Genomic DNA, 72,089 nt, shown 5'->3' with positions numbered 1-72,089 from the left:
TTTTATTCAATGTTGTGAGCCGCCCTGAGGCTTCGGCAAGGGGCGGCATAGAAATGGTTTAATAAATAAATAAATAAATAAATAAATAAGAAAGAAAGAAAGAAAGAAAGAAAGAAAGAAAGAAAGAAAGAAAGAAAGCAGGGTGGACAGTGCATCTCCTGTGGACCATGTGCAGCTCCCCGTGGCTGCTTCGGTTGCACCTGCTGTATTTCCCTCCTCCAGCTGCATTTGCCACGTCGAAACATGACAATGAATTTGCAAGGGGCAGGGGAAGATACAAGGGAGCAGAATGGCATTTCTAGAAATCCCCCAGGGAAAGCAATTCTGCCTGCAAGGTTTCTCACTCCTTTGCCAAAGTGGTTTAACCTCAGCAGTGGCCACAACCTTTGCATGGGTGTCCACTGCGGGATTTCTGAGGGCGATTCAGTCCTTGACCCAGAACTTGTCCAACCTCGTGCTAAACTCTTCCATGGAAACAAGCAGTGCTCAGTTTTTTCACCTCAGTCTCTCAAGTGCATAGTTCAGAGGTCAGAATCTGATGCTGGACTATAGCTCCCATCATCCCTGTGCATTAGCCATGCTGATTAGGGCTGATGGGAACCAAAGCCCAACAATGCATGGCGAGTCATAAGTGCCCCACTTCTGGGGCACCTACTTATTCTTTCATATTCATTTGCCAGGGGAAATAGCAAAGCTGCAATTCCCTGATGGACAGCACCAAGTTTGTGTGTGGTCAGAAGCTTTCACAAGAAGACGCACCTGTTTACTCATCCGCACCTAGCACAGTCCACATTCTTGGAAAAGTTTGGGAACTATGAGGGAGGAGAGAATGATACAGACAAAAGTTCTGCTAATTTTGGCGAAGCTACCTGGGGTTGTTTCAAAACAATTGAGCTCATTCTGAATTGAGATAGGAGAGTTTCACTCGTAAAGACTCATTCATTTCAATGTGATCAATGTTCTCTAATTCTCTTAAATCTTTTACTCCCTCTGAGCTAAGGAGGGAATTTAAGGAATTACACTTCCATTCTATGGCTATTCCATGCATCTTTGGAGGGAGGATATGCAAAGGTTCCCATATTTTTATGTTTCTGCATATGCAGACAAAGGATTTTACTAGAGGATATTGTTTTCTCTTGATAGAGAGTGAATTATGCACTATTTTCAGCAAAAGATTTCTTACAGATTTGTGGAGAGGAATGTCTGATAGACATTTAACTAAGCTAATACGTGAACTATTTCCAGAGTAGCCCTTCATGTAACCAATTAAGGAGCTTTGTTGACTGTGGCCACTAAAACAATTAGAACAAAGGTTCTAAAACCTGCTACTGGAAGCTGAGCTTGTGGTGAACAGACACCTAATGAATTGGTTTGACTGACTCCTTCAATCCTTCCTTTCTTTTCTTTCTCTGTTAGATTGCTAAAACCCTTGGTTATATGCCATAATGTCAACTGACTGACTGACATTTACTTTAGCTAACCCAATATCTAATTGTGTTTTGATCATCTCCTATTCCTGTCTTTATTCTTCTTCCCTTCCCTTCCCTTGCCTTTTCTTTTGTCTTATCTTCCCCACATGATGACCTTTAGCCACACAACCAAGTGTTTCCACAACATGGTGCCGCAGGAGGCCAAGAAGATACCATATGAATAGCAACAAACATAACAATTCAGAAAACACAATAGAATCAGTATACTGGATAAGTAGCATCTATAGTGTCACTAAGTAAATACATGATTTTTTAAAATCCCAACCCTTTCAGCTTTGGGTAAAACAACAGAAATGATTTGGCTGATTCAGGAAACAGAAAGCTCCAAGCAAGGAGATGTTTCTTAAAAACACGGCATAGAAGGCATTTATTCCAGTAAAGCAACATTGGGTCGTCCACCATGAATGCAAGTCCATCTTATTTATGGCCTTCTCATCTGTTTTCCACTCGCTTACCTGACATTGGAACAACAAACCAGTCCTCTTGGTTCCATAGTTCTGGACTGTACAGGCCTCCTTTAGAGTAGTGCATTTATTGGCCATCTAAAACTAATCACGATGAGCATGTGGAGGGGGAAGGGAGAGACGGAGCACTATACAATAATTTATATACCATCCTTTAAGAAAGTCCTCATTTTCCTTTGAAGGCAACATGCAAAGGAAGTCATCCAGTACAAATCACAAATGTTCTCACATAATTTCTCTACAAGCAACCCAGCAATAAGAAGCCAAAATCCAACCAAGTGTGACTTACCGGACTGTCATTTAAATGTCCGCTCTCAAACTATTCGCTGAAGTCTGTGGAGAGAGAGAAAGAGAGAGACAGAGGGAAGGAGACTTATATTAAATGGGAATGAATTTTCAGAACTCAGACTCTCAGAGGAATGTTCTTAACAGCCAAGAGATCTTGATGGTTTGTTTGGTTTAATTTGAGGTGAGCCAAACTGTTTTCTTCTACACCCCCATTTTTAGTTATTTTTCAGGACGGGCTATTCTCAGAAAGGTGTGGACGTGTTTACTGGGAATGCTGACATGCAGCCTTGCTAGGAACAATCTCAGATGTGTGAGCCAATTCAAATTCTCAGTGATCCCCCTCGGAGTTGGCTCCACCATGTTTCCTTTCCCATTTGAATGCTGTTGATTTTGCTCTTGTGGTCTGAATGGGAAAGGACAATTTAAGTTATTTAAAATAAATATCCCCCCACATTGACTAAAGCATGCAAACACTCATTTTCCAAAAAGAACATATTTAAAATGCACATGTTTGTCCGTTTTTCAACCCAACATAAGAAATGCGTGAACACAAGCCTGTGTTGTGAGCTGGACCCTTCCCTCTTTCCTTCTGGTTATCAAACTCAAATTAATTCTCTGAAGTGCATTTTTAAATTGAAAAACATATTACAGAACAGTAGGAACCCCAAATGGCCTTCTACCAAAGTTGAGGGAGAAGCCTCTGCCCATGTGCAGAGTTCAAACTGGAAACTTCCCCTCTGTCCTGCCCTTTCAGGAGAGCTTCTAATTCCACCCTCAGTTGGGCTGTTGCTGCTGAAAAGCTCATTTCTCATTTCTTACTGGGCCAAGAATTGATCTCCTGAAATTCCTGAAACATCAAACTCCCTGCTGCTGGTTCCTCATATAGAACTGGCTGCATCTATCTGAGTGAGAGATGGGCCCACTCTGTACATCCTCCATATTTTCTTCACTACAACAACCCCATGGGGTAGGTTAGGCTGAGTGTCAGAAACTAGCCCAAAGTTACCTAGCAAGCTTCTGATTTAAACCTGTGAAAATTACGTTATATATTTGTGAGATTTACAGCCTGCCTCATTAACAAAAATGGCTCCTGGGCGGAGTACAGGAAATGATGATATACATAATAAAACAAATAATATATTTACAAATATAGCAACACTAACATCACCACAATCAAGCATCAAAACCCTGTGGTAAAATTTCACAATAAATTTCACAGTTCTTACCAATAAAAACACAAAAAAGGCACAATTGCACTAAATTGTTATACGTACTATAAAAATACTATAAAACCGTAAAAAATTATTTTAATGGTTAAAATATCAGGTAAATAAAAGGTCTTTGCCTGGCATTGAAAAGAATGGAAAAGGTGCCAGGTGAATCTCTTTTGGGAGCTGATTCCAGAACTGGGGTGCCACTGCTAAGAAGGCCCTTCTGCTTTTAGCTACCCTCTTTGTTTCCTTCAGAGGGGCTCCCTGAGAAGGACCTCAAAGATGATCTAAGCACTCAGGGGGAAAAAGCTCCTTCAGATAAGGAGAAATCCCTCATGTTGCCACGTGGAAATCCATGCTTGAATTCTACAGCAACACAGAGGTAAAAAGTAGCTTATACAGTAGAGGTTCCCAGATTCTAATCAAAACCAAATTGAAATAAATTTCACTTTCGTGTGTATTGTATTCAGAACCATTCTCCATTGCTGCCAAAGTTACTGCAAGACGCTGCTTCCTCCTCACACCTGAAAGGGCAGAATCAGCTTCTTTCATGTCTATTATTTTGGAACATATGGTGCTAAAAAGTGATGGTGTGGGAAGAGGTAGGAAATGCGATTTAAGCAGCAAGACCATTATGAGAGTGTTAAAGAGTGAGGAGAGCACAATCTACTGGTGCCTGGCCTTGAGTCCAGCCGTGTTTTGCCATGTTCACACCCTACTTGGCAATCCCGGCCCCATCAGGAGCCTTAAATACCTTTTGCTCGGGAAAGGTCGGCGAAATCCAACTTCCAGCGACTTCAGAAGCACATAATGACAGGCAATATTCGGATACACATTATTCTTTTGCAAACACTACGAAACCTGATGGGATTGCAGGCTATTAGATTGGTTTTTCACAGAGGGGCAGTGAACAATTGTTCCTGGCGGTATTTGAGTGAAGATTTAAGGCAGGAAGCCTGAACAGCATCCACAGAGGTTCGTCGGCGGGGCCTCCGCACCTCCAGCATGTGAAGGCATTTGAAGCAGTTACATTGTTCAAGCTCAGTGGGTCCCAACATGGGGCAGATGGGATAGCACAGTGGACCATGTCACATCCTGGGAGACTCTTTTGCAGAACTCATTGCTAGAAAGAACCGAGCTGCGCATGGAAAAGTCAGGACGTGAAATACGTCTGCTTCTGTGCTGTCCTTTACATCCGGGCGATGGGAGTTGCTTTCCCCCTAAATTATGTGTGTGTGATGTGTCTTTTGGTTGGGATTGCATCCAAGAAAGGGAAGGGTAAACTCCTCCACGTATATGGTGATCTGAATGAGAGGCAGTGTGGTGTAGTGGTGAGAGCAGGGGACTGGGACTCAGGCGATCCGGGTTCTAGTCCCCGCTCGGCCATGGAGACAACTGGGTGACTTTGGGCCAGTCACAGACTCTCAGCCCAACCTACCTCACAGGGCTGTTGTTGTGGGGATAAGATGGAGGAGAAGAATGATGTAAGCTGCCTTGAGCCCTTTGTAGGAAAAAGGCAGGATATAAATCGAAAAATAAATAAATAAATAAATAAACTGAATTCCTGAACAACCCACAGGCTGCAAAGAATTGCTTCCAATAGCACGGCTTGTATTGTGCCGGATAAGGCAGTCGATACAAAGCTGGAGAGAAGTCATGGTGAGCCACAAAACCTGAAGATGGAAGGCCAGATGCCAGATGAAGGCAGAACAGAAAGGAAAGAAGAAGCGGAGAGTGATCAGGAATTAGGGAAGCCTGCAGGGCTATTCAAGGTGCCTCATGGAGTTTGTTTTTGTGTAGTCGCAAGGTCATGCCCGGCCCCTCACGACCCCATGGACAATGTTCCTCCAGGCTCTCCTGTCCTCCGCCATCCCTCGGAGTCCACCCAAGCCCACACCCGCTGCCCAGTGGCTCCATCCGGCCACCTCATCCTCTGCTGTCCCCTTCTCCTTTTGCCTCCTCAAGGAGTAGGAAGTTCTTAATGCAAACCTGGCCTAGCTTGTTGCCTAAGTAAAGAAATAAGCTAGACCTACTACAGATGGGGTGAGGGAGAAAGCTGTGCCGTGGTGCAGTCTAAGACAATGCTACCACTTCCTTCTGCTTCTTCCATTTATTTTTCCGTTACATTCATACCCCATCTTCTTTCCCTCTTGCAAGGAACCTGAGGCAGCCAGCAAGATTCCCTTCCTCTCCATTTTATCCTCACAACAACAACCCTGTGAGATAGTTTAGACTGAGAGTCTGTGTCTGGTTTCAAGCCACCCAGTAGTCCAGGACGAACTAGAATGTGGATCTCCCAAGCTCCATCTGGAACTCTAATTACTAGGCTATCCTGCCTCTTTTATGAATTTTCAGGTAGTTCTTAGAACTCTCCTGGAAAGTTGTGCAGTGTCCAATGTGATCTATAGTGATCAATGTCATAGTGATCTAATGGATATTTAGATCACTATAAAAGCAGATTAGACAAATTTGTGAAAGATAAAAGGGTGTCCATCGTAAATATTTATTTATTACAAATATCCCAGTGGTTTTTTGTGCAAGGAACCCAAGGCTGACTGCCTCCTCTTCTTCTTTTTATCCTGACAACAGTCCTATGAGAAGGTGATGCTGGGAGTTTGTGACTGGCCCAATGTCACCCAGTGAGATTCTGGACAGGGTGGAAACTGGAACCCAAATACCAGTCCAGCACCACACTAGGAACAGGAGACATCTGTTGAGTTCACAGGTTAACATGAACTTGCCTAAATTTGCATATTTGAATTACAATGAAAGCCAAATCTCGCTTGTCCTTTGAAATTTGCCCTTCTGCAGATGCTGTTAATGGAGTCTTCCAGTAGCTGTGGTTGTTTTACTAGTTAGAAAAATACTTCTGGGGTGTGTGGGGTGATCAGAGAGGGGTAGCACCCTGATGATGAAAGCCCAGACGCGCTGGGCAGGCCATGTTGCAAGGAGGCCAGACCACCGCATCCCCAAACAGCTCTTCTATGGTGAGCTGTCTCAAGGAAAGCGATCGCACAGGGGACAAAAGAAGCGATACAAAGACACGCTGAAAGCCTCTCTCAAGTCCCTGGTTATCGACCCCACCTCCTGGGAGACCCTGGCACAAGACCGATCGACATGGCGCACGCTGATCCACCAAGGCTGCCAAACTTCTGAAGCCAGAAGGACAACCGTAGCACAAGAGAAGCGAGCACTCCGTAAAGCCAGAGTTGCAAGCGCTGCAACACTGGTGCCCACACCTCTGCCCGACATGTGCCAGAACATTCCATGCCTGTCATCGGCCTTATCAGCCACCTGTGGACACACCATGGACAGCTCACAACCCGTTAGATGTCAAGGTCCTCATCGAAAACGATGGACGAACATCATCAGAAAAATACTTCTATTTAAAAAGTTAAAAACAGTGTGTGTGTGGCAAAATGCATATAAAAAGACATGCTTTATGAGAAATGTGCATTAAAATGCTTATGACTTTTTCAGACACACTGCAACAAAAATATCTCCAAATTCAAAACAAAAACAACATAAAAGTGGAAAAAATGAGAAATGGAAAATGATAAGGATTCCTCCTTGCTCTTTCTGAATGCAAAATCTGCAAATCTGTTCAGCTTTTTCACATTTCCCAGATTTAGGCACAATTCCTAAATTTCCATGTAGCCTAAAGCTAGGCTGCTTCACTCAATGGGACCAAGTTGGGTAAATTTAAGAAATCTGTGCAGATTTAGGAAATGTGTACAAAACAAGCATGAGCACATGCTTGGTGGTTTCTGTGCACTTCAATGTACATGTGCTCACTCCTTGGATCATGTTCAAAACTGCAAACAAGGCATGCTGGCATGTTTGCAAGCAAAACTGAAATTCGCACAAACCCCCATGAAGAAGCTGTTCTCCGCTTCCAGCATAAAGACCTCAATATAAGTGTAATGCACACATCTTCATTCAATTCACCCCCACTGCTTTCCCAGTAGGACTTGGGAAAATCTGTTGGCATTCCCTGGTCTTTTGCAGTTAAACACCCTACTGGGAAAAACACCTACCGAATCAGCAATGCCGTAGCCCCCGTAATCACCACTTTTCTTCTATATTCTAGACTAGCCAATGTATAATTGAGATAGAGCATCTCTCCATACCTCCTGTGCAGAACCTCAAACAATGCTTCTTTCCCCATTTGCCATGGCTCAGCTTGTGCCCAGGCTCAAAATGTTGAGCCTTGAAATTCTCCCATAAAACAAATATGCAGAAAATTAAGTATTTGAGGGTGTACACACCTTAGGAGACATGCAGACAGAAAGGCTGATGAACTGCTGTGTGAACTCGCGGGGTGGGGAGTATCCAAACTCAGATTAATCTACACTTCCCAGACTGGAAATTAGACATTGAAAGAAAGCAAAACTGACAGATTCCTCCATCGCTTGCTGTGATACCATGAAAACAAATGTAGGTGTAATTTATATGCATTGATGCACACAGAATGCTCAAAGGGGGGGCAGAGTTCAGCTGTAGAGTCCATGCTGTGTGATCAGAAGGCTCTAGGTTTGTTCTCAAAACCCCTAATCAATAAGAATAAAGGCATCTCTCTGAAACCCTGAAGATCTTTGGTCTGTGAATCACACTGAGAGCTTAGCATGGTACAGATTTCAACCACAGTAAGATCCAGACTGTGCTTGGCAAAAGAATGTATACATTTCAAAGATGCATCCAATTGAAGCATACATTTGAAAATATGTGCATGAAAATATGCACAGATTTCAGTGCAAGGCAATAAAAAAGCTAAAAATCTGATACAGAATAAGTTGATTTCTGAAAACTTTCCTAAGCTCAAGTTTAGATGATTCACACATCCCTAGATGGAGAATGAAGAAAGAAGACATCTTTTTCCCCATCATGCCTGATTGGATTAGATTCTGTATCTCTAGGACATCAGTGACTTGACTTTGGGCATGGAACTGTCGTCTGCTCACCCTCCCGCTTCCTTCCTTGGTCACTTCAACTGCCTCCTCCTCATCCGAATGGGAAACCAAGAAACTTCAGAAAAGAGTAAGGATGAAAGAATCAGCAATTTTCAAGCTGATCCAAATGCTCCCAACTGCAGTTTCAAGCTCATTTCATATCACTCTCATTTTCATTTTCAATCTGTTTTTCTGTAACACATTTCAAATGGGGCCTCCACTCCTCTGCTTTTCAAAAACGGGCCTTCTCCCAGCATTAAACAGTGTAAAATGGGTGTGTGTTTTTAAATGCATGTTTTTCACTGCCATCACACTTTTTGTTAATTTGAAAACATTTCTCAAACTGAAGCAAGGGCAGGGGCAGGGGGCAAGGAGCAGGAGAGGGGAGGATCTTGCCATAAGGATTACAAACGCAACATTTTCAGGTGATTTGCAAATATAAAGAGAATGTTTGTACACCCCTAAGTAGAAAGAAGTTAGAAGTCCATTCTGGGAGTGCCTACTAAAGAACAGTTTATAAAAACTTTAAATAAATAAAACAAGCAAGCAAAGAAATGCATTGCATCATATCTCAGACGTCCAGTGTTGTTTCTGAACTGCAGGAGGGAGTGACGAGCAGGCGAGGGGGCAGAAGGCGCCAGCATCAGTGAATTGACATTCCATTTCCTTGCACCTCAGATACAGAAGATAACGGAAAAGGAGATGGCTGCATTCCGAGTGCAGTATTGCAACGTTTCCCTTCCAGCCATAACCAACCAGAAGTGCACCCTGGTGATTTCCTGGATTTTATAAGAGCAACAGGCATGTTTGTCGTATATACACCCCTCTTCATTTGTCGTAATATTCATTACTCTCAGTAGCCCTAAATGTGCCTCAGGTTTGCGCATCCTCAAATAAGCTCTCTGTTCTGTTTTTCTTTCGCCAAATCCATTATCAGAGCAAATCATTTGATGACTTCTTTTTTTAATGATAATAAAAAGTCACAGCAATTCAATAAAACTTACATTAGCTGGAGTTTCAGGAACATTAGTCTAATGTGCTCTAAAAGATCACCTTCTCAGGGTGCTATAATAAGTTTGTGTGAAAAGCAGAAAGCATGTAATATGTAATAAAATCTGGCCTTTAATGAACCATCATGGTAGAGAGGCTGGTGGAATTAGCTTTTTATTTTTATTTTTTTGGCGTGGGAGCCCTTTTAATTATTGGATAAAGAAGTAAAGACAATGCTTTCCGTTTACATCTGTCAGTAGCCCAGTACAAGCATTATTCCTGAACTATTATAGGGCTGCAAGTAAAGGGAACGAGGCTGTATCTGCTGTTCCACCGGCAATATCGCTGGTCCCACCTTCCAACTTGATGGCTTTCCCATACTGAGCAAGAGAGCAGTAAAAGCGGGAGGAGCTATCCATGGTCCTGAACTGGTCCCCGCAGAAGGGTTGAACATTTAGCTCCTTGGACAGCTCATTAAATGCTATAGCCTGGAGTAAATACACCACCCCACTCACATCGGAGACCCAAATGCCCTGGTGTCTACCATCCATGCTGCTTTTAATGCAAGTGGACATATGCAAATGGCTAACAACCCTGAATAATTAGGGTTCTTGACCAAGCCGCAGGTTCAATGTATACTCTTCTCTTAGTAATGATAAAGCTTGCATACCACTTAATATAACAAACTCTCCAAGGAGGAGATACCCCAAAATATTTAAAGTTGCTTTTAACACACACACACTGCAAAAATGGAACTTACAGTAACAACAGTAAGGTAAAAAAGGGAGCAGACAACAAGGTGGTCCGTTCTATTCTAGGGAAGGTGTCTGTGAACAACTGTGTTTGTTGTTTGGGTCCGGGATACCTGTAGGAGCACCTTCTCCCCATGTGCCCTCCTGCCTCTTGAGACCTGAGTCAGCGGCCCCCCTCCAGGAGCCATCCTTAAAAGAAATCAAGAGGGTGACTACCTGGAGAAGGGCCTTCTCTGCTGTGGCACCCTGATTGCGGAACACGCTCCCCAGAGAGGTCTGCCTAGTGCCAACGCTTCTTCTGTTTTGGCATCAGGTGAAAACCTTTTTATTCTCCCAGGATTTTAATTGTTAACTTGTTTTATTTAGTGGGTTTATATTTTAGCATTGGATGCTGGGCAACTGTTATTCTTATTTCTCTTTTTAGGATTAATTTTCTGTAAACTGTCCTGAAATGTCTAAGTATGGGATGGTATAGAAAAGTTTTAAAGAAATAAATGTTTTCAAGGGTGATTTCGAGTGCACTATTTTTTGATTCCCAAAGCACATGGTGAAGGTCTTCCAGAGGGTAGTGGCCACTTCTCAATATACGTTATAGCAATGTTCCCCGCAACATGGAACAGCCTAAACTCCTTGACTTATAATGAGCTTATGGTTTCATTGGGTGCATGTGCTGGGCATCCTGGACTCATGTTATTTGGGGCACCCAGGCAATGTAAGCAGAAGTGATCAGACATCCTTGCTTGATGTGGTCCCGTCCAGTTCCGTACTTTGTTCAGATGCACCGCCTGAATGAAACTTGAGCATGTTTCCATCCCTGATCGGGAAGCCTGTTTGGAACTTTTCAGAGGAGTGAAAAGAAAGGAAGAACAGCCAGAGATTCAAGATGGACACAGAAAAATGTTTCTTCCCACAGTGAAGAGTAAAATTATGGAACTACCTCATAATGCACCGCTTTTAAAGGGGATCAGGAAAATTCAGAGTGATGACAGCTGCTGGGGAACAGGAGAGAGCTGTTACATGTCTGTCCCACTTGTGAGTTTCACATAGGTGCCTAGGTCACCTCAGTGGGAAAGTGACCTTTGGCCAGAACCAAAAGGGACCTACTAAGTTCCTCATGGGATTGGCTAGTGGGTTAACTGAGTCAGAATCACTGGAAGCATTGCAAGACCTTTGTGTGGTTGAAAACCAACAACATGATTTCATTTTTTTCTCTCTTTCTCTCCTACCCAGTATAAATTTTAGCCACCTAGAGATGCCATGGGTGTGATAAATGTTATAGATAAATAGATAGATAGATAGATAGATAGATAGATAGACAGACAGACAGACAGACAGACAGACAGACCATTTTGCAATTTTTGAAAGTTATCTCCTTATTGCCACCCTAGCAGTAGCAAAAGCCATCTTCTGGAAATGACTCCGGGGCTTGTCCTACAGAGACAATGAATTTCCAGTCAATCACTGAGCCTGTTTTCTTTGGAAACGTAATGGCAACCACACTGGACATCTGATTTATGTACTGCATGAAACTGGAGTGGGAAATAACCTTGCTGTATTGCACTATAAACAGCAAATGCATGAAGCTAATTAGAAACAAGGCTCTATGATTATCCAATCATATGCAAACCCTGCAGAAATTTCGGAAGTGGTAATTGGCAGTCTGCATTTAATAGACTTATCTAGATTTATGAGGCATGTTCTGCCACCAATAGTTATGACACTCAACAAAGGCTGAAACAAAGAATGGGATACAAAGGACACGCCAGGTCAGCTGTGTGACAAGGTGCTGAGCTTTCCAGGAGTGAGCAAAGGGGCTGAGCAAAGAAGGGAATGTTGATGGGAGTTTAGTCAAAGTCCATGGGAATGCCAAGCTCACCCAGAAGTATGGATGTGCAGGAACTTGTTCTAGTGACCTGCAGGGAATTTTGTGCTCCTGCCTGAGAACCATAGGGACCACCCCTGGAGCAAACGTACAGGTCCTCTACAAAAGAAAGCCTTGCCCATTTATTAATACCTTTCATGTTTGTATCCTAACATAAGGTGCACAGAAAAATGAAGATAAACTTGAAATTCTAATGCAAGATGGTAAGTGCTATCTAAGACAAGTATCACTAAGACTTGGGAGGGTGAGGCACCTGATTAGAACACAGACATGGAGGAATAGAACTTGTTCACAAGGAATAGACCCAGGAAGAAAGAGAGAGGATAGCATCATTTTTCAGACACACTGGAATGGGTTCAAGGAGGGCAACAGGGAAGATGCAGGGAATGGAAACAACGCCCCATGAGGAGAGGTGGAAAGAACCCTTGAGAAGAGAAGACTGGGGGGAGATATGATCACACCCTACAAGTACTTGAAAGGCTGTCACAAAGAGGAAGGCCAGGATCTCTTCTTGATCATCCCAGAGTGCAGGACGTGGAATACTGGGCTTAAGTTTCAGGAAGCCAGATTCCAGCTAGATATCAGGAAAAAAATCCTGACTGTTAGAGCAGTATGACAAGGGAATCAATTACTGAAGGAGATTGTGGGATCTCCCACCATGAGAGAGCCAGTGTGGCATAGTGGTTAAGAGCGTGGGACTGGGACTCAGCCGATCTGGGTTCGAGTCCCTGCTCAGCCATGGAGCCAACTGGGTGACTTTGGGCCAGTCACAGACTCTCAGCCCAACCTACCTCACAGGTTTGTTGTTGTGGGGATAAGATGGAGGAGGAGAATGATGTAAGCTGCCTTGAGCCCTTTGCAGGAAAAAAGGCAGGATATAAATCGAAAAATAAATATAAATAAATATATAAATGAAGGCATTCAAGATGCACCTGGAGAGCCCTGTTGTCCACTGATGTCCCACACTAGCAGGGGCTGGGCTCAAAGGCCCTTCGGCACCTTCCATCTCTACTCTTCTATGATTCTATGAGTTGTAAGGAGTACAGACGGGGTGAGATGATTCATAACACTGAGAATGGAAGGCCTGTTGAAAGCACTTGGATAAAACCAGCTAGAAGACATGGATAATGCTTACTGGAACAGACAACAAAACTTTCACAACCGAAAGCAGTAATACCGAATTTCTGCTTTCCTGGCTCTGCAACAAGTGGGTTTTTCACCTGTAGGACTAGTGGGGACACCAACTGCAGGGTGAAGGTCATTCCTCCCTTCTTCTACCCTCCAGGTGCAACACACCTTAAGGATGATTTGCTGAGCTCCTCCCTACTTGGGATAAAGAATCTCCCTCCACAATCACTGTCAGTTTTCCATGCTTTTTAAATCTTGGGCCAAGTAGGGACAGAACATGGGGGGTTTGGGGGCATTTCCCAAGGAAGCAGAGAAACAAGAACCCAAGGCAAATGTGCATTATGAATAAAGGGCAAGGCATGTTGGGACAGCCGGCAATCCATTGGATCCCGCGTTCTTTTCACACAGTGGCCAACGAGTGACCCAAAGGTTCCCTCAAGCAGGTATGAGTGAAAGAGCACCCATCAGGCTCAGGATAAGCAAGGAAATCTGCCAGATTCCCTGGGATCAGCTCCCCGGACTCTGTTCTGCTTCACAAAGGTCCAAAGTCTGAGTTGCTGGCATGTGGTCCCAGCATTTGCAGGGTGTTCACATGGAACTGAGTCTTACGTGCTGTGCTTGCAGGGCCCCTGTTCTGTGCCCATGGCTGCTGGTGCCACCACCAGAGGGGGAGAAGGAAACTGGAGCTGCCAGGAAACATCCTCCTTTCCCCTCTCCTAGCTAGATGAGCAAAACAGGTCGTGTCGAGGAAATGAAGAGTGAAATGATGAGGAGCAGGATTGCCTACACTGCTCTTTCTGCTCAGTATCAGATGCCTGTAAGCCTTGAGTTCATGGACTTATGAGCACCCAGACAGGACTGTACCCTAAATGACTTGCTTAAGGTCTCCTATGTCCTTGACTGCTCATTTTAGCAAGCGGAGCAAATGGAAGGAAAGAAACAAAAAATGCCTTCGACTGTATCCAGAGCAAAGCAATATCCTTTCAAGGCTTCCGCTTTTCCAACTCCAGGATTAATATATTCTGATGCTGCCTTTTGTTTGCTTTGCAGATCTAACCGTGTGTTGTTTACTTGCTTTATAACGATCTCCTGTTGCTTTCCTCCCATCAAATTGCCTCTTCTGGTGTCCCACGTGCGTGCCACTTGCTCTCATTTGTGGGCTCGCTCCTTAATCCAGTCTGCCGGCACTCATCACAGTGACCCCACGGAAGCCTTGAGCACCTGCACCTCCAGCCTATTTCTTTCTTTTTGGGGGAGGGGGGAGCAGATATAGAACTGCAAAATGAATATACATTATATTATATATTAATGTGGCTGGCGATGCCTATGCCAACAAGGTTCTGTAGTTTTTGCCGTTTTTATTTGGAGCATGGTAACCCCCACATGGTCTGCTCCCGAACTGCTGTGTGCATCTGAGCTTTCCTATGAAAATCCACTTTTGGCTCTCTTTCCACCAGCCCTTCTCCTGTAAACCCATGAGCTGTCCTGGGCACACTTTGCGGAATACTCCTGCTGCTTCAGTGAGTTCCGTTATTGTAGCCATTGCTTAGTGTGGCTGCAATCTGAGTCTCAAAAGGAGACAGTCTTGACCCCTGAAGGCAGCTGCACTGGCATCGTCCCTTCACCAGCAGGGCTGCAGGGCCCTCAGGCCTCATGAGCTTTGATTTTTGCCCCAGTTGAAGAGCGCCTGAAATTAACCGGGCAGTGGCTGCTTGCTACGTGTTGTCCCATTATGAAGAGCACATGGGGGAACTGGGGACCCCCAGAGGCTTCACTTGGAATTCTTCAGTGCTGCAAGGATCAGTTGCCAGCTGCATGGTAGAAAGCTGGGACTGGAATTGGGTTAATGGGGACTGTTGAGCACTCCAGCTGAGAATGAAATTGCCAGGGTTGTGCTTGGGCAGAGCCTTCAGCCTTGCATTTCTCAGCATTTTTGGAGGGCTGCCGGGGTGAGCAAACACATCGCATTTGTGAGGAAGGTGGAAGTCAAAGCATTGGGAGCATCTGAGTTCTGAACATTTCAACAGGATGGCCGAGGGTTTCATGCACTCTTGCTTTGCCGTGGCTTTTAAAAACTGAAATGAAAGCTCAATCAAATGCTTAACTATCCCATGTTCCATAGCTATCCCATGTTGCACAGCTATTGCTTTGCAATAGGGGTGCTTTGGCCGTGCCACAGGTGGGCTGCCATTTCTTTCCAAGCCAAGGCCAGAAAGCTGCATGGGAAGGGTGCTCTTTTCTCACACCGTGTCCTACCTATGGACTTGCCTTGCGGAGAAATGTCTGCCTCAGACATCTCATGTGAGAAGAAGTACATTTGGTCCTCCCCAGAGGTTCACCCCCATGTTTGAGCAGCACTGGCAACATTCTCCACGGTAGAGGTTGGCAGAGTGCTGGCATCTTCATTGGGCTGGGTGGGTCTTAGGTAAAAATGGAGGAAACCGTAATAGCAAATTCTCCTACCAGGAGCTCAATGACCATTCTTTCAACTTCGGAATGCCCTCCTAAGGAAGAATTCATTGATGTTGACCTCACCTTCTTTTCGGTGCCTTGTCCCCTTTTGCCCAAGCCTGTCAGATCTTTCCTTTTTAATGGACTGTAAGCCGTCCTGAGAAGCTAGTGGTGGACAGGTTAGAAAAGCTTTTGATGATGACGAGGATGATGACAACTATGATGATGATGTTTATTGTGTCTTTTTTACTGTTGTCACTCTATGGTACTTGTCCTTTTATGTCATGGGCACACGCCTCTGAGAGCTCTTCTGGAAGAAGCGTGGCTTATACAATAAGTAAGAACATCTGCATTAGTGGCACGTAAGCAGAACAGCTGGACTGGATTGGTCCAATGGTGCACCTGCTTCACCATTCGGTTCCCACAGTGGCCAACCAGCTGTCCGTGGGAAACCACCACCTTGTCTCTTGCAGCTGGTATTCATGGACACATTTCCTCTGATCCTGGAGGTAGAACTTGGTCATCTGGAGTAATAGGCATAAACAGCCTCATCGCCTATGAACTTGAGGAAGTGAATCCCATCACTCCACCATGTGCTACAAAGGGCTTCCTTTGACCTTTCCTGATTCTCCCACCCTTCAGATTCATCGAACAAACCCAGACCCTTTCCCAAACCTTTCCATCTGTTCCCATCTGCATCATTTCCATTCTAAAAAAATCCATTTTCTTTTAGAAAGAAAAGGCTTTTAATAACTGAAATATTCAGACCAGCACTAAAATCTCCACATAGTTACATGAGTGCCTTAAACCGAAACAATTTGTCTGTGCTTCCCACAGTGGCATTTTATTGCACAGAGATAGCATGGGAGAAACTTGGAAAAGCTAAAATGGATAGAGTCATCCATCCCTACTGATGCGCCATATATACTTTAACATATTTTGGTCTGGATTTCTGAGAAAGGTATAACACTGAGGAAGTTAAGAGCTGATATTTACAACTTATAAAGCAGCATCCCAGCAAATTCGTGATCAACTAATGGCGTGTGTTGTTCAGCTATGATAACACGTGCTTGCATAGGGCAGCAGACACTGGGCCAGTCCTTCCAGATGTCCCTGCTGTGAACATGTCCTGAACGAGCCTGATTAGCTTTCCTCTGGCCTTTGTGAAACGTGCGGTCCTGCCTCGGCTTCCAGGAACCGGCAGTATCCCCGCACCATTTGCAAGGCACGTTCTTGTCCTGGCAAGCAAGTCCACCTCCAATCCTGCCTGCTGAAATTTTGTTCCTAGTTATGCCACAACCCGAATCGCTGCATTTGGAATGGATGAGGGCGAAAAGGAATGTGATGCCTCAGGGATAATATTTGAGTGGCAGAGAAAAAATGCCTTTGCATGGATGCGGGATATCTATAATCCTACAAGAACATGCACAGCGTCCTCATCAGCAGTGTGGCCTTCTGCAAAATGAGGAGGAGGAGGAGGAGGAGGAGGAGGAGGAGGAGGAGGAGGAGGAGGAGGAAGAGTGGAAAGGGAAGGGGAAGGGGAAGTGGAGGGGGAAGGGGAAGGAGAAGGAAGAGACATAAAGGGAGGAGCAGGAGAAGGAAGAGACATAGATGGAGGAGGAGGAGGAGGAAGAGTGGAAAGGGAAGGGGAAATGGAGGGGGAAGGGGAAGGAGAAGGAAGGGACATGAATGGAGGAGGAGGAGAGGAGGAGGAGGAAGAGTGGAAAGGGAAGTGGAGACGGAAGGGGAAGGAGGAGGAGGAGAAGGAAGAAACATGGAGGAGGAGGAGAGGAGGAGTGGGAAGGGAAGGGGAGGGGAGGGGGAAGGAGGAGGGGAAGGAAGGGACATAGATGGAGAAGGAAGAGGAGGAGGAGGAGGACAAGACGACTTGAAGCCTGCAGCAACCAAAAGCAAACCTGGCCTCTCTCAGCCAAGTTGGGAGTTTTGGCTTGGCCACCGCACTGGCTCTTTCCCCACCCAGCAGGAACTCTCAGCAGCTCCCATGCCTTCCTGCCTGCCTGTTCCTCGTGGCTGGCAGTCTGGCTGGGTGGCCTGGGGCCTTGCTTCAGGGATGCCCCAGGAGCTTTGGCTGCTACGGAGGGGAGGAAACTCTCAGGAGGCCTGCCTGCAGATCACAAAGAGCTCTTGCCTGCCAGCCCAAACTAGGGGGAGCACCGTCCCCAGAAGGGGCAACGCCCAAGGGGTGGTCCCTTTTAGGGCAGCTGCCTCAAGGAAATGCAAAGGCCAGGGATGCCCCTCTGGGCTACTAGGGTGGTACATAAATGCAAGTAATAAATAAATAAATGAACATCACAGCTGCCTGTTCTCTGCTTCTTCTAGAGTCCTCATCTGTGACTTAATTGCAGATGAAGCAACACACCCAGCATGTACAACTGAGACTTGGGTGTCTAAACTTTCCCAGCTCTCCCCACTGGAGTATTTGGCACAGCATCAGGGAAGGCTGGAGGCTAAGCAGCAGGCTTGTCCTGGCCTGTTGAAACTATATCTCTCTATCCAGGTAACTTTTTAAATTTGGTTTTAAACCTGGCTTTTAAATCTGACTTGCATGTGTATGGTGGTTTTTAATCATGGATGTATCTCGTTTTGGACTTTATCTGCTGCGTGGACCACAGAGTGAGATTCAGCTATTAGCTGGTTTAGGAACAATAATAGTAAGACTTATGAGCACAATGCAGCAGCGCCCACACGGTAAGGAGAAATATTGGCCAATTTGCGCAAACCCAAAGTTTGCGAAAGTACAAAAAAGTGGGCTGAAACCAAAGCATGGATGCTTAGAGAGGCTGGCTGGGGCATGTTGGGATTGTTTTATCTGTCTCAACACATGCAGAATTGCACCACAAATGCATGTCCACAGCACGGTTCCATCTGGTTTAGATGGAAATCCCCTTCCACGTCAGTAGATCAGGCATGGGCAATATCACATTGTGTGCGTGTTTTGCAGTCAGAGTAAGATCTAGTCAATATTTGGATCTATGTTAATTGTATTAATATGCCCCCCTTTTTCTCCTCCAAGGAAATGAAGAGAGATTCTGTAATCCTTCTCTCCATTTCATCCTCGCAACAACCTTGTGAGGTGGGTTCGGCTGAGGGTCAAGGACTGGCCCCCCTCACTCTCAGCCTAACCCACCTTGCAAGTTGCCCAGTGAGATTCCAGGATGAATGGAAACTGGAACTGGGATTTCCTGGCTTCCTGCCCAACACTCACTACACTGGCTCTACTCAGGGTGGGAGAGTTGGAAGACGCTGCTCTTACGATAGATGATAGGCTGCACCACTACATGTTGCCCGTACGTGATTCCAACCTCCAATTTTGTCCAGATGGACTCAGGACCAAACCCCATTACCACATCTGCTGCTTGTGAATGGGGATGTGAAGCTGGGGGAGGGGGACATTTCATTCCAGCATTAATTCACCCATTTCCCACCTGCAGTTGAATGACAAGATGCATCCCATGTCTTAATAAACAGTCCTTCGGAGATGTAAAGGATGTACCTTGGAAGATAGCTAGATGGCACCAGAACATATGCATTGCAATATAGATATAGTTTTGGTGCTATATATTCCATTATGAGTAATGAGATTGCTGCAGATCACTCTCAGATGGAATATGTAAAGTATTTTAGCTGGGGACATTCTATATGTTCTTCCATTTAGATTTTGGGGTTATAATTAATGCTTTGAGGAGTGTAATCCGTGGTTAGGGCTGTGGTGAGTCTTGCCCAAACAGTTTGCCTTTGATGTGTACATCTGAAGTGTTCAAGGAGACAACACACGCTTTCATCCCCAAAAGTCCCTCCACTTGATATCCATAGCAGCGGTTATCCAAGCTTTGTTGGAGATGGCTTTAGGTAGGAAGGTTCATGTTCACAACGTGAAGCACAGAAGAGAATTAAAACGGAGTCCTGCTCAAGAAGGCCAAACATATTTTAGTGAGAAGCAGGGCATGCAGCTCCTCCAAAGCATCCTAAATAGTAACAATAGGAGTAGTTTTGCTGGTGTGGAGATTACCTTCAAGTGGAACACCTGAACAATTATGAGAGAGGGTTTAGCGGTGGAGCAAAATGTTCAGGCTTGGACAGGCTGGGAAGTCCAAACTAGCTATCCCCTGCTTCAGAAAATAACTCTGTTTCTTCTTACTCTATTCCAAACCTGATTCTCAGGAGCATCACAAGCTCTGTTTCCTCTCTCGCCCCTTCGGCAAGCTTGCAATCTGATTCTTCCTCCTTACTTAGTTGGCATGGGTCTTTTAGCACTGGTACCTCTGGTGAGCTAGAAAACCAGAGACTGGTTTCTCTTCTTGTAGCAATATGGGACTCAGCAAGCTACAACAGCTGTGAGACACATACCAGGAATGTTGAGAATAATGTACATTCACCAGCCATTTCTAAATGATGGGGTGGACAGATTTTAGGTTTTTCACCGAGTGGTAAAATCACAGAACAGTAGAGTTCAAAGGGGCCTATAAGGCCATTTAGTCCAGCCCCCTGCTCAAATTCTGCCAAGCAGTCATTTTTTTAATTGCATGGGTTTTATGCAAAGAAACATCTCATAAGTTTTCTCAGAGAAATGTCTTCAGAGCCATCTCCTGGCAACGCTTGAGTCTATGCCTGTTGGTAAACTATTGTGGGAGCCATGTATGACTATTGAATGGTTTATAAAAGCAATAAATAAATAAATTCACAATGGGCTCGTCAAAGTGATGGTCTTAGTCAGTATAAGGAAATGGCAACTCTGAAAATTCGCAATTCCATGCATGCCTTTTCTCCAACTAACGCAGGCTTTTTAACAAACCGTGGAAGATGCAAAACAACATACCTTACAGAGCTAAAAACTGTATCTCAGAGGGGAAAGAACTTGTAAAGTGACATCTTTTGGTTCCCTCTTTATTTTGCCTTGCTAACAAGCTTGTAAAAAAACTAGCATGCTAGTCAAAGCCAAGTTTTCCATAATTGCTAGCTCACAGAGGCCACGCCATACGATGCCTGACTAACTTATCACTCCCAATAAAAATTGGAGTCTGGATTTTTGCTGCTAATAAATAAAGCTCCAGAGAGTGCAACACCCTCTTCCTTCTGCTTTTGTTGGGTTTGTGGTGCTTGCAACAGCAAAATAAATGAATTGTAAATGAAGCAGGTATGATCCCAGTCAGAAGGCACTTCAGGGCCACAATTCTGTTTCATATTGGAAGGCAGGGATAAGAACATAAGTAAACGTGCAGCCATCTTTCTTTTTCTCTTAAACTGTGCTACAAGAAGCGCCCATAGGAGTCCTCAGCCAACCAGGAGGAAGCAGGCAGCCTTACCAAAGGAGGTGCCATCATTTGGGATGTAGGAAAAATCATTTTGATATGCCTTTAACTCTGATTTGCCCCATTTGCATTCCTCTGTGTGAGTTTGTTGCTGCTGTTGCTTGCCGTCGAGTCATCTCCGACTCATGACCACCCTATGAATGGCTGCCCTTAGATGTCCTATCCATGACAGCCCTGCTTGGCTCTTCTAAGTTCAAGGCTGTGGCTTTCTTGATGGAGCCAACCCATCTCACCTTTCATCTTCTCTTTCCTCTTCTTCCTTTGACTTTCCCCAGCATGAGGTTTGCCTGCCCATGATGCATCCAAAGTAGGATAAGCTCGGCACTGTCATTTTTGCCTCTAGGAACCTTCTGGCTTGATTTGATCTAGGACCCACTTCATCTTTTAGCTGATCCAGGGTACTCCAGACCAAGCTTGGAACACATCGATATTCTCCAGTCACTTTCCTGCCCTGCCCAGCTTTCACACCCATACATGCTATTTAGGAATTCAAGAGTGCACCTGGTCCTGGGCTTGGGCCTTCAGCAAAATATCTTTGCACCTGATAATATTTCCCAGTTTCTTCCCTGCTGTCTTTCCAAGTCTCCTTTACGCATTGTGAAAAAGAAGACAGAAGGGGACATCCATTTGCACAATATTTTTGCTAATGTGTATGTATAGAAAGAGTTACTAGGAAGCAAACAGAAATTGGGCACCCCATTTTAGCATTATCAGGAAACTTGCCCAGCAGACTTGTCACCCCTTCCTCCAGGACATTAATGAAAAGACTGAACAAGATCAGTCCCAGGACAGAGCCCTGAAGAACCCCACTCATCACTGGCCTCCATCCCAATGATTCCCCTCTAATAGTAACCCTCTGCTTTCGGTCCATCAGCCATGCCCTAATCCATCGGACAGAGCATTGGCCTATCTCAAAACTCCTCGGTTTCTCCACCAGGATATCATGGGCCACTTTGTCAGAGGCCTTGCTGAAATCGAGGTATACCACATCCACTGCATCCCCTCCATCCAGCCATCTCGAAACCTTGCTATAGAATCCCACAAGGTTTGTCTGGCAGGACCTGTTTTTGCGGAAGCCGTGTTGTGTGGCCACCAGCCTCCCTTCCCTATCTAGCATCACTAGATCCCTCTCTATTATGAGCCTTTCCATTGATTTCCCTACAATGGACGCAAGGCTAACTGGCCTGCAATTCCCCATGTCCCCTCTGCCACCCTTTTGGAAGATCTAAAGTGTGATCACACCACGTTTTAATAAAGGCAGTGTGGCATCAGCAGCTTAAAGTTCCATTCTTAATTATGCCTAACATGGAGTTTACCTGGGGCGACACACTCACTGAGTTTCCAGCACAATGCCAAGCTCTCTTTCCTGGTGAGTCATTTGTAGCTCCAATCCCATCAGCCTCTACTGGAAGATGGTTATTTTTGTCCTGACATCTCGCATTAGCATGCACTTGCTTACACTGAATTTGCCATTTGGGAGTCCATCCTCCCAGTCCGGAGAATTGTTTTAGGCTTCTCCCAATCCATTTTTGTTTGAACGGCCCTAAATAATTTGGTGTCATCAGCAAATGTCACTGCTTGCTCCTAACTCCAGAATAAATTGAATTTTTTTTGGAAATCATCTGTGCTTAGTATTGTCTCTAAACATGCAGGTAGTGTGTGATCTTTCATGTCTATTCCTCCAGAAACTCTGGCCCAAGGAAAAGGCTAAACACAAAGAAGAAAAGTTTAGGTTAGTAGTTACCTAGCTGAATGGATGTATTTAATAAGCAAATACTGATCAAACAATGGAAATATTATTTCCCCCCCACCATTACTTAAACTGGTTATTTATAGTGTTTGTACAGATTTAATGGTGTTTTTTTCCTTGAAAATAAATACACAACATCAGATGCTCTCATCAATCCAGCTAAATCTACTCATCCTACTTTTCAGCTGCACAATGACCTTTTCATGCCGTCTGAATAATGTGTGCCTTACAACATTCGTAACTGATATAAATTGCTCACTCTCTCATTCCCTGCATGGTGGCCCAGTGATTAATAGCACACTGAGAACTAGCTCCTTGTGCTCAATTCATCACCTGTCATAATTGTTCAGTACTTAAATCATTATAAATTTGTGACTGTCGCACCACTGCAGATTTGACAGGAATGCAAAAGAGCAACTCTGCTCACTTGTTGAAGACCTCCAGCCAAACCCTCTGTGCTTCCGTATTGTGGGAACCGGGCTTGGGTAGTTTCGGATGGGTAGCTTCAGAACAGTCCGAGGCCCCATTCTTCTGCTTCAGGCTTATTTATTTACTCACTTATTATTTTTTCCTGTCATGAGACTTAAGCATGTAAATCAAAGTATAAATTTAAAAGTTAACCTTTTGCATTTCTTCTTCAATGTGTTTAAGCACCTGTTAAAAACTTCTCTGTATACTCAGGCATTTCTTGATATGAATATCTAGCTTGGTGGATTCTTTACTCTTTTTTTCTCTCTTTAATCATTTAAATATTTTAAATAAAGAAGACAATCCTGTGCAGATCTATAGTAACTTCAGTGGTGCTGAATGGGTCCCATATGTCACTCCTTGAAACACAATATGAGTTTTGGAGGTAAACAAAGATCTATATCCATTAAGGGAGGGAGGGAGGGAGGGAGGGAGGGAAATACAATTTGTTCTGGGTTTTTGATTCCAGGTTGATTTAACTGCCTAGTTTTAAAAAAGAAGATGATTAGAAGTACAATCCTATCCATCCCCCATTGAATCGAATGAGACAAACTCCCAATGTAAAGAGGATTGTGGTCTACAGGAAGAAAAGATAGAAGTTTGCAACAGTATAGATGGTGTGGAGAATGGATGGATTCCCCCCCCCACCCATGAAGTGCAATCCTATGCGTCTCTACTCAGAAGTAAGCCCCACAGCATTCAATGAAGCTGGCTCCAATGAAGCTGAGCCTACATCCACAGTCTTGCAAAGCCATCCTCTGGATGTCTACCAGAGGTAAGTGACACCATGTTCAGTGAGGCTTCCTTTCCTGTGAGCATCCTTCAAACAGTAGCCTCACAGTACTGGTGGGTTGCCCAGTGTAATTCAGTGGCCAGGAAACTCAGATCAGGTAAATGCCCCACGATACATATAGAAGCAATCAACAGCTTTACAACTCCTTAGCCCGAGATGTGCTACCTACTATCACAAACTGAGTATGGAGTCCGGGCTCAATTCAAGGTGCTGATTATCACCTACAAAGCCCTTAACAGCTTGGGACCTGGATACCTAAAGGAATGCCTTCTTCTGTATTTGCCCTCCAGCCCCCTGAGATCAGCAGCAGAGGCCCTCCTCCGGGAGCCCTCCATGAAAGACATTAGGAGACAGAGTACCCGGAGGAGGGCCTTCTCTGTGGTGGCGCCCCGACTATGGAATGCGCTCCCCAGAGAGGTCTGCCTGGTGCCATCATTATTTGTTTTTCGGCACCAGGCTAAGACCTTTTTATTTAAACAATATTTTAACAATTTTTAATATCATCTATAGGTTTTTAATTCGCAGCCAGGGCGAATCTGGATTTTATGTGTACTATTTGTACTGGGTTTATTTATTGTATGTAAGCCACCCCAAGGCTCATGCGAATGGGACGGCATACAAAAATTCTAAATAAATAAATGTGCTGTGAAGGGCAGACCTACCAAAGGGAATCAGACCTGGGGATTTAGTCCAACTTCCATTTACAGACCAACTGTGCTTCCAAATATGAGATCTGAAAGAAAAGCCAACAACAGAACTGCTGTTGTTCTTGTTGTTGCATGCAGTCAAGTTATCTCAGACTTATGGTGACCCCCATGAATGAAAGTCCTCCAAAATGTCATGGGTTTGACAGTCCAAATGGGCACTTGAAAACTCAAGGCTGTAGCATATAGAACATTTGCAGCTTCAATAGAAATGTCTGTTTGCAATGTAGGAACAGCAGTAGGAAGCTTGTTGCTGCTAGAGATAGACAATTTTTTTTTCAGTTTACAGATCATTCAAAAATGGTGCATTCACAACCCCAAATGTGAATGTTTTGAGAAAATGTTCACATATTCCTGAACATCCTGAAAATGTGAAGTCAACACCCAGAGGAGGGCCTTCTCCGTGGTGGCACCCCAATTGTGGAATGTGCTTCCCAGGGAGGTCCACCTGGCACCAACATTATATTCGTTTCAGCACCAGGCGAAAACCTTTATTATTTGCTCAGTAATTTAATGTTTAAATATTTTAACTAATTATAATCTAATTATTCTCAGTCATGACTTCTTACGTTCATTCTGCAATTTTATTTTTCTGTATTTATTTATTGTGATTGATTATTATGTTGTAAGCTGTCCTTGCACATTTAAGAAGGGTGGGGTAGAAATATTGTAAATAAATAAATTAATTAAATGCATATGTTAAAAATGCACCCCTCTAGAGTGGGGCTGGTGCAGTCTGCCTATACCAATAAACTTCAGTGCGTCAGGCAGCTTTCCTCGCCCTACCCAGTGCTTTATCTAGGTGACCTAAAATGACCCTCTAGACCAGGGGTTGGCAACCTTTAACACTCAAAGAGCCATTTGGACCCGTTTCCCACACAAAAGAAAACACCGGGAGCTGCAAAACCCTTTTGACATCTAAACTGAAGATAACACGGCATATATCGTTTTTTTTACCTTAATGCTATGTATAACTTCAGTATGATTTAGCTGCAGCTCTTGTTCAGTCACTAAAAACTGTTATTTTTAATCTTACATTATAATCCTTTCATATATTTTGAATAGGAGAACAGCTTCCTGAAGAGTCAATGTCAGTGCTAAAGGGCTGCATGCATTAAACAGCAAACCCCATAAGTTCGTCAGCAGTAAAAGCAAATGAATCTACCCACGTATCATTAAACATTTGGTTTTCTTCAGAAACTTTTCTTCGATTTGTCCATGGTTGGCCTACAGGGCGGGGGGGAGCTCAGTAAATCGGCGTGGATCAGATCCGTAGATCTGTGAGATACAGGTGTGTTTAGTGACTGATTAGCAGATAAACAGTCCAGTGCTGTGAATCGTGACAGGTCCCAAGTGCAGCTTTTAGCATTCAGATGAAGGAGATTACACTGGGACAAACAGAATCCTTTCAGCAGCGTTTGGTGTAACATGAGAGCCTGCAGGAAGCTTGTTTAGCAGAGGAATGTAGCGATTTACTTAACTAGCTGATTGACTTAACTAGCTAGCACTGCATCCTGAGTGGAGCTTCCAGCAGATCAGTGGCTTTGAGCAGATCGCGTGTTTTGAGTGACGGAGCCGCAGCGGAGGGGTTCAAGAGCCACATGCGGCTCTGGAGCCACAGGCTGCAGACCCCTGCGCTAGACAAAATGCACAGGCAAAGGGGCAATGGCAGGAAAAGATCAATACCACATTTTGCTCCATGCATTGCATGCACATAGACACTGCACATAGAAGCGAAGGTACATCTTGGATGCGGGTGATACAATTGCATCCATTCTCAGGTCCAATGCTTCTTCTGCACAAACCCTTGGAGAAAGAGAAGCAGCCCTGAAGGAAAGGGAGCCCTCTCTGAAATACGTTGTGCATTATGGAAAGTTTTCTTTTCAGCACCTGGGAAAATTCCCACATTACCTTGAAGAGGCTTCAGGGCTTCTAACTTCCTGTGTTATACATTCTGTCAGGGTTATTTTTCTGCCTTGCTCTGTGACCACTTTGCTAGCGCCAAAGATTTAGACTCCCCACCACCTCTAATTATTAATTAGGCAATAATTCTTATTCCCAAATGGCACAATGCATTTTGTTTACTGACTTGCTAGTTCTGTTCCTTGTGATTTCGCCTTTGCTGTTGCTTTTAGTTTCTTCCCAAAAGATTGGGAGTTGTTTGTATGCCTTTCAAGAGTTTGTAAGCTGCTTTAGTGACTCCTCCTTTGGAGGGGATGGAGACAGAAAATGGGGCATACGTTTTTAAACAGAGTAAATATTAAATAGACACAAAATAGTAAATGTGGCATGGACAGACACAATACGTATTAAATAGGCACAAGCAGCCTCTTAGGCAATTTGGAAATTTGGCAATCCAGACAAGAGGGATGCCCCCTGCCCCTCCCACTCACAAATCAACCAGCTAGACCTGCACTGAAAACTCAATACGGGACGAGAGCATTAGATGTGCACACACATCAATACACATACACTTCAGCTCAGTTTCAATGAGGGTTTAACCACAGAAGAAATGGGCTTTATAGAAGAAATAATATGTCCATTTTACAGATGTGGAGCAGAGGTCCAGAGCCAGTAATAGGAGAAAGACTATCAATTAATTCCTGAAGATTATGGAATGTTTACAAGATTACAAGTTATGGAGTTCCCCAGCCAGAAATAGATTCTCTGGGCAGTATCCTGTGCTGCTGTTCCTCTCTACAGCTTCTCTACTGAATTGTCCTGAGAGCTCATGATGTTGGAACTAGCAATTGCAATGTTGCTTTCTGGAATGGAGCCAGACAGCCAAGTGCCCTTTGTGAGCCCTGCAAAACTGCCCAATGAGTGCATCTGCTATTTTTTTTTGGGGGGGGGAGTCTTTCTGGAACGAATTTTTTATGAGCTAGCAGCCATTTCTGCTACAGTCAGGCAGTGTAGGATACTGCCCAGCTTGTGTCAATTCTATACATCATATGCTTGTGTAATACATAGACACGGTATAACAATGGCATGTCGGGTCATCTTATATTTTCCATCGATGGTTCTATATTGCAGCTTTCCACCAAGAAAATAGCACTTGGCATGTCAACAGAGGCAGGAAACCTTGTTCCTTCTGGGTGTTCAGACTTCAGCTCCTATGACTGAGAAATTCTGACAGTTGCAGCCCAAACCATCTTGCTTACCCCCAACTTGCACTGTGTCCTTGTTTATTCAAATGTATTTATCTATTTATTAAATTGCTAACCCACAGGAGGGTGGGTTCAGTCCTTCTCTCTACCAACTTCTAAAGTAGAGGAGAGAGGGCCAAACCAGCCGCCACACCAAATGTGCCTTTGCATTGAAAATGCACGTTTTAACTGATTCAAAATCAACCTGGGCAGCCAAGCTTTGGGGATAAACTGATTTTATTTTATTTTATTTTTTGCATTCAGCATCAGTGGATACATCTTTTCCCATGCAAATAGCAGCTTTGGAGAAATGACTGGCCCCTGGAAGAAACTGTTTCACATAATGATTGACCCTTGCAGGAGCCACTGATTACAATGAAGGGAAAGGGAGAGGGAAGGAAGGAAGGAAGGAAGGAAGGAAGGAAGGAAGGAAGGAAGGAGGGAGGGAGGGAGGGAGGGAGGGAGGGAAGGAAGGAAGGAAGGAAGGAAAAAGCAAGCAAGCAAGCCTAATGCAAATATAAGACATTTGGTAACAAGACATTGCATTAAATAAGTTTTAGGAGCAATATTGCCATCATCTTGGAACCAGTAGTCATAGGCCTTAGCAAATGGTTCATGGAGTTTTCAGATCTGGATCTTTACCTACTGCAGAAAAAAGATGAAAAATGGTTGTAGCTACACGCATTCTGGCCCCTCTTTTAAGCCAGGCCCAAGTGCATGGAACTATCATCTCATATACCTTTAAGAAAAGTATTTGTCCTGGTTTTCTTACAAATGCAACTGTTCTGTGACAGGAAAAGTTTCATTACGCTGACCTCATTTGATCAGATATATTTGGCTCTCAGCAGTCCTGAATGGCTGCGCCGTGCGCTTCTAATGAGCGACACATGATATCTTGGACGGTATGTCAAATAATCCCTGCAGCAGCGCCTAACGAATGGCCGCTTGAAATGCGGCAGAAGGCCAGCGCAGCAGCCAGTCGTCCCATTGGCTGTCACCAGCTCAGTTTGATCAGCATCTCCTTGAATCCCTACAGGAGGAAGCTTAAACTGAGGTGGAAAGATAATGAATGGGCTGGGGACAAAAATAGGTGCTCAGAAAGGTGAAGCCCTGGATGAATTGCTATGCAGGGGCTCTTAAATTAGCAAGAGCGTTACTCCCATCAGGGTGAAACATTGAGCAAAGAGGAGTGTGTGTGTGTGTCCCACCCAAACAAAACAAGAAAGCAAAAAGCAAGAACAAAACACAAAACAAAACAAAACAAAACAAAAGAAGTGGCTTGTGTACACATGGAAGTCTTGCTGGCTTGTGGACTGATTCTGGGGTGAACCTTTTGGTTGGTTCAGCTGTGATAAGTAATATTCTGCCCATGACCTCTAAACGCAAAGGATTACAGAATCATGAGCAACCCGTGGAAAGTGGGAGAACACAGACTAGGTCTGCCTGCACAGTCTGTTTGCCCTGCAAAACATTAGAGAACTGATTTCCACCCTCAAGAGCACCTCATAAGGAGAAAGGGTTGAAGTAGCAGGTCTGCAGGGCCGTGTTCCTCGTTTCCCTGCCCCCTGGACTGGCCCTCCCCGTGCCAACTCTGAAGATGGTCTTTGGAGCCCAGCTGTGATAGCTTGCAGGGTGGAAGGAAGACCTCTGAGATCAAAATCCCAGCTCTGACCTTAGAGTCTTTTTTCTAAGGTTGCAGCTGGGACTCTGGGTGACCCTGCTCAACAGTTTCATGTAGATGTTAAATATAATGGGGGACAGGACTTCTACTCCCATGGCATGGAGAAGAATCATACAGTTGCATGATTCTGAATATCCTGCATTTCCCGCTGGATTTCCCCCTTCTCCAACTATTCTGGCCTAAAACATTCTGAGAGCACCAGGTTAAGGAAGCTTGTGCTGCACTGTCTTGCTTTTCTAAGAACAGGAACCAGTTTCAAAATAACGCCAAAGAACATTTTAGCTTGTGGTTCCTTGGGATGCAACTCTGTCAACATTTCACTGTGACATCTACATCCTGCCTCAGGCACGCAGAAAGAAGAGCGACGACTCTTTGCCCCATTGCACCTTCGCTTACTCATGGCAGTGAACAGGCAAACCTGCCGCTTGGTTTACATCCCTGCACACGGAAAACCACCATATCAGGGAGAAGGACTGGCTAACATCTCCCCTGCAAAGGAGGGCAGGTTGTGTTCTAATGGAGCCAAGCTCAGGGAACCAGGTTCAGTTTGGATGCCAGGAAGGACTTCCTGATGGTTAGGACCCCAAGGTTATAGAATGAGAGGTGGCTGAAGCCCCATTGGTGAGGGAGTTTTGGGATAGGCTGGACATGCACATGGTAGGCATGTCATGAGTGGAGCCAGGGGTCAGACTAGATGGCCTGGGAGGCCCCTTCTGACTCATTCTGTTTCTATGGTTCTATGTTTCCTAAAATTGTCCAATTGGAAGTTGGTTGTGTGTATCCAGTCTTCTCCACAGCACCATATGAACTGTGCTGCACAACCTCAGGTCTTACCCTTTTAATGTGACCTTCTAAACTCATGTTTTTAACCTGGAGTTACCAGTGACCCCTGACAGCCAAGCCAAGTGAGCCAAACCAGGAGGAAGTCTGCCAATGCTTGTGGACCCTGGTTGCACAGCTGGTAGCCTTCCCCATCCAGAGCAGCTGCAGGATGTGGAAATGCACCAGGAGTGGCCAACCTTCTTCCCTTCTCAGTGCTGGTGATGGCAGTGCATGTGGAAAAGAGGGACCATGAGTGGGCATGCCGGGCACCCTTTCTTCCCCATGTGGCAACTGTAGAGGAAAGAGACTCTGCTTGAGTGCCCATGGACTCGTTTCCTCCCTGGTGCCCCTCAAGTGCTAGGTGCTGTCACCAGGAACTTGGTACTTTGGACCACTGCCAAGCAGACCGGAGTCTGAGAGCTTTGCCCATGGAATCTGATGGATTCCTACCCCCAAATGGGTTTCTAGGACATCCATCACCATAAGGACAGATCCGTGTGAAAAATGCACACAAACACACTTTAATCAATCGGAAAAGATTGTGTAAACGTGAAACATGTGTGCAACAGATGCATACCTTTGGGGGAATGCATGTGAAAATATGCACTATTTTTTAAACAGAGGGGTAGAAATAGTAATGCTTCCAGTCTGATATGACGTTTAGGATGGAACTTGAAGAGCTTCAACAAATTCAAGCTTTACATCTCAACAGACAAATAAATACATACACAAAAGGGGACAACGCATCATCCAAGGAAGAGAATGGCAGTTGGTATAAGTAATGCATATGATACTTAGATATACAAGTCCAATTGCAGACATAATTCCTGTAATTTAAGTAGAAATCCAGCACAGCTTGCAATGCAGTGTGCTCAGTCTGTTGCGTTTTGGACATCCTGCACTCCCTTCTTGTAGTTCTTCAACTGCAAACCAAAACTGACCCCTCAACCCCCCACAGTCAAATACACAGCTATCCTGTGACAGTCTTTCAAATACAGGCGCTTCCTCTGTAAAGCTGGAGACCTGGCTACACTTTCAATTGCTGGAATGCATCCATCAATGGGAAAAGTTTCCCTCCCTTTTGCCTGGCTCTACATAGAGCAGGTTCCACCAGTTATTTCATTTAATAATAAAAAGAAAGCCAAAAACCGAAGACATGCTTAGAAATTAAAAGTATTTGTAGAGGCCTACTTCAGATTACAGGTTATTTAGGGCCTTGTGGTTTTATATAATTCCTGAGGATGGTGCTAGATCAACAAGAACATTAAGAATCGTATGAGCTTTAATTGTACCCGGGCAACACTAATACGTCTTTCCAAATGCCATGATCTACAGCATGGTTTTTGCTACATCCCTAATTGGATGGGGTTGCAGAATGTGAAGAAACAGGACAGGAATGTGGGTGTTCGCAAGCCTATTTTACGTTAGGGAAAGGGCTTAAGGTTTTACTGTCCAAAACTCCCTTCAGCTCCATTGCCTAGCTGCATGACTTGACCCCTCTGTATTTACAGCAAGTTACCAATAGCCTTTTCTACAATGGCATTTCATGTAAAGCAGGCAGCTTTTGAGAGCCAGCTTCAGACGAATATTGAGGAGAATCAAAAGGATGGAATGGACTGAAGGGCATACAGCCATCACAAGTGTACAGATTCTATATTTCCATCTGTTTCTAGCTCGGCAGGAAGGGAATCCCAGCAGAATGTTGGCTACAAAGCTGCAGATGTAGAGCATTAGGAAAGAGATCAGAGATTTAATGGCGGTGATGTGAGCATCGGTTCTCCGATCCTTGAAACTTGCTGCGCTGTCTCTTATCTGCCTGGTGTGTCTCCACAGAGAGGCAATTAGCAGGGTAGAAGATGCTAGAAAGAGCAGAAGGGGAATTATAGCCCAAGTCAGGTACATGCTGAAAACCTTGAAGTAGGAGATGTTTCCAATGGGGCTTTCAAAGGTGGCATTTTTCAGATGGCTCCTGGTGGAGTTGCAGAGGTGAGCACTGTAATCCATCCAGATGAAAGGGAGGGAAGACATCAAAGAGACCAAGACGGACCCCAGAAGCAGCTGGGGGACCATCTCGGTGATTCTCAGCTTCATTAGCAGGAAGAAGCGATGAGTGAAGGTGGCAATCTTTGCGCAGTGGAAGGCGCTGAGACAAGCAGCGAACCAAAGACAAGCTGTGCTGGACAACACCAGTAGGACTGAGCGTGTTCTGAACACATTCCACTTGTGTTTCTCTGGGAAGAGTGCTCAGTGCAGAACAGTTCCTTGGAGGAGAAGCCGGGATGAACTGAGGCACATCGGGATGACGTCGCAGGTTGGAAGCCTTTTCTTTTTCACCCAGTCGATGTAATCCACTGGCTACCACACCCACAACACTGGGAAACATGATGACAATCTGAAAGGTGGTGTGAATCAGAGTGGACATCCTTAGACTCACACCCACCTGTTGTCTCGTCTTGCTTGATGCCACCGATATCCACAGGTCATCAGTTATGTTTGAGAGGTCCTTCCAGTGGTACTCTTCAAGGATAACATCCAGATCTGTCCTCTGCTGGAACCGGGATGCCAGTCAGCACAGACCACTCATCTGTCCCAGTAGAATATTTCTTTCTCCTTCCATTGGTATGGTATCCTACACAAACACATTCCCCAAAGGAAGTCGCTTGAAAACTACACTGTGTACTTTATTCTGGTGCTATTTCAGAGTATGCAAATTTGTGGTATTGTTTCATGTGGGCTTTTATCCAAATTGCCCCTATGAACACTTGATATTTGCAATATGTATTTGCTCCAACTCATATCTGGCTACTGTTTCCTCCTCTTCTCTCCCTGTTGTCAGACGTCAGATGTTAAGATCCTCGGGCAAAAAATGATCTCTCTTTTCCCACTACCCCATAGTTTTCAAGGCACTTCTTGCAGGACATAAGCTTATTTTCAAGGGTGGGTGATGGAGGGGGAGCAAATTTACCCAAGTTCCCTTGCAAATATACTCTGTTGGCTGTTAATATATCTCCACCCATGAAATGCCCTGTTTCAAGGGTAGTGGGGTGCTGTGGCACCCATCTCCTCCACACCCAGAATGCCCTTCAGAACAAGTCATATGGCCACCATTCCAAGAAAGTTGCAATGGAGTTCCGGTGAAGTTCCAACTTGTTCCAGATGCGCAGCCCCCTTGATCCAGATGTGCGAAAGAGAAGTGCGAAGAAGTAATTCCTTTTAACTGTCCTGACATGACGCTGGATATTGATCCACTGGGGATGTGCTAAGATTCTTCCTGGCTGCTCTAACACACTAGGGTTCCAGGCACTGGTTCCTCTTTCCAAATCACCCATGGCAACACAAGGTCCTTGGGCTGCATGCATCTCTGTATCATTTTTAGTTCCTGGCTGCCACATGTCACAGAAAAAAGCCTGCTTCTCCCTTTGCAGCGCCCAGTTGTGTCTTAATGCAACGCCGCATCCCAAGGGACTTCCAGGAGCATGTTTTGGGTTAAAACGAAGGGCCCACTCCTCACGTGCTGTATTTCAGAGGAGAAATATGCCTTCTTTCCTAGCTCTGAATTACCACCAGCATGCATCAGCAACTCAGCGCTGGTAATACCAGGAGGTGGAGCCCCCGGTGTGGTTTGAGGGCAGAAATTGGCTCCCGGACTCCCCGGAGCGGCCCAGCCCTGCACTATAGTGACAGCACGTCTGGATGTGTTCATGTGCTGCTGGAGAACTAAAACTGCCATGGTCCACACATCCCTGCTTTCTAGAACAAGGGAAGACTCCAGGCACCAGCGTCGGATAATCACAGCATGATGCATGAGATATTAACTGAAATGTGGCACGAGTGCTTGAATGACGGGCCGAGTGTGTTCTTCGGCTGTTCATCACAAGTCATCTTTTCTTCAAGCTAGATGACAGCAGGGGAAGACGCTTCGTCAAAGCCGCGCCAGTTAAAGTAGAAAGGAATTGCCCAAGGTTGCTTGGTGTCTGTATCGTTTCCCAGCTTCGCTGCAGCGAGCTTGGCTAGGCTGCGAAGGGCTGGTACACACACTAAGCATCGCTTCCTAATGGCGGGTTCCAGAAAAGCGAGCAAAGCGCCCTGGAAGGCCCATGCCTTGGGAGCACAGATGGCTGGAAATATGATTTTGGTTGTGATAAAACTTTACCAAACCTGCAGAGTTGAAAACAGATAAACCTGGGAAATGAGAAAGACAAATAGGCAAACCCCTGGAAAATGCATGTTTTCATATTTAACCTATGGGGGAAGGGTGCATTTTTGGCTTGGTGGTTACTTGCATTGCATTGTATTATGTGTAATTGTTGCTGTGTTGTATTTCATTCTTATTGTGTTTATCTGTTGTTATGAACTGCCCAGAGATCTTTGGCTGTGCAGCAGTATAGAATTATTATTATTATTATTATTATTATTATTATTATTATTAGCAACAATAACAATAATGATTAAAACTATTAATTTATTTTAGTTTATTAATTTATTGTTTAAATTAAAATTTATTAAAATTTATTAAAATTAAAAATTTATTAATTTATTTAACAACTATTAATTATTTAATAATAATTAAAACAATTAAAAATAAAAACTATTAATAATAATATGATGATGGTGATGATGATTAATTTGTACACATTTTTCTGCAACTAAATCAGCATAAAATGATGTTAAATAAAATAACAGTGCTTACAAGTCTGCACAATGCATACGACTCAGAGAAAGCTGATTTGGTGCAAAGTCTGTAGATCAGAATCTTTGAAGTTCAAACTCATTTGAATCTGGTGCAGATATCTCTGACATCTCTAGAAAGAATTCTCAGTTCACCACAAAATGCTATCTTTTCTTGAAGTTACATGTTTTATCAACTGGAAATTAATAAAATATTATATATTTATGAGTAATCACAAAAGCTAACAGTGCAAACTTAGAGTGAGTGTCGATGATGTATTTTATGTAATATTTCTCTCCAACCTACTAGTTGTAACACTTTGAGCGCTACACGACAAAGACAATAATAAAGTACAGCATGATAAAATGTAATACAAAGCTTCAAAACTATGGCATAAAATCAAAGTAAAACTATTCCCAGTGCATCTGAAGTATCTCTCTAACCTCTATTCTTCCAAGAGCACATTTATATGCTTCCAGTTTAGCAGAAGCCCTGATGTGATATGCATCTTCTCTGTCGCTTTTTTTTTTTTAAATGAGGGTTCAATACATCCCTACAGAGCTAAAATGGCATAACTCAGCTAGCCATGGTTTCTTTGCTTCTGTGCAAGGTGGAAAGAGATTCCATCATTTTCAGTGAAGCCATTCTATGCCTTTATCTTGGTGTTATCAAAGCCCTTTTCAGATGTTGTTCTTCACACAGAAGAAGGGAATGGATGGATCCTAACACCCGCAATGAACCTCCATGAAAACTGCTGTGCACGCAGAACATTCTGTCTTCTCAAGATCAGGGACCCTGAAAAGGCCTGGATGCCCCCTGCCAGCTCTCATTGGAGGTGGCCTCTGGAGCTGTTCTCCTGCAAGATGTGGTGAAGTGGAGGAGATAATGAGAAGATGCTACCATTGCAGCTGGCCACCTCTTGTCCAGTGGCCGGTTTGCAGGGGATGCTGTATGAGGCGAGACTGAGGGAACTGGGTCTCTTCAGCCTGGAGGAGAGGAGACTCCGAGGGGATCTGTTGGTGAAATATACTGTAGGTATGTGAGGTGGGTAGAGACCTGTTCTCCCCCGCAGAGGAAGGCAGGACGTGCTCCAACAGAGCAAAGCTCAAGGAACCAAGGTTCAATTTGGATGCCAGGAAGTACTTCCTGACACTTCGGACCCCAAGGGCATGGCATGGGCTTCCCTGGGCGGTGGTTGAGGCCCCATCGGTGTTCAAGGCTAGGCTGGACATGCACACGGTGGACATGTCATGAGCGGAGTCAACTGGAGCCGGGGGTCAGACTAGATGGCCCAGGAGGCTCCTTCCGGCTTGCTCTGTTTCTATGTTTCTTATGCATTCTTCACTAAGCCAGCACTTCGGCAAAGTGCAGATGGTGTTGAGTCTGCTCCGTGTTTTGCAGAGCATCAGTGCCTTTCGTCCCACCACCCACTTCTTCATGGAACTGGATCCTGCTTTAGGTATGGTCAGAAGTTTTCTTCTGCTCATGCTGATGCCGAGATGCATCCGTGCAAATCTGCCTTAGCAAAAGAGTAAATTGGCAGTGATGCATGTGAGAGCAAGCGCAAACTGAGGCAAGTGCAAAAGTAAAGAAGCTAGAAACGCTTGGTTGGCGGGATGCATGCGACTCAGAAAGAGCTGGCTCACTGAAAAATGGGAAGATTGCCTTTGTTTATTTATTTGCTGATATTTAAATGCCACTTTTCCCTAAAAATGCTTGCACACTGTGTGGGAACTGGACCCTGCCTTCCTCAAGGCTCTGTCCAACAGTTTGACCATTCTCACAGGAGAGCTGCTCCCGCCCCATGGCAATGTGGGTCGCCCTTCTCCTCTGGAGCCAGTGCAGGGACCTCCCGCATCCCTGGCCACCACCTGCTTTCCCACCCAGCCACTGAAGTGTTGCAGGTGCGAGTGGACACCTTTGGCCGAGTTGGTTTCTTGACAATCTACCAAGCAGCCAAATGAGCACAGAGAACCAGCTCTGTGCCAAGAAGCCTGGGAGGCTCTTGCTGGCAAGCACTGGGAGGGGGGTGTCTGTTTAAATTAGCAGTGCTTGTCACAATCAGCAGGTGGTCGGAACAGCATCTAGGAAGCTGAGCAATGCTGAGCTCTTGGAGGAACCTTGAAGCTCAATGGGACCACCAGGCTCCCCTTCCTAGGGAGGGGAGCTGGAGTGACCATTTGTTCTTGACCTATTGTATGGCTGGGATCCTGAGGCAAACTACGACTCTCAAAGGGTCCAGCTGTTTTAGCATCGGAAAAAGCCAGTTGGAGAGTTGAAACTGAACTTTTGGGGCCTGGATACCCAAAGGATCACCTGCTCCCATATGCACCCACCTGGCCCCTAAGATCAGTTTTGGAGATCCTTCTGAACAAGCCATCCCCCAAGAAGTTAAGGCGCGTGGCAAGTAGAAGGGCCTTCTCAATATGGAACAGCCTCCTGAAAGCAGGTCACCTGGTGCCTTCCTAGCAATCTTTTGGGCACCTGGCAAAAACCATTTTATTTCCTAAACATTTCAGGAATTGATTTTATCTTGATAATTATAAAGGTAGATTTAATTTATACTGTTTTACATTATTATCCCTCAGCCATGTACTGTTCTTGCCTCCTGGATATTGTTATGTGTTTTATTTGATTGCTTTTATTGATATATTGCATTTTTAGTTTATCACAATCTGCTTGGAGAGCCCTTGGGCTAATAAAGCAGAATATAAGTTTAATAATAAACAAACAAATAACAATTTGGAAATGGTTAGACCTCTCCTGTTCAGGCCAGTTGGGCTAACAATCTTTCCTTCAAGGCAGACCCTTTCCTTGAAAAGATCTGGGCAGCAAACTGCTTGGATCACTACCCCACCTTTTCTATTCTGTCTACATTTTGCGGATTGTCAGGATTGTTCCCTGATTGCCCAGATTTGCATTTAGTTCACAGTTGTACAAATTGGCACTTGCAAAAATTTGCATTTCTGAAAAAGTGCAAATAAAGCCAAAATGCAGATGCTCCCAAGCTCCAAGATTGGTGCTCAGAAGACCAGGCAAACCATTGCTAATGAAACAAACCAGTTTTCAAGGAAAACATGGACGTCGGTCTGGAGGAACTTCACCCTGCTGCAAAGGTCAGCAATGAGAGGATCAGGATAGACCATCCAGAGCTGCCGGGGCCCCTTGTCCCCAGGGCCATTTGCATGACAAAGGAGCGAGAGTACTTCTCTGCTTGTTCATTCTTTTTAAAATTGCTTCATAATCGCACTTACCAAAACAAGAAATGGGAAGTTGAGATGAGAAGCATTTGAATAGGAGAAAAAGCAAAGCAGAGGTTGGTCCATCCAGAGAAAGTATTTTGAATGTTTAAGAGTCTTTAAATGGCATTTGAAGCCCCATGTTCATCTGTATGCATGGTACTGAACTGGGGAACTGGGACTACCAACTCTCTCTCTCTCTCTCTCTCTTTCTCTCCTCCCCCCCCCCGCCCCCTGGCCCATCATCTTTAATATATATAGTCTGATATAACATGGGCTCTCTACATGCAGGATAGCCATACTTACTGAATTTGATGGATGTAGTTTGGTGAGTATTTTGATAGGTTCATTTTTGATACAAAATTACCATAATTCACAAACTTCTTTAAAAGCAGGATGGAAGAAATTAGTTCATTTTTTTTAAATTGAATGTGATAGAAAGGGAAACTGAAAAACTCCTCACTTCCTAGGTCTGAGTAAAGAGGCATAAGAATTCACTTTGGTTTGCTTTCTCATGTGAACGTATCTACTTTTTCATTTTCAAAGCAATATGCAAATCAAACCTCCTTATTCTTCAAAACTGGCGCTCCTCTGAATTCTGTGATGGTGTTGTTCAATCAAGAAAATGCACACCAGAAGGGCTAATGAAAAGTAGTATTAACATGCATTATAGTAGGAAAATTGTTTGCTAAACCGTTCACTGCATGCAAAAAATATATGTAACAGGAAACATGCAAACATTGTCCGAGAATGTTCAGGCAAACCTTTAACAAGTTTGGGATGTGCTCTAGTCAAGATTAGAAAACTGAGAAACTGACAGTAATAAAATTGACAGTCTTGTCCATTTCTAGGTTCCATACTTCCATATAATGCCACGTTCTCTTGTTTAAAGTGAAATGTTTTGGTAAACATGAATGTTAATGCTTGAGAATAAAGTATCTCATGACTGTTCAGGATGCAAAGAAAAAAAAGGAAAGGTTTTGACAAGAGTAGTGAAATTTTCCGAAATGATTGGAGCATTCCTAAGAAGGACAACTTTCTATGGAGGTCTTAGGACAGGAAGATGATGCAGTTTCTCTTCCGCTGTGACCCATGGCACCACACAAAGCCTTCCCTAGGGCTTGCTTCAGTCTCGTATTTGTGAGAACTAAAACAACGGAATGCCCCGAATGAAATGCAATGACAGCAATTTTGGACAAAGCAACTGCCAGTTCACTATAAAGCAATGTCATTGAGACCATGGATGAAAAGGTTGCACTGTAGAGGATGAGGAATGAGATGAAGGTCTTAACAGCTCTCACATGGACGTCCATCCTCTGATCTCTAAAACCATCTTTGTTTTGTTTCAGCTTCTTAACATGGTGCAAAAGAGAGTTAATCAGGAAGACTGAACAAATTAAAAATATGATAAAAGCTGGGGATGTCCCTATGATGTATGAATAAGAAGTCCAAGGAGTCCAAACTGAACACGTCTGATTGCTGCCACTGAGAAGAATCATTGTTCTGTTGCAATGTTGGGGAAAAAATCGCATGCAGATAAAAGAAAGAGAGGCAACCAAGGAAGCCAAGAAAGATCCTAGAAGCATGTGGGGAACCATGCTTGAAATGCTGAGCTTGATCTTCTCAAGGAATGGCTTGGTGAAGTTGACGATTTTCATACAGTAAAAGACCGCAAGGCATGTAGCCATCCATGTAGTGAAAGCATTTAAAAATGCCCAGATAAAAATAAGGGCAGTCGGCAGGTAGCGTAGCTTCAAATCAATAAAGAAGACGCAATGGACGGCTTGAATCAGCGCAAGAAAAACAAGTCGGGACGCGCTCAGTGCCATCACGATCACGTCGCATGGTGGCAGTGCTTTGTTCCCCACCCAGGCACAGCCGTTGGCCAGGGTGATGAATCCATTGCCCATCAGCCCGACCACAACCATCGTCGTTAAGATGATGAGGTAAAACCAACTGAGTGGATCCAGGTCCAACATTGTCTCTCAACTAGCTAGCGAGCAGAAACTGGTGGGAAACATCCAGCGTCCTGGTCAGCAGAAGTTATGTGTCAAATTCCCCACAAATCTCTCTGCCTTTTATTTCGGGGAGCTAGAAATGTTACATAGATCATTGTTAAACATTAAATCATTCGGTATACATCCTGTTCACAGCATTTGCATGTGACTTTCCATGCCTGTGTGTACCCACTGTCAGGGATATTTGTACTTTGATTAGTGTATTTCTTTTTCTATCATTCTGGATACCAAGTTGATGGTACGAATGTAAAAATTATGTAGATGTGGCATCAGAGATGGAAGACCTTTTATTGAGAGGAGAACTTTCACAGGCAGATTCTGGTCAAACTGTTATAGATCTCCAGATTGTCACCAGCTTCATAAAAGGATGATTGTATTCCACTGCTGTATAGGGTGGCCTAGATTTAAAAAAAAAAAAACACACTTCTAAGGGGCCTACAGGAAATGCTTTTATGCTATGAATAAGACACTCATCCCTCAGAGGTGCAAACCAGAGAGAAGATAGAGCAGGTCTCCCAAGGCAGAATTATATATCCTACCCTCCCTGGTTGTGTCTTTCCAACCACTTCCCAGAGCCAGACTAAGAAGGGACATTGTCGAATGGGAAAGCAGAGGTCCTTAGCATGCCAGCCTAGACGTCAGGGTTTCAGTTGTGGTGGAGAAGCCCACTACATGCCCATCTACATCCTGGGGTCAGGAAGAAGTATTATACTGTGGAGGATTCACCACTACCCAGTCTTGCTCCCGGCTGAATCCTGGAATATAACTGTGCAGGTATTGGCCTTGGTTTCCACGTACCTCCACTGGGAACACTGGGCCACAGGCCAACAGGAGCAAAGATACCATCCAGCCTGACTTGGTTAGCTGCAACCACAAGGTCTAGAAGGTTCCCCTGTAGCATAGGGTGTAGACAAAATTGATCCTGCCCTCAGCAATGTGAGGTGGGGAGCTCATATAACTGGGGACTCTGCTTAGGTGCTCCTTGGCACCAAGTCTTTCTTGCGAATGCTTCTTCCAACTGGCAGCGCCTCTCCATGGCCTTTGAAACAGAGGCGGTGCGATTGAAACACCTGGGGCTCAGGATTCCAATAATGCTGATTTACAGATTCTTTAACATCTCTCTGTTGAAGTAAGTAAAGGACCCTGCATCCGCATGGCGACCCTATTTGTAAAAAGGGATATACAGACAGGAGAGAGAAGGGCATCTTAGGCAGTAAGATTCAAAGGGAGTGGGAGCTGCAGGAGATGAAGCGCATGTGGGCGAAGAACCAGCTCCTCAGAAGGATGCGATGCAACGGGGTTCTTCAGGGCCCCTAGACCTTCATTTCAGCAGGTTTTCCTGGACAGCAGGTGGTGGGGCAGGTGGCCTCATTCAGGGCTCTAAACTAGAGATTCAGGATAGCCTAGAGATTGAGTCTCATGATGGACAAACTTATCCTGGGTGGTTTCATTCATTACTTGGAAAGCAATGCTTGTGTCCCTGGTGCGGACAGACCATCTCGAACCTGTGGACATTCCAAACTGTTAGATATCCTCCATTCTATAGTCTACTCATTCACCAGATCAGAGCTTTTTCAGGAACGTACTGGAATCCTGCTCTGCTTAAGCGACTGCACACTGCCACTAATGCGCATGAGCATGAATGTGAACTTCCACAAATCCCTCCACTGAAAAATGTGAAAGAAAAGCAGCCTGAACCTTTGCAGAATCCATGCAACCTGGAAAAAGCCAGCCTGATATAGAATTCACATGTAAGATTCACAGATATCTAAACTCATCTGAATGGGGTGAGGATTTCTCCAACATATCTAGTTCATGTGATCTCAATCAACCAGCAATCTTGTTCTCCCATATGAGGTTTTGCACATGCAGAATATCCAGGGCTTTTTTTTGGTCATAGAACGCACCAGCACCTTTCCTTTCAACGGATTTTACAAAGTGATTTTGAATCGCCTGTCGGCGTAGCAGGTCAGCAGCAAACATCATTAACATAGTGCCTGAGGGCTGCTTTTGTGTCTGCGCCACCCGGCTTGGGACATGCTCGGCTTGGGATTGGTGTGTGTGGTCACGCGCTGAGTGCTTACTGCCAGAGGCGACATGAGTTCCGGCACTTTTTTTTGTTTTTTACAAAAAAAGCACTAAGAATATCCACGCGTATCTTCAGACCTGTGATTTAGAATCATGTAGCACAACACAGTATCATGCATCAGTACATCATGTGCCCCCTTTCTGATGGCTTTATTTCACGTGGCCTGCCTGCTTAATGAAGTTATGTGATGCCTACTTAGGATAACTGATCTCTGGGATAGAGCTGCACTTGCAAAGTCCTCTTCCATGGACCCAGAATTGTAGCGGTGGTGCCGATTATGAAAATGGAAGTGGCCAAAGATGTTTTGGAGGGTCCAAGGTGGTAGGAGATCTGCAACCTTAGGAGAGGAATCTGCATACTGCTTTACTATGCCTGTTCTGAAGCTCACAGTGAATTTTGAACGCAGTGAACTAATAATGGCCTGCCAGGAGAGAGATGTCAGGCATCCCAGATTGCTACCTTTAAGAGGGAGTTAAAAACATATCTCTTCTGACAGGCTTCCTGGATTAGTTCCTAGATTGTCTTTATTTAATGTGCTTGCTTTTAGTTGAAATTTTAACTATTGCTGGTTTTAATTTCTTGTAAACTGCCCAGAACCTACGAGAATGGGGCAGTATATTAAAATCTAAATACATACATACATATATAACAGTGAAAGTGTAAGGTACTAATTCAGGCCTGCTACAAAATGAACAAAACGAAAAGGCAAGTTTCAACCAGCAAGCCAACTAATTTTGATAGTTGGAGACAACACTAATTGTGTCTGTGGCCTGCATGCAACACATGTACCCTACCAATGAGCCAAGTGTCCAGTCCTCAGGAAACTTCTTCATTTACTTCCCCAGAAAGAGGTCAGGAAATTTAACATGGCAAACAGCTCTAGGCAACCAGTGTCTGATTGCCTTGCTCAGTTCTGCTTTGTTTGCTTACTTTGAAATGAGTTTTTGAGTGCTGCTGATAAATTACGACGATCACCCTGGCTAGGGGTTTGCTTGTTGAGTTATGAGATTCTGCTTTCCTAAAACAGATTTCTCAAAAATGAATAGCTTAGATAACAACTTTCTTCTCACAGGAGCATTCTCTCGCCAGTTCTCCATATAAAACACGAGAAAGCAATCGCAATGAAACACTGGACAGTGTTATGCAAAATCCCAGCTGGCGATCCATATACAGCACCACAGATGAGATTTATGTAAATGCTGGGTGCACGAGTAATTTGAACACTCACTAATGAAATCCTTCTTGGATTTGCATCCTCAAGGAAAACAAGTGAAGCATCTAGGTTTCATTTCCAAGCAGGATTTGGAAAACAACGACAAAAACTCATCTCATTATTTCCAGCAATATTACAACTTCAAGAAAAAGTCACAACACACATCTAGGGCATTTATCCCACAAAGCAAATATATCATTTTCGCCAGGACTGGGTTTTCTGAATGCTTCGTTTCACATTCTAGGATGAGTGTATCTTGTTCCGACTCCAAGGTAAAGAGGAGTGACCTTGCAGAAGCCCTCCTTGGATCGGGCAGTTCCTTTTCAGGAGGCAGAGGAATCTGGAATGTAAGGGACTATGGGAGACAAAATTTTCCTAAGGGAACCTGCAGTGTAGTTAATGAAAGAGGGTGTTTTCAGGTGGAAATGACAGAAAGGCCAAGAGAACCTTGAATACTTTATTGGCTTGGATTTTGACTGGGGCCAGAGGAGATGTTTGGGACCCAGAAGCCTGGGCCCCAAATTCTGGCATAGGTTTAATGAACCTCCAAAGGTTAACTTGAAGTCTGAATTAGGAGAACTTTGCCATATCTCTAGCCTTGTGGGTTACCATGGAGAGCGGATCGCTCACTGTGAGAACAGAGTGCTGGGCCAGATGGATCATTGGTCTGATCCTGCACCAACAGGTGTTCTCAGGTTCTTCTGTTGGTTGTTTATTTGCAGGAAAACAATATCATCCTGTTTGCTGTTGCAACTGGACTAGCCTGACCTTAAAAGTCCAGGCTATTACACTTTTTTCCCATTGTGAGGAAATGGCTTCTTAGTATAATCACAGCTTAGCCTATTGCCATTTTCTTACGGGTTTCATGTCCTTATGCGAACACTTTGATGCACTTGCTTGCGGTTTTGAATCACAATGTTTGCATTGGGAATAATAGCAAAAAGGCAAATCAGTCATGCCAAAGAGAATGGATGTGGAATACTGGATCAAATGTTGTACTCATGAGGCTTCAGAGAATGGGGCGGCATTTAAGTCTGCTAAATAAATAAATAAATTTGGGGAAGCGGGACCTCAGATGTTTACTGAGCCAGGATCTTCACAGTGGATGTGGGCAGGTCTCTCTCTCTCTCTCTCTCTCTCTCTCTCTCTCTCTCTCAATCCAGGCTATAAAGTTGTCGGTCACTTAATGCAGTGGTAAGTCAACTGCTTTCTAATGGTGCCATCAATTATCTATTACCGGGGTTGAGCACAGAGGAAAATATTTTGCAAACCTGTTACCCTCCTATAAATATCCCCTCACTTAGGCCTGGTGATTTGGTGCTTGGAGGAGCAAGAAAAAGGGCAAATGCTTTTGCATGACATGTGAAGGTTTATAACTTGCATGTTCCTATTTCAAAGCCCCGTAAAACCCTTTGTAGCCAGGATGACATCCTTTTCTTGAATGGATAGAACTCAGCCATGTTTCCATAACTGATCAGCAATAAAAGCGAGTATTGCTAAAGGAAACTCTTTCCACAACTCCGAAAAATTCCTTTGCTGTAATTAAGCTAAGCCAAAAATAAGAAAGTATTTTTTAAAGCCAGCTGAATTATTCAAGCTGTGCAGGTTGTTACAGTGATGGAGGTCTCTCTCGTGTCCTTTCTGCTCCTGTGCCCAAATGCTGGTGATTGTACATTGCACCTGGAAGCAAAATCTCTAATTGCATCAGTCAGAGCAATAGACCTCGGTGACCTGTTTCACTCGGGGGACATGGTGACATTTTATACTTCCAGACAGGCCATGCTGAATCACAGCAAGAAAAGCACCTTCAGGGTTTTCCATGAAAACCAAAGGCTACAGTGGGCTAGACCTGAGCACCTCAGTCAGGGCACACCTAATAAAGGTCATGGGTTTTAAGGGCTCAACTTCTTTCCTTCCTGCAGCCAAATTTCATATTGGACAATCTCCTAGGAGCAAATTCCAGTGACTGCTGGAACCAGAGGCTGTAGGCTCAGTCCAAAGTAGCAAAGTTATTTTAGTCAAGTCCTTATTGCCAGTAATTAAGCCCTGGGAGAGGCATTTCACACATCAAAAATGCCGTGGTGGAGGACTGCACAAAAGCCCGAAGCTGCCCATGCTTGGCAGTCATGCAAAAGTAGATGGGACTAGAGAAAAGGTGGAGAGATCTGGGGAGCCCAGTGGGCCACGGTTTCTGGACACCTTATGTAGGGACATGCGCTTTAAGAATCAATGTACAAAAAGAAGAAAGCAAATGCATTTGGTAAATGAGGGATAAGGAAGAGACAGACTGGAGCAAAAGAAAGTGAGATTCAGCACTTGCAAAGCTCCATTTTTGATTGCAGGAAGTGTATATTAACAGCTCCTCCTGGAATTTCTGTTCCATACTTCACAACAGCCATAGCAGGGTGTCCATTTCTGAAAGGAGAAAATGTGCCACCCAAAAGAAAGGATGAGAGATTCAACTATGCATGCAAACTGCATGTGGAGGTGGGTCAAGACCTGTTCTCCCCTGCAGAGGAGGGCAGGTTGTGTTCCAGTGGAGCAAAGCTCAGGGAACCAGGGTTCCATTTGGATGCCAGGAAGGACTTCCTGATGGTTAGGACCCCTACGGTATGGAATGGGCTTCCATGGGAGGTGGTTGAGGCCCCATCGGTGAGGGTGTTTAAGGACAGGCTGGACATGCACATGGTAGGCATGCCATGAGTGGAGCCGGCTGGAGCTGGGGGTCAGACTAGATGTCCTGGGAGGTCCCTGACTCACTCTGTTTCTATGCTTCTGTTTCTAAAATAGGCAGAGGGTGATTCTTGCCTATTGATGCCACTTTCGAATGCATGGCTATAATTTAAATAGAAATACAATACATCGCAACTTGGTGGGGAAGATGCTGCCCAGGTGACCTATGTGTGTGCCCAGCATGCTGCCCAGGTGCTGAGTGCTGATGGATCACCTCAGGCCCACTGCTGGCCTATCTCAGGGCATCTTGTTCTCACACCAGACTAGAGCTTCGTTTACACAGGACTAGCAGTAGAAACTGCCTTCTGTAAATGAAGATGCACACTCGGCCCATCTCCAAAGAAAGATGTTCATGCCTTTTAAATTGCTAACCAAGGAATACCCTCAGAGAGGGAAATGGTGCTATTCCATTCCACCACAGTGCCGGGGTGTAACCCAGGACAAATCCCATGATCAACTGCAGATCCATTCAGACATACTGGCTAGACCTTAGACTCACGGTGACAAAGCTCACCCCCTTTTAGCATGCTGACACCTTTGGAGTTTGCATAGACAGGCCAGGACAAGTGGGCCCCTCCCATGCTGCCAGAGATTCACCTTGAAGTCTCGGAGGCCTCTAGAATGACGAGGAGGGTGCAATGCTTTGGTTCTCTCTCCACCCCAGAGGCATCAGAGCAAAAAGAAGGACAGCAGAGCACCAGCTTCCAGATCTCCCATGATTTCCAGGAAGAGCCCTGTGACATTCTTAAGAAGATAAAATTGATGCAGAGTGACAGCCGAGGAGTTTATTTTGAAACACATCTAGAAAAAAGAGTTTGGGTGAGGTGGATGCAGTGAAATGTGCATTTGCTTGTGCTTTGATGGGACAATTAAGTGGCCCAACAATTAATAATGTTTCTGTATTAGTCCCCATTGCCTTCACCTTCTTACCCATTCAGAATCTCACCACTGGCCTGAAACTGTGTCTGTGACCCACAATTTATAAAAACTGCATGTGCTCGAGAACCTCATAGCTGGTTCAGTATACTGGCTACCCGACAGTGCTGTTGGGTTTTTTCTCTGTCAGAGAGAGGTGCCCGAGTGTCCTGCCAATAAACTACTGAGATTAAGCACAGCATCTTCCTATGAATCCGAACATACATTCTCCTGATCCCATGATACTGAGATTTCCTGACAATTACAATGTGTCTCCATTTGACTAAGTCTGCACAAGGGACAAATGTCCATTTTAAAATCTATTTTTCATGCATATTGCAAATCTTCCAGAGCCTCTTTTCCTTCTCACTCATCAATGGAATTGGATCTTGCACAGATGCATTTGTATGAATTTGTGCAAATTCACCATTCCATAAATGTGCGGATGCCCCCTTCAAATATGCAAATCCCCCAAAGGACACATTTTCACACTTCAGTGTGTGGGGTTGATAGTGCGTGTGTCCAGTTTATGTTGTTGTTGCAGGTATTTTCACTGTGGAAACTTCCAGGATGTAAAAGAACTCTGGTCTGAGAGTTTAGCAAATTCATTCAACTTGGGAACACCCAGTCCACTGTGAGTCAGATTCATACAAATCCAAACTCATTTGAAAGCGTTGTTGATTCCTCTGATGTTCTCTGGACCTACACCTTTGTTTTCGTTCCAGGCTGTTTCAGTCAATTAGGAAATACTGTGCTTGCATCCCTGCCTATTGAGTTTCCGTATTCCGTTCCACTTACACTCAGCAACCTCATTTTCGCACTCAATACTGAAAGGACATCTAACATAATGAGGTGAGTAAGTAGTCAATATTAGGAATGCTAGAAGCCTAGGAGAGAATTCCTGAGATCATAGCACTTGGAGAGACTGACTTCTCATGCTTGTGGAAAGGATGCCAAGCACAGAGAAACAATCCAATCCAGAGATTTCGGAAGGGAAAAGCCAAGCTGATGCCCACTGACACAGGGATAACAAGTTTCTCTCTTGCTTCCTGCACAAGTTTTCCACTCCAGATTTCATCCTCAGATGCTGGGCTGTGTGTACACTTTTAACAAAAATCATCCCCTAAGAAACTGCAGAGCTCCAGGAGAGACGCCACTTGTCCTGCAGCAGTGATACTCGCCACAGCACTTGCTGGAGGCAACCAACTTACTGGTGAGCCCCCAACAGCAGTGGGGAATGCTCACCTCCTTCGCACACCTTCAGAGCCTTGGTCCATGGGATTCTAATCCTGTTCCTGCTGCCAAGCATCCAGAGCCTTACAGCCTTTTATGGCACTGTTTTTTGCATGTTGTCTTTTCACCTCTGTTTCAACCTTCCTGCATATATTATTCTTGATGCCTTAAATTACAGGTTCCGTATCTGTTCCACACTAGCTAAACCCATACAGGAATTGTAGGCCACACTGGATACTGAAACTCTGCTGTTAGGAAGTAGAGGGCTCACCCATTTTCCTGGAGCATTCAGTGAGCAGGGCCAAAGACAGCGGGGCATGGCTGGGAATCTGCTGGGGCAAAATGGCGCACAGGGGATCCGTGGCTGGGACACATGGGCACATGGGCACTGTGCAAAATGGTTGGCCAGTGAAGAAACATCTGGGTTGGGTGGAGTGGCAAGCAGAAGGAAGACATAAAGGGGAAGCAGAGGAAGGGAGGGAGACAGAGAGAGATGGCGGAGAGGGACTGAGGAAGAGACCCACAAGTAGCTCTCCATCAAGGTGACAGTCGTATGCAATTTTGCTCAGAAATCAGTCCCATTAAAAAGAATGGACCTAACTCTCAGGAACATGCACATAGGACTATAGCCGTACCATACAATCCTACCAACCTGCCGTGGAATTTGAAATGTTTGCACCCTTCCTCCACATGCATTTCACAAGACCACTGGATCTCAGTCTCTCTCTCTCTGTTAGCTTCTCTCTCTCTCTACGGCTGCTAGCTAGGAAGCTCTCTCTCTTTAGAAACAGAAAGTATGGTTGGGATGCAATAGAAGCATTTACTTCCTTGGCAACACTGGGCTAACAGTTTTAGCTGCACTCTCTCTATTTTTTCTGAATTAACTTTCCTTGGTTTTCTAAGCATCATGTGGTTCTGCACGAATGCAAGGAGAAAGTGTGTCATCTCTGGCAGGATGCATGAAACCCCAGCAGAAGATCCCACAGCTTTTGAAAGAATCTGGCAGGCAAGCACCTTCCGTTGAGGTGCTTTGCTTCCCAAGATGACCTGGCCTGGCAATGTGCTTACTTAGAACTGTCTTCTCCAAGGATGTCCTGAAGATGTTTTGGTTGACAACTTCCAGCTTTCCTTATCCTTTTCCATGCTGGTCAGGGCTGAGGGAAGCTAAGGTCCCAAACAGGTTGAGTCCAGCCAACCAGAACTGCCACCATGGCATGTCTGTTCACAGTGCGATGTCACAGTGATGACCTACAAAGCCCCACTCAACATCAGTCAAGGCTTCCTCACGTGAGGGTGCCTTCATTTCCAGAAGATGCTCTTCTCTCAGAGCCACACTTGCTGGGGAGAAAATGCAGGAGAAAATTAACACAATGGCTGCTCCCAGGATCCAGGGAGAGGCTTCCTCACTACTGAACTTCCCCCAGCTGGAAAACATTCAGGAACCTACAGGAATAAAGCTGGTGTTATTCAGGTTGGGCTTCGGTGTGTAAGCTGGTCAGTTGCTGAAAGCAGGGCGCTCTGCATTTCTTTTATCTTTGTGTCCTTAATTTGTTTATATGATTGTATTAATTCATTATTGTTCTGTTTTTAATCTGTATCTTATTATTATTCACGGCCTCAAGTGCCATTTTGGAAGAAAGGCGAGAGAGAGAGAGAGAGAGAGAGAGAGAGAGAGAGAGAGAGAGAGAGGAATATTGGTGTGATTTTTTCCATGCTTAAACAAGCTATGGCTTAGTAGAACATGGACAGCTGCCCTTGTCAATACTTGTTTCTCCCAGAAAAACCTCCCATAAATTGGTTTGATGCAGCTGCTCCAGTGGGTCTGCAGTTGTGTAGGAGGCACACAGTCAAAACCCTCGAGTTTATGTGCCAAAGCAACCGACATATCCATCACCGCAAAGAGCCAATTCAGATGAGAGCCCTTTAGTGAGAGGCAAGTGCAATCAAGAAATCTGCAGCAAGGGAGACACTCATTTATTTATCCACCCTCTTTCTATATATGCAAGACTTTCATGGCCCCAGGAAAGAGAGTTCATTCATTTGCTTGGAAAACTATGCCATAAACAAAATTCTGATTTGGCAGATGAGTATCTGAAAGAACGTTCTTGAGCCTTCTGGTCATGACAGCGGATGATAACATACCCACAGCCCCTTTTATTAAACAGGCCAACGTTTTTAATCTGCAGACTATAAATGCACACACACACACACATTGCCTCCTGCAGCAGAGTTAGCATTTGCCAACACGACGCATGTATTTGGAAGCTTCTCTGTTGTCTTGCACTAACTGTTTGTATGGAGTACCTGGGCCCAAAGCCATCCCTGCAAGCAAACCTCCCCACTTAGGCTTGCTGGAATAACTTGTCCTCTCCACTAACTGAGAACTGATAGACGTTAGATGTTCGCCATAAAGATCATCACTCCTGTTCATACTCCCTCTTCTGCCACTGATTTCCCTGGTCTTGTGGCCTGCGGATAGTTTGGACTCCAACTCCAATCAGCCACAGACAGCATGGGACTTGCACTCCAAAAGTTGGAGGTGCTTGTTCCAGAGGTTTTTGCAACATGCCTCTGTTTTGACCGGACCTCAAGGTAAGGACCTTGTCCGGAAGAGCATCAGATACGTAGCATTTGCTTTCTGGGAATCGCTTTTGAGTGAAGGGCAGTGGGTATGTTGATGCACAGGAAGTGGAGCGATACTAGTATTTTATGAAAGTGTATTTTACAGGCAAAGCTCACAGATACCTTAGCTTGCAGTCGGCATGAGCAAAATGCATGTATTAGAAAAATATGCACGGTAGCCTCTTTCTTTCTCTCCTGATAGTTCCTCCTTCTCCGAGAATTTCTGGAAGGAGGCAGGAGTTGCTACCACCAGTTCGTTTCCTTCAGAGAAGAAAAAGAGACCAGCTATGTCTTAAAAGTCTGTTTCTCTGCTCTTGTTCCCCCTTGCAGCTCAGACACATGTGCTCTGCATAAACACGACAAGCGTGATCCCTCATAAATGGAAGAAGCTCTCTTGTAGGTCTCCACCCAATTTCTCACTTTTGAACCAATACATGGACTCAGTTAATCCTTTGAAATTCATACTATTTGAATGAGCAATGCAGTTCTCCAACAAAAATGCACACAAAATTAAAATTATATTCCAAACGCATTACTGTATATTGGGAGAATAAGAGCCAGGGAGCTATGGTGGTTGGAATGGTGGTCTGGGGACCTGGGAGAGCCAGGTTCTAATCCTGCCATAAGCCATGAAGATGATGATGATGATGATGATGATGATGATGATGATGATTATAACATTTCTATGCCGCCCCTTGCTGAAACCTCGGGCGGCTTACAACACGATAAAATACATTGAAATACAATAGCACATAATAAATTACCATTAAATACAAAAATACAAAAATACATTGATTTACAAATATAAGATTAAAATTATCAGTATAAATTAAGTAAATAAAAATATAGGAGGAGAAAGAGAAGGAAGAAGAAGTTGCCCTGGCCAGATCATATGTTTTAACAATTAAAATGATGTTTAAATAAAAAGGTCTTTACCTGGCGCCGAAAAACCAGTAACGACGGTGCCAGACGGACCTCTTTGGGGAGTGAATTCCATAGGTTGGGTGCCACCGCAGAGAAAGCCCTCCTCCGAGTACTTACTCTCCTAATTTCTTTCATGGCTTTGGGCCCATCATTGTTTCTCTTAACCCACCTCACAGGGCTGTTGTGGTGGTGGTAACATGGAGTGGAGGAGGAAGAGGACCAAGCAAGACACCTTGGGTTCCTTGCAAAAGAAGGAAAGGAAGGATAGAAATGCAGTGTGATGAGGAGGAGGAGGAGGAGGAGGAGGAGGAAGATTGCATAAAATGTCAATATTAGGAAAAACTGCATACTAAGATGCATGCATTAGAAGAAATGCACACAGAAATGCATACAAATAGGTGTGCAGTATGTTGTTTTGCTTTTAATTTTAACATTCGGCATGTTTTAGGGAGGTTAGTTTGTATAGAAAATCTATGAATTGTATGAAGGATGAATATCCATGCATTCAGCTTATCAAGGTGGGCAGTCACGGATAAGCTTGTAAGGATGGGTGTAAAGGATTTTGTATCCACTTGTTTAAGATGACAACCTATCCCATGGGCACACCAAAGTGTGTTTTATGGGCAAAATTCACAGATTCCTTAGTTTGCAATCGTCATGAGCAAAATGCATGTATTAGAAAAATATACACTGAAAAGGCAAACACTGAGAAAATGTGCATCTTCATACTTTAAAAAAGGCACAGTCAAATGTATGATTTTCCTTTTCAAAGGTAGAGATTGGTGATACAAGTCCATCGTAAGTCCATCTTTGCTTCTAACGTGTGCAGGCATGGCCCTTTCAAAGTTCCACAGATCCACAAATCCATCAAGAATATTTGCCAGTTTTCCAACACACACTTGCATTCTCGTCACTCCTAGTTCCCACTTTGATCTGCACACATTTCTGGATACCTGAAGGAGCGCCTTCTTCCCTATGTGCCTGCCCGCCCCTTGAGATCTGAGGCAGAGGTCTTTCTCCAGGAGGCCTCTTTGAAGGAGATCAGGAGGGTAGCTACCTGGAGAAGGGCCTTCTCTGTGGTGGCACCCCAACTTTGGAAAATGCTCCCCAGGGAGGCTCACCTGGCACCGTTGCTTTATGTTTTTTTGGCATCAGGTGAAAACCTTTTTATTTCCCAACATTTTAATATTGAATTGGCTTTATCCTTGATTTTATCATTAATGGTTGGACTCAGTGTGTTGCTTCTTGGTATGTTGTTGTTTCTTTGCAAGCTGTCCAGAGACTGTGGTATTGGACGGCATATAAAAACTCTAAATAAATAAATTTCTGCAGTGGACTGAATCAGCCTGTCGCGTGAATCCATTTGTGCAAATCTCGCGTTAGACAGCCGCTCACTTTGCACACATTTCCCTTTCACACAAAGCAACCTCTGATTGCAAAGGTGGAGGGAACTGAGCACGGAAGGAGCAACAAAGGGATATTCGCAGACTCCCGGGCCTTTTGATTACCACTTGTTTACCCATCCCTGTTTAGGCACAAAGAGCTTCTGTAGGCAGTGACTTCATGCTTCCCCCCTCACTACCTTGCTGAATGTTCCCCAGTCTGTTACAAAACATGCCTTGTGTGGGTCATAAGCATGTTTCGCCCCCGGTTTTATTTGTATGCTCACGTCACCACGCAAGCCGCAGCAAAGGAAGTCACGCAGCCCATTCTTTTGCGATGGAACGAGCAAGCGCCGGAGTGGGCAAAAGGAACAGCAACCTTGCGACGGCGAATGCTCTTCCGACCTCTCAGTTAATAATCCAAATCATGGCTCAATAGGTTATGAGAAAATGGCCACGTACGTTCCCATCCCCTAGCCCATTTAGCAAGCCGAGATGATAATGGTCAGAGAAGGCACTGCATTTGGGTAATGAATTCCTTCTGGCTGCTTCAGCAGGTCCATTTAGGAGCTTTAGGGGGCTGTCTGAACGCTTCTCATCAGGACTGTTGTGCTTGCTGAGGAGTCATCCCCAGGTTCCCAAGTGTCAAGAAGCAGCAAGCCTCATTGGCTTTTATTGTCTCCATCAGCATTTCCTCCCCTCTCCATCTTCTTCAATGGCGCAGTCTCACCCATATTTCCAAGTTAAGTCCAACCGTAAAGAAAAGCAGTTTTGTATGGTTGAATCTCACCGGCTTTTCAGGCAAAGGGAGTAAACTACTGCCGTTTCCTTATCTCGTCTTTTCTTTCTTGCTTTCTTTTTTAGAGGGGGTAGTTTTGCTCCATGTGGCTCTGTTAAGAGAGCTTAACAGCCACTGCATATTCACTTCAAGGAGTGATGAGTGGGGATGGGTGAGAAATCCACTTCATTTTACTCTGGCCAGAATTTCTCTAAGGCGTTCCTTCCAGAGCTGAATGAAGAATCATGCAGGATCTGATCTTCTAGTCCAGCATTCTGGATTCTCATGTAATGGGTGAATTTGCATTTCAGGTTAGCTCACCCTGTCAATGTCATCATTCAGTCATGCCTGACCCCATGGACAATGTTCCTCCAGGCTCTCCTGTCCTCCACCATCCCCTGGAGTCCACCCAAGCCCACACCCACCACCCCGGTGACTCCTTCCAGCCACGTCATCCTCTGCTGTCCTCTTCTCCTCCTGCCATCAATATTTCCCAGCATCAGGCTCTTCTCCAGTGAGTCCTTCCTTCTCATTAGGTGGCCAAAGTATTTGAGTTTCATCTTCAGCATCTGGCCTTCTAAGGAGCAGTCAGGGTTGATTTCCTTTAGGATTGACTGCTTTGATCTCTTTCCCATCAGGCAATAAACCTCCTGAGAGATTCTCTACCTGAAGGATCCAGACAGCCGCTGGTCTTCTCCCATGAATGGTTTACCATCATCCATCTATGAGCGCTTGAGTTTCTCTACAGATCCAGCAGTGACAGGACAGACGACACCCTAAATTGTGCATTTATAAAAAGCATGTATCTCATTTTGATTGCCTGTTCCCTCAACATGGACAAAAGCATGAAAATATGGTGGGTATAATTTCATTTTGCAAACCTGCAAATGGAGGAGTGTGTGATCCACTTTGGAGAGCGTGCACTCCTATCCACATTCAGGATTGTGACTGGGACGTGTCTCGGTGTTTTCGGGCATGAATATTCTTGCCCATCCCTGTTTAAAATCCTACAAGGCTCATCCACAGTTTGTGTGTAGAACCCAGGCACAGGTTGATTCACTCAGGTTTCAGGGCCCAAATTGAGGTGGCCAATTGCTGGTTCCAAAAAGAGATAACGCTTCATCCCAAAAAGACAAAAATCACAGATCTGCATACAATTGGTATATGTGAATTTGCATGCATAGATGTATATTTAGAAGCAAGTATGGCTGTGAAAGTTGAACCATAAAGAAGGCTGAGTGCTGAAAAACTGATGCCTTAGAATTGTGGTGCTGGAGGAGACTCCCAAGAGTCCCTTGGACTGCAAGGCGATCAAACCGGTCAGTCCTAGAGGAGATCAGCCCTGACTGCTCTTTAAAAGGCCAGATCCTGAAGATGAAACTCAAATACTTTGGCCAGCTAATGAGAAGGAAGGACTCACTGGAGAAGAGCCTGATGCTGGCAACAATAGATGGCAAAAGAAGGAGGGGACAGCAGAGGATGCGGTGGCTGGATGGGGTCACTGGGGTGGTGGGTGTGACTTGGGTGGACTCCAGGGGATAATGGAGGACAGGAGAGCCTGGAGGAATGTTGTCCATGGGGTCGTGGAGGGTCGGGCACGACTTCGCGACTAAATAACAAAAAAGTCATTTCAAAAGCATTACAGGACATCCCTCCATGGTGGGGGAAAGTGTCCATTGCGGGCTAATTTAGTTCCCCATTCTTTTGTTACCCAGATAATTCTTGAAAGCAGTTCTTCAGTGGAGAAAGTCTATATTTCCTCAGGATTCTGACTCTACATGTTTGTTCATTTATTATATTTCTCTACCACCTTTTTCCTTTCAAGGAAATCAAGGCAGTTCACAGAGTTCTCCTCCTTCACACAATCTTATCCCCACAACAACCCTGTGAGGTAGGTTGGGCTGAGAGCCTGTGATGGCCCAAACTCAGCCAGGTAGTCCCATGGCTGAGCGGGGACTTGAACCCAGTTCTTCTGAGTCCCATCCAGCACTCTTAACCACCACACCTCTCTGTTGTGGATTTTGTTGTAAAGAGTTGGAATTCTAATGACCTGGAGGGCCAGTGTGATGTGTGGTAGTTAGAACATTGGACCTGGAACATCTGAGTTCTAGACCCCACTCAGTCATGAAGCACATTGCAAGACTTTGGCCCAGCCAGCCACTCATTCTCAGTCTAACCTACCTCACAGGGTTGCTGTTGTGGGAACAAAATGGAGCTATGTAAGCCTCACTGCATTCCTCACAAGAGGAAAATAGGTAGGATATAAATGCAATGGAAAAGCAATGATAATTCTTTTTAAATATCCTGTAGCTAATCAGGAAGCGTTCTGGACACTTTTCCAGACGGTGTTCAACAGTGCCATGATGCACACCCAAATGGCGCTAGGAGAGCTCTGCCAGAGCTTTCCATTGCACAAGGCTCTGGGCACAATTAATGCAGAACCACTCACACAGCCAGTTGCGCACTGTCACACAACAGATTGCACACATAGAAGAAGCAACGGTTTGCAGAATGGGTTCTCTTAGTGCAAATCAGCACTGTTCAGGTTGTGCAACTGCTTGTGTGAGCAAGCACGCATTCACAAATAGAACTGCAGCTGGATTCTCCTTTGGCACTTAGTCCAGTCTCTATTTTTCTGCTCACACGGTGTCATTTGCACGACTGGAATGATGCAGTTCAATATTACCCCTGATGTTGCAGAGTATTTCTGTGAGTGGTCCCCATATTGTATAAGACTAAAGAGGGAAAGGGAAAGGCTTTCCCTTGACATTACGTCCAGTCATGCCTGACTCTAGGGGGCGGTGCTCATCTCCATTTCCTGGCCGAGGGAGCCAGCGCTTGTCCGCAGACGGTCTCCGTGGGCATGTGGCCGGCATGACTAAACACCGAGGTGCACAGAACGCTGTTACCTGCCCACCGAAGTGGCACCTTTTCATCTACTTGCATTTGCAGGCTTTCAAACTGCAAGGTTGGCAGGAGCTGGGACGGAGCAACGGGAACTCACCCCGTTGTGTAGATTCGAACCGGCGACCTTTCGATCAACCAGCCCAGCAGCACAGCGGTTTAAACCACTGCGCCACCTGCATCCATGATTGGTAATTTTATGTATATATCGGCAAACATGTTGGAGTCTGCTCCGGTCAGTAGCTGTGATATTATGGTTTATATATCAAGCTAGAGAAGTGCCATATGGAGATACCTAAATCATCTACAATGGCTCACAACATCTCTCCAAGTATCCAGGTAAAGACCTTTCCCAGGCGCACCACCTGGAATAGGTAGCTCTTTTCCAGCATGCAGAAAGATGGCTCATTGGCTGCGACAAATGCGTGGATATTGCCACAGATAACAGCTCCACTCCTTAGTATTCAAAATCATTAATCTCTTGGACATGACGAATCTCACCAGCAGAAGGGAATAAATTCCAGATAATAAGTTTTAAAGTAATGAATAACTCTTGCCTCTGAAGGGCCTTAATGACTTTCCTTGTCAGAATTCAGATTTTATTATTAGCCTAACGGAATGGCAGTCGGCCTGAAGAGATACACGTACAAATCAATTTCACTGCTCCTTCATAATGAGTCCCTAATTGACCCCAATTTCTGATAGAGTCGCATATTTCCTTCCATACTTTATTTTAATGACATGTATATTAGAGGATTTAGCGACTGGGCATAAAGGAATTTAACTCTGTGTTGCCGTTTGCTGACTTAAGGCAGAAGCATAAATTATTCGGAGTGCATTTGCTTTGAAGGTTGGGAATGTATTTTTTATATCCTTCTGCAGATAAGGTTTGTCTCATTTTGTTACATTAAGCGATTCATTCATCTATATAAGTTTGAATAAGACAGATTGGTAACCAACAATAGGCACTCTGAATAATCCTAATCATTATGGGATGTTAAATGCTTTACTTAACTTCTCCCAGATCTCCTACTCAAGATGCATTCAAAGTGATGGGCACTTCAGCAAAATTGGAACGCAGGACACTGCTTTTCCCAGAAATGGTCTGAAACAAAATTCTCGGCTTATCTGCACCAGACAAATTCAACGGGTACTTTTTATTCCTAGGAGAGGTGAAGAAACCGCATGTACCTGCCTGCCTTCCTCCGAGACAGCGAAGATGGAACGCCTGCCAGAAAATAAACTGCTGATCCAATACAATGCTAACATGGCTGGATTCACAGGGATTCAAACCCAGAATTGGAGCAAAGTCCTGGTTAAGATACATGGATTTTTCTGTTCTCTCACAAGCTGCCCCACAATTGTTAAAAAAAAAACATTTTAAGCAGTTTTTGCCCTGGACATGGAGAACGTTGTGTATTTTGGTAAATTCTTAACAAAACAATTGAATTGAAATGCCTACCCATCCATGGGCAACGATACTGGACTGGACGGCCCTTGGTCTGATCCGGCATAGATTTCCTTAGGTTCTTATGCCCCATCCTCCACTGGTCTACCCATTCAGGTGGCTGCACCATGGCCTGAATTTGTGAATTTCTGCATGCAACGCCTGGATTTTACCCCCTGAGGTTTGTTCCCTCCGTTCCCAGGTACTGGTGTGCACCTGTACAATTGTACAGTGTTGCTTTCGAAGCAGACCAGTTCTTCGGATTCCCCATGCCCACCTGAAACAGAGATGAGCCATTTTGATACCTGGGGTACAAGCAGAGCCCGCCAGCCCCACTTTAGCATATCATCACTAATGGAATAATCCACTCATTTCGGACAGTATGGGTGGCCAACAGGAGAGCAGAGGGAAGGAGTGAGAAAATAAGGCTGCTTTCCTGGGCCTGCTTGGCCCTGCTCCTTCTCAAACATCCCTTCTCAGAATCCGTCATTTTGCCAATAAATGTGCGAGGTATGGAGTGAGGGCAGGCAGAAGCAACTCACATTGGTTTTCCCTGAGCGTGCCTACTCAGAAGAAATTCCTATTGCATTCAATGGATGTGGATACTGGATCATGGCTGAATTCTCCTTTGTACTTACTTTCTTCTTGTTTCCATCTCACTAGGTCATGTCTTCCTTTAGATTTACAGGCCTGAAGGCAGTGATATCCCATGCTATGCAATTTTAGACACTTAATAAATGAACAAATGAATAAGTAATCATTTGCTGCTTCTTCATTACATGTCCAGATCTGCCATCTGAGAGTCAAACTATGCATGAGGACAGCCATATTTCATAGAATTATAGAACCATAAAATAGCAGAGCTGGAAGGGGCCATGGAGGCCATCTAGTCCACCCCTGGCTGTTGCAGGACACCAAGATCCACCAACCCACTCAGATGGCTGTCCAGTTTCTTTTCAAATGTCTCGAGTGTGGGAGAGCCCCCCACCTCTCTAGGCAGCTGGTTCCACTGTTGCATTGCTCTGACAGCGAGGAAGCTTTTCCTGATGTCTATTATTTTATTTACTTATTGAAAACTTTTATATGCCATCCCCTCATGCCTCAGCATCTCAGGACGGCTTACAACATAGAATTAAAACAATAAAACAGTAACATGTCTAGCCTGAATCTGGATTGTCACAACTTGAATTGATTCTTCCGTGTCCTCCACTCTGGCTTCAGCAGGAAGAGATCTTGACCTTCCTCTTTGTGACAGCCTTTGACTTCCTTGTTCAGATAGAGAGCAGGAAGGAAGTCTGAGATTCCATTTTGTATAACTGAATGTGTCCACTGAGGAAAGGACCCTAATCCCCAACTACCTCCCTACAGTTAGTGCCACCTGAGCTGCAGGGGAGGATGTCTGGAGTAGTGTTTGGTAATCTTACCCTGAGTCAATCATTATTAATTCAGCAAGTAATGAGTCATCCATGTGGATGCCGGAGCAATTTCTTCCATAATATGAAATCTCTTTCCGTGTGTGGTGCGTGCATCCTATCAAGGTGGATCTTGCTTGCTAACATTTAGCATTGCCTGGTGCAGCATCACATTCTGCATCACCTAATATCTTCTCCCTTTCTGGTTGGTTGTTTCATGAGGCCTACCTGAGAGGCGATGATGATGAGCACTTCACATGCACCGAAGCTTGCAGTCAACTCTGAGCTTAGCGGAAAACATGCGATGCATCCATCCAGGTCCACGGCAAAGGTGAGCACTCTTAATGCAGAGAGATGTATGAGAAATTCACTTCAGCTTATTTTTGAGCAGCATTTTACCATGCCTGACTTTTGTCAGTAAAAGTTTCTCAGGCATATAAGTGGACTCCCAGGTGGTTATTTTGCACAGAAAGGGTTATTCAGCCTTGGTATTCAGGCATGGACTTGGCCTGGGTGGAAATACTCCTTGGCTTTAATAGCTGGCTATAGCATGAACAGATCTGTCAATTTTGGTTTCTCTTCGTTTCTCATTTCTCCCTTCCCAAGTTCATGGTGTCCTGTTTTTGCATCAGTTTTAGATTTTTCTGAAAGAGTGCATACAAATGAGTTTGCCTTTTTGTGCCCATTTCTCCCGACATGTTCATTTTGCTACTCAGTTTTGCCTAATATATGCTTTTTTGCAAGCCATTTTTGGCAAGAACTTTTAATACTGCAGAAATAATACCCTGCCTTTTCTGCAGTATTAAAATGCAAATTGAATTAATTCTCCCATCCTTAATTCTGTCACCCAGCCTCTTAACCACACTATCTCCATTTAACTTCCTTATCAGAATCCATTGCAAAACACCTCCTGTTCCAAATAGCATAAAACTCTAAAACCTTACCTAGCAACCCTATGAAGTGTGTGCTCCTTCACCTCCCTTTCATTTCTAGTGTTTCACTCAGCCATTTAGGGATCTGGAACTGAGGGCCTTTCAGGAAAGGTTTTTATACTGAATGAGGCTCATTGTGTTTTCTCCATTATTTGCCAAGATCCATTTTATGTTCTTATTTATTAATCCAAAATCGTTTATCTTTTTCTAAGAACACTTCAGAAAACCTGACATCTCCATTAACTAACACAATTTGAAGATGCCTTGGGCTTCAACATGGTCTAGGAAGATTTAATACAGACGTCTATAATGGGGAGTAGGGGGTTAGAGGAGATGGAATGTGAAGATGAATAAGTAAATAAACAGCGGGACAGACATCTGTCATCTATGCCAGAGGTCTTGGCCAGAAATAAATGGAAACAGCTGGGAATTAATGGGAACAGCTGGGACACAAGAAGATTGTGGAGAATTTTACAATTGCTATTGTGACACTGGAATGAATGACAACGTCTTTCCCTGAAGGGCTATTTATTTATGTAGAAGGTGGCTTTTGTGTGTGTGCGCGCACACATGTGTGTGTGGTTGGGTATTGTTGATTTTGTTCTGGTGGCTGCAGAGAACTTTGATGGATCAGGGGATGCGCAGACAATGTTGCTTCCTGGCTTGGTTCGGGGACCGTTTGCTCTGGGATTACATAGTGTACAACAATGCCCCCTGATAACAATGCTCTGCAATGGAACATGTTTTGCCCGTCAGAGGGGGCTACTATGCCTCTGAATTCCATCCCATTGTGCCAGACGACAACAACAGATTTGATGATGACTCAGTCCTGTCATTTGGGATACAGGTTCTGCTAGGGCTCGTGTATCAAGCAGAGAACACATTGAGTTTCTCAGGGAACAAGAACCCAAGAAGATCCGTGCGGGATTGGACTGGGGGTCCCTTTAGTCCAGCTGCTCACAGGATCCCACAAGCAGGATGAGTATAACGGTGCCCTCTTGCCCAGATCCCTAAATAACAGACATATACCGGCACACTGCATCTGTTGGCTTCTCGGGACCTATGGCAGGAAGAGATCAGCACCATGGAAAGCTCCAAACGGTGTTGGAGCACGTAGCCAGAAAACATTGTCTGCGTGTTGCTTCTACGAAGAGCAGAGCAAGACAACATTTGGTCTGTTTGAACGGTTTTAGGCTGTGGCAAGAAACCTGCAGCTGTGGCAGCATGGCCCAAGTCCTCAGGGTCGGGGGATGATAGTGGAGCATGTCCTAGAGCAGTGGTCCCCCAACTTTTCAGGCTGCCCCCTTTCCCCTTGGGCCACAATCCTAGCATCCCCATGCCTCTTTCTTTGTGTTAGTGATTCTGGGGTTGTCAGAGCCTTTCCCTCTCCCCATCCCTCATCCCTGCTCTCACCGGGGCATCCGGAGGGGGGTGCCTTGGTGGACGGCAGCTTCAGGGGGTGAGGCAGGCTCCTTGGCGGTCCTCAGCAGCAGCCACCACCACTGCCCTATTTTACAAACCTTTGCCTTCCCGCTCTCTTTTTTCCCTTTGTAGTGGTAGCCTAGAACCTCCTAACATGGTCCTGCGGCCCCCTTTTCCTCACCACCCCTTGGATCTTTCTACTGCCCCCAGGGGGGCAGTACCACCCACTGCTCTAAAGCAACCACCAACAGCATCTCCAGAGAACTGGACCGTGAGCAGACAGAAGCCTTCCAAAGCTGTTCTTTGGCTGGACATTCTGCTACTAACTTTGGGATCTCGTTTGAGAATGTTGAGTGGTTGGGCACCCCATGAGGACATAGTTTGGTGTTTACAAGAGACTTGCATTCACACAATGAGACTCAGAGTTGGTCCGAGAAGGATCCTCCCATCTGGGATGGATCAGCCAGTTGTCTGGAACAGGAAATAGGGGCTGAAACCGAATTTTGAGGTGAGTGCACACCATGGCACTCTTAGCTGGGTGTATTTTTCCAGTATGGAAAAATAGAAATTACACTTCTTTCTAATATTGGAGAGTTGCTTTTTGCTTTGCAAAGAGACATTTAAAATCAGGAAACTCTGCTGCTTCTTATGTATTTGGAAAAGTGTGAAGGTTTTGATAATGGCATGTATTTGTTTCTTAAAGTTCATTTGAGGCTTAGAATAAAAGATAGAATATAAATTAAGCCTAAATTCCTGCCTCCATATATCTAGGCAAAAGCCACATTGAATTCAGTGGGATTTACTTCAGAGTAGACATATACAAGATGGTGCTGTAAATAACAAACTAAATGGGAAAACTGAATTAAGGTGAAATACTGACTTCAGCTGAACTGCTTCAGACTTACTACTGAATAGACACATAGAAACATAGAAACAGAGCGAGTCAGAACGGGTCTCCCGGGTCATCTAGTCTGACCCCCCGGCTCCAGCTGACTCCATTCACTCCATGCTCACCATATGCATGTCCGGCTTATCTTTGAACACCCTCACCAATGGGGCCTCAACATGTACAGAATTAATTTACAGGCTAAAGTCTCACTCAGTCATGAAGTCCACTGGATGATTTCAAACTATTCACTGCTTTGCCTACCTCACAGGGTTGTTGTGAGGATGAAATAGCAAGGAGAAGAACTATGTAAATTGTCCTGGGTTCTTTGCAGGAAAAAGATGGGTGACACAATGATAAATGAAACATATTGTACTGTTTAACAACCCTAAAAACCTCTATTTTAAATTGGAGCATATTTTGTAAAAAAAATACTATTCCTCTTCATTCTGAATATTAAAAAAATCCAAATCTGATGCAGACTTGTACAGTTTTTACATGTGAAGCTGTGTAGCATCACCTCAAACAAATTGTACAATCAGTACAAGCAATATCCTGCATGCATATTCAAGCTATGTGAATCAAAAAGATGAATACAGATCCATAGCGTCACTTATAAATATGTATTCATTATGATGCCATCTCAAGTCCAGTGAAGTTTCAATGTTTTGATACTTAATTATCTGGAAAGTTAACTCACCTGCCTTCCTCATTGGAAATTTTATACATTTCTATGAAAGGGGTTATGCCAATTATGACCCCCTCCCCGCACGCCCCACAAGCCCATTCCTTCCATAAAGGTGTGTTAACTAATTAAGGTGCATAATTGAGATTTTATTCACAATCAGCAATTTCGCTGGAGTATTATATCTTTTTCTGACCAGTGCTTTGCCATTGTTGGCCAACTGTAGGACCAATTTAGTAGCATGCAAAGACACCTTTGCTCAAACTGTAATTGGGTCAGATGTGATGCGAGTGTCACCGCTGAATGCTCCAAAAACTGAATGCTTCAGGAAAAGATTTCCCCTCCTCCTGCAAGAGTTCCAAATTGGCTTGCTGTGTTTGCACACGTCCCTTTGAAACTGCATTGTGTGCATTGGCGGAGCGCATTTCTTTGACCTGAAAGCCGAAGCCCGACGCCCTGTCTGCACGTCATGAACCAAGCTAGGCAGACACGGTTGGAGCAGCTGGCTTGTGAAGGGAAGGCCAAGGGTAAACCAAGATGGATGGGGAAATGTGGAAGAACCATCCTGTAAGTGGAAGGGCTGCAGGAACTCGATGGTAAAGCTTGCATGCAGAATGTCGAAATTGTTGTCTACAAGCACAGGGAGAGGTGTGAAACATGCTGATCAGAAATGCTGGAAAGCACGACCAATCGGTAGGACCAGTTTGCAGACTTGGGATAAGACATTTCCTATATAAGATTCTTCCCAGCGACCTACAACCAAACATCCTAGTACTGGACCTCAACCAGATCTACTGAACCCTAAAAGGATCAAACCTATCGATCAGGCTGTTCTTTTTCCAGCACTCTGTAGTGTTCCAGGCCCCATTTTTCCCACTAAAAATACCGGGAGAGACAGCTGTGGGGTGGCAGAAGGCCTTCAGGATGCATGTTGGCCAACCTTGGGTTAAAATAGTCATCTTCTGAGCATCCACAACAGCTGCTACTGCACAGGGATAACAAAACAGCTACAGATAGGAACATCTACTTCCTCCCCCATGATTTGGGGCAGAGTAAGAGCTAGGAGGGCTAGGAGGTCAAAGCACAACGTAACAGGATGCACGGATGACCCATAAGCTGCTCTGAATGCATTTTGTGGATCTGCAGACCGTTCCTACCTCATTGTCCGGCCATCAACATACTCAGTCTGTGTGCCACATCCATGTGTATCGGCCCAAATTAGCCAACGATTTACGAATCCCCTCAAAATGCATGTTTTCATGTGTTAGTCCATGGGCAGATTTGTGCATTTTTGGCATTTTTATTTTGCATATTTGGGGAAGACTAAATTTAAAATGCTCTGGATTTTTTAAAGAATGGTCCACCAATGTCATGGACTCTTCATGAGCTGTGCAAGCTTGTTCATGATGGAATCCAGAGAGCGGACTCAGGAAAATCCAGATCCATTTGTGTCTGTGATGACTGCAAGCTGGGGGAAAAAAAAACATTTGCTGCCCTTTATTTCCAGTGTTTATGACTAATTTATTGGAACACTAGGGCTAGGAGGGTGAAGAGAGTTGGAGGCAGATTGTGGGCATTGGCTTGAGCATCTTTTTATGCATAACTAATAGACAGAGCAAACCTTTCTGTTGACTTAGAAGTAAGTTGGATTGATTTCAGTGAGATTGACTCCTGAGTCCCAGGTAAGTGGATATAAGATTGCAGCCACAGTCACCTTTATAAATATTAAACTGGCCAGAACTCAAACATTCTTCTGCCTTTCAAGCTAGCTTCTATCAAATAGACTCAGATTCCTTCCCAGAATCCCCTCCTGGTTCTTATCCATCCAGATTTCAGCTGAAGCTATTATTCAGTTCAGTGAAGCTCTCAATATGCAGAGCTAGGCTTCACTGGAACAGGAAGCCTGATTTGTTTCTTGCATTTTCAAAATATTTAGCATACTAAAATTTGAGGCGTATTAGCAGTGCTTTGTTTTGCCACAATAACCCTTGTGACTACCCTAATTTGACTATAGGTGTAAGACCCACTCATTAAATCACGCTTTCGGGCCAAAAGCTAGCAGAAAGTTTCATTATGCAAACATGAAATTGACTAGGAGGGCGAATGAGGATAGCGCAATACCCCAGATGTCAATAGAAAACAATCTTTTTCTAACACAGCTTCTCTTTGGAGACATTTCTCCATCTACCATAAAGATTTTGTTTACCAATTTCCTGTTGCTTGTTAGCCTGAATAATCATGTCGGCACAGAAAATTTGGAGTAATACAACCCAGGAGAATAATTTATCCCTTAATTTTATTACTTAGCAGAGGGGTGACCCCCCTTTCTACATGCCCCTGAAATTGAATATTTCCTTCTTCCAGAGAAGGTACTTATTTTCCTTGTTTGCTTCAAAACTCAACATGCAGAAGAAACAGGCTGGAGACAAGGGTGTGTTCTCTTTAATCCACCAAAAATACAACATGCCAATTGTTCACAGCCCAGTGGCCAGGGCCAGGTCAGGTCAAAGGGAAGCCATAATTCAGTCTAAACTAGGATGGACCTGCACCATAGACTGACTTGCAGCATGTAGAAGGTATGACTCAGTTGCCCAGAAAACGACAGAAGGCCGTTTGGGCCCGTCATTTGGGCCAATTCAGATGATTCATACTACCAGCCAGTCACTGAGGATGACTTTGGGGGCCTTGTTTTCACATCCTGGTGTATTGAGAAGCCTGCTCTCAGGAAGTCTGAGACAGTTTAACAAGCTAGGTTCCAGCGCAGCCCATTTGTCCTGAAGAACTAGGAATTCTTGGTGAGGGGCACCAGCAACTCAACATTATTTTCCCTCCTCAAGGGTAAAGACTCCCTGCAGAAGGTTGCCTGGTGGTTCCTTGGTGGCTATGTTTTATGCGTTGCAAGGTGTACTGCCAATGTTGTAATGGCTTCTGTGGGACTTTGGCTCAGACAGTGTCACAGGTCTGGCCCCTGGCTCCCTCTGTCTTCAAGCAATCAAGTCATGTTCCCATTCAAGAGCTTTCCTTATGCAAACTACAACAGATCAAGCAATGCTCAGGTGGGTTCCCCATGCAACCAGCAGAAACAAATGCTTTGCACAAGCTTTTCACAACACACATCGTCATTAGCTTTGGTTGGTTTCCTAGGTTGGAGACATCTCATAAAACCGATTGGGTCTGCTGCAGCCAGTCCAAGCTGAGAGAGCTGCCAAGTCCTACCCTCAAGGTGGGCCTCTCTGTGTGCTCAGTTCTCTGGTTTCAAATCTCCTTAAGACCTGAGAGACTCTGCATTGTCCCTCTCTTTTCCCCTGATGCCTAATTTTGGGTATTGTACCTTCACCTTTCTCTTTCTTCCATTTGGATCCTCTTTCTCTAGGTCCAGAAGATCCACCTTGGCTGTCCAAAAAATTAAGTTTCCCACAATCCAGATTCCAGTTTATTACCCTGTGTGGGTGCCAACCCACTGTGCAGTCAGTTCAGACAGCTCACTGACTTCCATCTTCAAGGTGGACTATAATCTACATAGTCAAAAATACATAGTATGCCAGGATTATTAAGGTTTTGGCTTCCAGTTTGCAAAACTCACACCAGAACTACGTTCTTCTCAGTTTCTGTTTATGTACAAATCATGTGATTTGCACAAACGTCCTTATTTCTTTCTCTCTCTTTTAATGTGCAAATAGTAGCCCATGATATTGATGTAGATCTGCAAAAAAAAAAAAACCAAACTTGACTCAGCCCAATTCCAGTCATTAGTTTTCCCAGTTTTCCCAGGATTTCCCCTGGTTTGTCTATGGATAGAAGTGAGCCATGCGACAAGGATTTTCAGAAAGGGAATGGCTGCCTTAAGAGAGGGCCAGCATCCATGTGCCACTCTGTTCCGTACTTGGGTACGATGATCTGGATGGTGAGTCATCTGGATACCAAGACTTTTGAGGGTATGGACAAGCTGGGCAAGAGATATTGAGGAAGAGATGTTAAGAGGAGACATGATAGCCAGGAAAAGGGCCTTCTCTGTCATCGCACCTCACCTTTGGAATTCCCTTCCAAGGGAGGTGTGACTGGCACCCACTTTATCTTGCTTTTGGTGCCAAGTTAAGACTTTTTTTTGTTTAGTATCTGTTTTTAGTGTGGATTATTGGTTTACTTCTGGTTTATTATTTTATTGGTTGTTGTTTTATTGGTTATACTGTGCTTATTTCCTCCTGTTCTATACATATGGTTGTATTTATATTGTATTTTAATTCTGTTGCATGTTATGGTTTTGGTTGTTCTTTCTATTTTTATATTGCACTGTGAGCCACCCAGAGAGCCTCTGGCTAAGGGGTGGCATACAAATGTAATAAACAAACAAACAAATAAATGCTACCCCCTGGTATCCAAAGAGTTGTCATACAGCTTTGTGTCTCCAGAAAGAAGGAGCCAAATGAGTGGAAATCACAGGAAAACAAATACACTGAAGAAACAACCTGGTGGTAAGAGCTGCTCAACAGTTGAACAGACTACCTCAAGAGATGAGGGGCTCTTCGTGGAAGGCAGGCAAGCACCCCTGTGTCAGGGATGTGAAGGATGCATTCTGCATTGCAGATTTTGCATTTAGCAATCAGAAGTGCAGAAGGCAGATCTTGCCATTCTGGCAGATCTCTGGGTATCTTGCAGTAAATTGGCAAGGATTTCTGTCTCGATTCTGCTTAAGAAAAAAATACTGGCTCCCCTTCTCCCACACTAATACAGGAATTAAAGTTTCAGATCACCAAAGGTAATTCTTGATGTTACTTTGGAACAAAAAACAAACAAGAACAAAAATCAGCATTTCCATCACTGCAAGTGGTGAACCGGCTGCCAAGACAGCAAGCCACTGGAGCCATGGGGGCTCCTGTGTCGGAATGCCCTTCAGCAGCTGGTAGCCATCTGATGTTTACAGTGACAGAAAGTTGACAGGAATACCGTGACAAATGGCCATGCTTGGGTGACACAGAGCTATCTTTTTCCCCTTTCTTTTCTGAAGGAAGATGAAAGGACCCCTCCGCACCTTGTCTTAAGCATACCTCTTACATGCACGCACAAGGGGAAATGGTCTCAGAACCCCCTCCATTTTACCCATTCCAATGAAAGCATTGAATCCTAGAATAGCAGAGTTGGAAGGGGCCATGAAGCCCATCGAGTCCAACCCCTGCTGTTGCAGGACACCAGGTTACACCATCCCACTCAGGTGGCTGCCCAGTTTCTTTCTGAATGTCTTGAGTGTGGGAGAGCCCACCACCTCTCCAGGCAGCTGGTCCCACTGCTGTATTGTTCTGACTGTGAGGAAGCTATTCCTGATGTCCAGCCTGAATCTGGGTTGCCGCAACTTGAACTGATTATTCCGTGTCCTACACTCTGGCATCAGCAAGAAGAGATCTTGACCTTCCTCTTTGTGACAGCCTTTGAGGTACTTACAGAGGAATACCATGTCCCCCTCAGTCTTCTCAAGGCTGAACATGCCCAGTTCTCTCAGTCTCTCCTCACAGGGCAGTGAGTCCAAACCCTGGATCATTTTTGTTGTCCTCGGCATTAAATATTAAGTGCATCCACTCCTCCACCCCAATGATCTTGGTTTCACCCTATCTCCAATGCAGACCTTGTATGAAAGCTCCCTCTGGAAGTTTGCTTCTGAAAAGTGTTCTGGCAGAATTCATACAAAATGTGGTCCCTGGAATATGAGTTTGGCCTTGCATTTCATAGCATGAACTGCCAGTTTCCAGGGCCTCATTTCTGGATACAGCTCAGAGCTGATTGTTGCCTATGAAGTTCTGAAGAGTTTGAGGTGGCCTGTTCCAACTGCACCTTTACTTCAGTGTCACATTCCTACTTGACAGAAGACAATTCTGTCTGAGGGGCTGGCAAGATGAGCATCTACCTGAAGGGCTCTCCAAACCAGGACCACTTTTCAGATAAAGAATAAGAACAGGGGGTCCTGAGGTTGCTAGTAAACAATGACCATGTTTATTAGCAGAACACCTAATCAGTCAGAACACCAAGCAGTCATAGACTAGGACCTCCCAAATCTTTGTGCTCAGAAGAATTTCTTGAATGTGTTGTTCACTCAGAGAACTTGGCTTCCACCTCCCGACAATCTCCCCCTACCTTCTGCAGGAGGACCCCAAGGCCCTGAGAACACCCCCTTGACCTGTGTGCCTAGATGCACATTTAGAAAGAAGAATTTTCATTTAAGTGCAAATGCAATACATAACCCCACACGAGGGGAGGCCGTAACCAAGGAACCTGTGCACCGCATTTGGTTCTGCCCCTGTACTGGCAGAATCATGGACACCAGTGAGGCTACAATTTCTTCTTCTCGGAGGCACTGGGTAGGGTTGTCATGGACTGAGCATTTTGGAGGACTGTCCTTCACAGGGTCACTAGAGGTTGGAGAGGACAAGATGGTGCATCACAGCAACAGCTGCTGCTACTACTAGCCTTGGCCAAGGTTTTGAACACATTATTTTCCCCAGGCAGACAAGAATGCAAAGGGAGCTACAGTGAGCGGAAGCTGGACGAGCAGGTTATGAATAATAACAGCTATAAACTATGGGTGTTATCAACCCAGAAAAGGATAATTGAAATGGGATACTTCAGGTCTTGCAAGCTAAAACTCAAACACAGCTGTTTTCAAACAATTGAGTCATTTATCTCCAAGATATCCATCGCAAGTAACAATGATCTCAGATGTTCTTTCACAGACACATTTTTATGGCTAGAAATTTGGTCTTGAGATTGGACGATCGGAAGATTTTAGAGCAGATTTAGTAAAATGTTGATATTTCCATCCTGTTAAGAGGAAACATAAAATTTGACTGTACATAAGTGCATGAACAGGTGCAGAAATGCTTAACTTGCATAAAGGATGATCTATTGGACCTGGATTTTAATGCTCCAAGGAGATCTCAATTTCCTTCTTGATTTAGGAAGGTGGGTGTTTTGCTTTTTACAGGGCAGGTTTCTAGAAATATATCATGCTGCTGTTTTGATTTTTGTTTGTACCAGTTTCATGTACTTCATGTTTATCCTGTGCTATGGCTCTACTTGAAATAAATAAAGGGCAGAAAGGACAACAGGAAGAGGTTTCTGAGAGTTAGTGAATTAAAACTCTGTATGTCTAATACAGCAAAAGAAAAAAGAAAGGAAAAGCCTGCACTGCCTGGTATAATCTTGTGCTGGGGGGGGGGGATGAGTAAAAGGGGCAACCTGAGGGACATACCCCCCATATTGGAATTCCAACTCATACAATTTCTGGTCAAGGGTCAGAATCATCATCATCATCATCATCATCATCATCATCATCATCATCATTTCTGTCCTGCCCCAAAGCTGAAACACTCTGGGGCAGAGAGCTTAAAATGCATAAAAATAACACAGTAAAATACAGTGCAAATATCATAACATCAAAGCAGCATTAAAGCAGATTTTTAAAAGCTAAAACATACAGGCAAAATAGTCCTGCAAATCAGCATAAGCAATATAAATACAGAATATAAACCAACACATGCAAACTCCAGGGAAATCTGGGACATATTTTGCATTCTCTCTCGGCAAAGTTTTTCCCTCTTCTTTGCTGCCGCTGTGGTGGATGCCCTCACTTTGCACAGTTTCCATTGCTTCTGGAATTCCAGCTGGCTGAGATTTGGGATGGAACGCTTTCCAAGAAGGTCCTGGAATTCCTTGTCTTGAAAATGCTCAACCGGACCTTTCTTTTCTGGCTTTCTTGACCTCATAATGCAATTTCTTCTTCACCCTGCATTTGGTTTGCTTTAAGGCAAATCCACTGCTGTTGTGAGTTATTTTTTAGCTCTGCATTGAAATATTCCCTGTGGTTCAGCTCTGTGTTGGCATGGTGTGGGGGAATTGCTACAAGAGTGCTTTTTAATTGCATGATTCTTTGTTTCTGCATGTGAGCCTATTTAATTCCCTATTTAATTCCCTATTTATATATTTCTATACCATCCCACCTTTTCCAGCCCAGACGTTTCGACTGCAACTATGAGCATTCCTAAGCATTGGCCAAATTGCTCGAGGCTGATGGGAGGAGAAGGCCTGCGCATCAGAAGGGAAGCCACTTGGAAAAAGTTGCGCTCACCAAAGCACTTTGGGCAGTTCTGATTTGCATATGACCCCTGATGAGCAGCCAAAACTAGGAACAGAAATGATTTCATATGGGGAAATACATGAAATATCTTTTCTTGCTTTCGGCACCAAGTTAAGACTTTTCTAGTTAGTATCTGATTTTAAATTGGATTATTGGTTTCCTGCT

At 44.5% G+C, this 72,089-nt stretch overlaps 2 protein-coding genes across 2 annotated transcripts; both read right to left on the bottom strand.

Moving 5' to 3' along the window:
* Positions 1–31,814: 31,814 nt before the first annotated feature.
* LOC123029206 (taste receptor type 2 member 40-like) lies at positions 31,815–33,220 on the bottom strand. The gene is given in 3 exon segments (XM_044441849.1): positions 31,815–32,654; positions 32,740–32,844; positions 33,188–33,220. Coding segments are annotated over 3 exon segments (978 nt in total).
* Positions 33,221–39,229: 6,009 nt separating this feature from the next.
* LOC123029205 (taste receptor type 2 member 9-like) lies at positions 39,230–40,135 on the bottom strand. The gene has a single exon (XM_044441847.1). The coding sequence runs from the start codon at positions 40,133–40,135 to the stop codon at positions 39,230–39,232; it is 906 nt and encodes a 301-aa protein (XP_044297782.1).
* Between the last annotated feature and the right edge of the window lie 31,954 nt (positions 40,136–72,089).

This window comes from Varanus komodoensis, unplaced genomic scaffold (genome assembly GCF_004798865.1).
Source record: "Varanus komodoensis strain SLA01 unplaced genomic scaffold, ASM479886v1 scaffold4, whole genome shotgun sequence".
Taxonomy (NCBI): Eukaryota; Metazoa; Chordata; class Lepidosauria; order Squamata; family Varanidae; genus Varanus; species Varanus komodoensis.
Note: the sequence above shows the minus strand (reverse complement) of the source record. Positions and strands in the feature narration are given on the sequence as shown.

Excerpts from the sequence above, each read along its gene's own strand:
- LOC123029205 (XM_044441847.1), bottom strand. The coding sequence starts at position 40,135 with ATGGTTGTGGTCGGGCTGATGGGCAATGGATTCATCACCCTGGCCAAC.